A 72,089-nucleotide genomic window follows, 5' to 3' on the forward strand; every position below is an offset into this window, starting at 1 on the left:
AAACAACACCCGTTAAAGCCGAGAACCACCGGAAGGAAAGAAAATTTGGGACTCGCCATACAGGTGTCTAGCTTGCACCAAAGCCACAAAAAGTTGAAATAAAAGTGAAGTACAAGACAAATAGTGAAGAAAAGAACTCTCATTTATACGAAGTCACAGTGCGGGCTATCGCCGCTTACATATGGCCCAAGTCAACAAAAAAAAAAACACGAACAAACAACAATTGACAAACAATTAGAAATAAAAACAAAGGACAACATTCTTCATTTGGCGTGATCACCGCCGTCATCATCATCTCCATCATCACCGTCTCCAAGAGGTTCTCCGTTGCCGTCATCCGCATCCCCATTAGCTCCAGGCGTCGTCGCGTCATACCCACAATTGATCCGAGCCTCCCGTGCTTTCGCTCGCGCTTCTTCATAAGCAGTTTCGGCCACGGTGCCCGCCTCCTATAAATTCTTATATATATCCCGCTGGGCTTCAGCATAAACCCAGAGCTCATGCATTTGGCGGGGAACGACAACGGAAGATGACTCAACTTGAGCCAATAATTGCTCATTTTTTGACTCCAGAGCCGCGACCCAATCTCTCAAAATCGATGCCTCCTGATCAATCACGCCGATGCGCTTCTCGAGCCTCACCTCCCTGAGGGTAGTTGTCACTATCTCCGATTCCTATTCGGATTGGAGGATGCAGATGGTGTTCTTCAGAGTAGTCGCCCTCGCCAAAGCCTCGGACCAGGCACTCTCGATGCTCTCTAACCCAAGTTCTGGTCCATCTCCGACTGCATCGACCTCAACCTACCCTGTAGATGATCACATTCTACTGCAACCCCCCTACCCAGCTCGAGCTCCTCGTCCTTAATTCGAAGTTGCTCCTCGAGTGTGCTCTTGCTACGGATGGTCTACATCAATTCCTGGTCCCTTCTCTCTAGCTCCTTACCAAGAGCCCGATTACGGGGGTTCGTCCTCAGCCGCTCATGCATCTCGCGACACCTATCGCGGTAACGACAATATTTCTCCAGCATCTTAAAAAAAATCCTTGCCCTGATGTTTGCCCTGCGAATGCTTTCCACTTTCACCATATATGTCTGGAAAACGTAAAGAAATGATTAAGCTAGTACTTTCGAGAAGGGCGAAAGCATAAAGCGAAAACAAAATGTAACATACCCTTAAGCACATGACGGCCACCTCGTCCATCAACTCAGCATCGGGAACAGACCGAAGGGACTCATTCTCAGCTTTGGAGCATAACAGCCTGAATTGCAGTACCAGGTCCTCTCATTCCGCCAAAAGATTAACGCCAAAAGGGATCTGAAGAATATGGGCCGAGCCCCCCGCATTAACCACAGAATGAGTAAGACCCTCCTCAAACATCCTAACATCGTTGGGGTCTAGGTCTGACTCAGATTCATAGTCATCAACCACCACGCTTTTTCTCCTCTCTGTTGCTGAAGAGGAAGTACGACCTACTGCAGAAGATGAAGGCACGTCTGAAGTCACGACGACAGCCCTAGAAGTCTGATTCTCCACCACGGCATGTTGTTGGCTACAAACAACGGCAGGGATTTCCAATTGAGCCAAGAGGGCGACAGGAGTTTCTGATTGCCGATCACAGACGCCGACAATCCCACCGGCCTGCTCCTCCCTATGAGGGGAGCTGCAATAACATCTTCTCCAGAGCCCGCCTGGGGAGAGTCGTCTAGATGAATTACAGTTGGGGGCACCGTTTTAAATTCTACTCTTCGTCTCTTTGACGGCCCCTCCTCCTCTCCCATAGACAGTGACTCACCCGTTGGGCGAATGACATTGGTCGGGGCCTCATCCTGAGAAGCGTCCCTCGCAGGAGTCATCAAGGCCGCAGACTCAACTGAAGCAGACCTCGATGAAGGTCAAGCAATGGGTACTGCGATAGGGTGAGTAGATGCGGCAGGCTGGCGAAAAGCTAACGGAGGAGCCCTCGCTCTTCGCACTCTCCCTAGCAACAACAACCGACGCATAAGAGGCTGAACAAAAAAAAGAGAAAGACTAGTAGGCAAAGGCATCATCTCACCTGTAAGAGGCATGCGTCTGAACCTCTCATGAAAGGTCGACCATGTGCGAATCCCCATTGTATGGGGAAGTATGGCTTCCACCCATTCACGGATACCTTCGACAAGCGGAGGGGGCAATCTCTCAGCTGCAAAGACGAGATAAAGTTTAGTACTCGCACAAAACGGTCGAACATTTCACTGACTAAAAATACAAACTTACGTGCGAAGTTCCATCTATCAGGGAATCCCGCTGGGTCCGCCACAATATGTTCAGTTCGCACATAAATGTAATTCTCGTAGAAATGATGGTTGGTCCTATCATCCATCTTCACCACCAGACTCCTTGACCCCCGAGGACGTATGTGAATCATCGAACCGCGAATAAGTTGAGGAGCACAGATGCTGAGCATATGGTCCAAAGTGACCTCACGACCGACAAGTTCCGCATACTTGAGCAGCATAATGAATAACTTGTACAAATATGGCGAAAGTTGGGCGGGGCACACTTCGTAGAAACGGAAAAAATCCACCACCAATAGGGGACGAGGAAGTGTGTACCCTATAATGAAGGGGTAGGAGTAGAACACGCAGTACCCAGGACGGTCGAAGTGAACTATGTCGTCCCCCTCCACCGACCGCATATCGACATAATTGGGGATTCCCCACCTTTCTTTCAACTTTACGATCCCCCTTTCCCTCATGACGGAGGGGACAGGTTCCGGTTCCACTCCGCCGCTAATACTGAAGTCAGTCACCTCTCTCCCGGGGCGAGGCAAGATCTCAACCACTGAGGGAACCTCCTTATCCTCCGCTGCATCTGCCTCTCTGACGACCTGAGCAGAACGTTCCATTATCGGATTAGCGGCAGGGAGATTGTTGCGAGAAGAATCACCAGCCATTTTTAGCAAAAAACGCCCAAATAAGTAATAAAAAAGAGATATGAAAAATTTCAGTGAACAAGAGGGTAAGCAAAAATTCGAAATATCAAAAAAAGATATCTGCAGAACTCTCCTGAGCAAAAGATGAAGAAGTGTGTCAATCGAATGATAAACTCTACCTATTTATAAGAGACATAAATCTCCCGAGCACGAAATCCAAGGGTCACCTATCGAATCTGATGGGGGCTCAAAACGTTTCAGTTCCCCTGGAATGTGTGTCATAATGGTGATAACCACGAACCAACGCTTCAATACCAAACAACGTTTTGGTTTTGAAACCGCCGCAACGGTCCATGAGGATCGAAAGAATGCCGCCACTCCGTAAAAAACCCACGAAATGTAACTAAGAAACGGAAAGTCGCAGGTCAGATTTCTCTTGAAGTCATAACGAACATGATCCGTCTGCCGAGTCTGACATAGGACGACCCCGACATACGGAGGGACTAACTGTATTGGTCAAAATCTGACCATCCCGATCAAGTCAACCAACACCCCTTCTCAATAACTAGGCAATGAAGGTCAACAAAGCCCGCTCCATTTCTCCTCTATGACATCCGACGAATCGGCAAGAGTGACGCCTAAAAGCATGACCAAGACACATCAGTGGCAAGAAGATGTCGAGTCAAGCAAAGGGTAAGGATATTCTGACTATATATAGTTAAGGAAAGCTCTCAACTTGGGGGCTTCTCCGATTCCTAAAAAGAAAGACAAAAAGCTCCCTTCTTGTATTCTAGAAAAAAAGGAAATAACCTTGAAGAAAAGATGTAAATCTACTTCCTCATCAATCGATGAGGAAGACAATGTCGAATCTTAATAAGATCAATCAGATCTTTTTCATCCCACATGCAATCATTGTTGTTAACTTTTCGATCTGGAATTAATTATGTTCAGCTAAGATTTACCCCTTCATTTTTGTTTGATATGTTCAATAAGGTTTTAATATCTTGAGTCAAACAGAGTAGTACTTCACTCATTTGAAAAATGCCAAATACATCAACATTAAAATTAAGTATATGTAAATATTGAGCTTTTAGTAATTGAAATCAAAATAAAATAATGAAATACAATGAAACATTAGTTTTCACTCACAAAATGTTTAATTTTCACCATTTTCAGGTGGAAATTCTATCCAACAAATTATATTAGGTTTTTCTTTTTCAATTTCAAGTAAAACATTTTTCAAACGCCTAATAAATGCACAAAAGAGTACCAAAATAATGGATTCAAACAAATCTCCATATATCATTGTAATGCAGAATTCAACTAGAATACGATAAAAGTATCCTCCACGTCAATTAAAAGTTTTCTCAATAGTTTGTAAAATAAAGACATCATAAAAGCAAAATACACTTGAAAGAAACATAGAAGAAAAAAAAAGCAAAGGAGAAGTGGGGTTTCCCTTCCTCCCACTCTTTCTTTTAATCATTCGGCAGTAGTCAGACCCGATTAATTCAGATTCGCATTGTATACCACTCATTAACGGAAATGGATTTCTTACTAGGAATTTATTTATTTTCAATATTGAAATTTTAGACTTCTTGTTAATCGTGGAAATGTTATGCTTATCCTATTACATTCCTTGGCGATTTTTTCCTCTGACGTACTCAGTAACAAAATAATCGGATTTTTCTGTTTTTTTTTTATAATAAAGAGAACAAAATAAAGCCATGCAATTTTTTCTATAATGCTCAAGAGGTAACAAGAAAATTTTCATAAGAAACATTTCAAATCTTGGCAGATTAGAGTAAGATTTCAATATAATTTGATCAAGTTGGATGACTTTAGGAGTATTCATCATAAGATTGGGGGTGGAAAATGGGTCCCAAAAAACTTTAGGGGTCTACTGAAAAGACCCCGCCACTACTATATGCTTGGCCTGCTACCCGTCTATCGTCATTATCGCATTACTAATAATTGCCAATTTCATTTTTGCCCCAAATGATTAAAAAGAGTCCCATTTATTACCTTTTCTTTAATCCTCTGACAATCATGTACCTTTTTTTTTCTTTTTCTTTTTGACAGAATACCTTAAAATAGCTCTTAAATACAAATTATGTAAACCCTATTTGATGAATAGTATTAGATGGGAGACTAGGGGTGGGCATATATCGGGTAAAACCGATAACCCGAACCGTTAATTCTTTATTAGGTTATCGGTATTGGGTTATTGGGTTAACGGTTCGGTAACAGGTTAAATTTTGTTTTTTATTGGGTTATCGGTTCGGGCTCGGTTTGCATTTTTGTTATTGGGTAAAAATCGATAACCCAATAAGAATGATGTAATTTACTAATTTACCCTTAAGTATATACTAGGGTTATTTATTTTCCTAATTCCCTCTTCACTCTTCAGTCGTTTGTCTCTCAGTTCTCATTCTTGTTTCCGTCGCAGCCCCCGAGAGTCAAGATGCAAGACTCACCACCAGTTCTCCGCCAGACATCAGTAGATACTGCACAGAAGTGGGAGCGTGCTTTTGTTAAGAAACAACAAAAGTTGGCAGTTTACACGTTCTGGCAGTTTGATTTCTATGTTTATATATTGCAAATTTTTTTAGTTGTTTTATCTTATCGGGTAAACCGATAACCGAACCGATAACGATATATAACCGATTAACCGATAACCGATAACCAATATCTTATCGGTTTGGTTATCGGGTTATGATATTTGTAAACCGATAACCGATAGACAAAATCGATAATGTTCAAAACCGAACCGAACCGACCGATGCCCACCCTATGGGAGATTGATCTCTTCCTTCTTACTTGTGTAATACTGTATGATTTTTTTATTTATAAAAAGGGCTTCTATTTTAGGATCTTTATACAAATAGCCGGTCATATTCATTATTTACTTTTTATAGTAATATATATAGTCTATGCATAATTATACACATAAATTACACATATTATACCTCCACCAGCTATTTTAGTTTAAGCAATGGGGTAAACGGCTATTTGGGTTAATTCTTTTATTTTTAACTAAGACTAAATTTACAAATAAAGAGGGCAATCTGGTGCACCAAAAACATCCAACATTCATGCACAGTCAAGAGAAAGCCACACCTAGGAGATGTAATTCAAGGGCCAGTAATTAATTTTCCGATTCGAACGTGTGGCCTATAGGGCAAATAAAGACAACTCACTCGTTATTCTATGGTTCCGTTTCTAAATTTATTACTCCTTCTGTTCCAGTTTATTTGAACTTATTTCCTTTTTGGTCTGTTCTAAAACGAATGACCTTTTTCTAAATTTGGAAACAATATAGCTTAAATTTTCAATTCTACCCTTAATGAGAAACTTTTATAACCACACAAATACTCTGGACCCCATTTTTACTTGTTTTGAACCACAAGTTCTAATTTTTCTTTTTTAACTCCACGTTCAGCCAAACAAGTTCATATAAATGAAAACGGATGGAGTAATAAAAAAGGAAGGAAATATGAAGAAAAAAACACAAAAAGTAAAAGCAATTGGACACTAATTGATAATGTAGGACCAAAGCAAAAGCTATAGATGTTAACTATTGTAAAATGACTAATATAGGTCCCACAAAAGAAATGGCCCCTTTCATCGTCAGCTTCCATTTGAAAATGGACGTACACGGCAAGGACGATTCCATATTTTCTTACGTGAGAATTTGAAATTCAATTATTTAATATTTTAAATTTTACTATCAAACAAAGTATGAAATTTTAATCATTTGGTTTATTTACTCTTCCATTGTTTTTACCACAAATAGGTTAAATTAACTTTTTTAGTGACGTCCTAATCCAAAACCAAATCCCACTCACAATAGTTAATTAAACAACTAAAGTACAAGTTGATGCATATAATATTTATAAGATAATAATCAATATTATTATTATTGTAAGGTTGTAGCTACTACTACAACTGCTATGCTACTACGCACTAAAGTTTCTTAATAAAAGATCGATTCTTTCAAAGAGATAAATAAAAGAAAGAGAAAAAGAAAGCGCAGTGTAAAGTTGTGAACAATATTATTACTTACAAAGAGATACTGTGGAATTATACTGGGTCGTTGTTGTTGTTGTACTTATGTATAATAAATGTATAATTTATGTATATGACTAGAAAAAATAAACAATGAATATGACTGACTATTTGTGTAAATATCCCTTTTTTTGTTATCATTTGTTATGACATATAAATATTAACCCTCTAAGCAAACGCTTAAAACAAGAAAGAAAGGGGTGGAAATGACATCAGGTAGCCATTTTTAAGCCCGATGTTTAAAATATATTTACATTTTACAATGTATTGAAAGATTAATTAATTCGCTCGAACTTCAAGACACAATGTCCTGAAGTTTAAATCTCAAAGTGATCGAACTTCAGGACATCGAAAATTGCGTCCAGAAGTTCGAATCTTATATCATGAATTTTAAATTATCAGTTCAGAATTTAGGACAAAGTATCCTGAATTTTAAATTAGTTGCTCAAAAATTCAGGGCACTTAGTCCTGAATTCCAAATTCCAAATTCAGGCTACTTAATTAGTACAGAAATTTGGGCGAATTGGCTAATTTTTAAATACATTGTAAATTGTGGATATATTTTAAATATCATACTTAAAAGTGGCTAATGGCGCACTTCGCCCATTTTCGGGGGTCACAGTCAAGCCCACGACACGTATTGCTTGCTTTGGCCCAACAAGCCTGACATATTTGTTCCTTGGGACATTTCTATCATCGAGCTCCAAAATCATACATACAATGTAAATTTGTATTATAACTTAAAAAACTCTTTACTTTCTTACATTTTAATACGGGATTCGACTAAAGTCTACTAATTCTTCTCGTTAATCTTCCTCGTCAGCCCGCCCTTCGTCATGGACGTCACAAAAGAGACACACAACGAATATCCTTGAAGACAAAACATTAAGGAAGGCTGACATCACCATATACTGAGCAGATAATTAAGAAATGTACTTATTAAATGATCTAATGATACATTTACAGAATTATTTATGATTTAAAAGCTGAATCAAGATATGATAAGATTGCATTAATTTCCACTTAGTATTAGATTCTATTCTTAAACTAAAATAATTGCATACAAGAATCTAATATTTAACTCCTTAATCTAAATGTGAATTGCATGTTTAGCATCTGGTTTGGTCACTTCCAACTAATTAAATAGGTTCTTAAATCTTAGTATCCATAAAAAAATATACTCAGATAATTTTAGATAATGAATACGTAGAATAGTACCAAAATAAAACGAATAAAAAGATTCATTTGTAGTAACTAGTTGAATAAAGATTATTATAAAAAAAGATTATAATAATAAAAATTATTGGAATCCTATGTCTTCCTAATGAATAATAATAAAAAAATAGATAGTCTTAAAATATTGGAAGATTAGATTAGTTGGATAGATTTATGGGACATGAATTGATGTCACTAAGGAAAATAATTAATATTCTTTAGTTGAAATGGGATTTCCACTACCTTAATTTCTAATGTTTAGCATAATTATATTTGGTTGCTTAACTAATCTGATACTGATGTAGGCCACCACAAATAATAATTGATTTTCTACTGCTCTCATTTCTCAAACAACTTTTCTTTCTATCCAACTGCAAGTCGACAATTATGAGTGAGACTATATTAATTATTATTAATTAAAGTATTAAGAATAGCTCGAAAAATTCTCTGAAAAAAACCCAAAGGTGCTTTAAAAGACTAAAAATGTCAGGGAAGTCCACCGAATTGTTGGGTTCGTAATAATACGGTGCATGCAGAAACTAACAATACAAAATTTGGTGGACGATAAATCAGACGACAAAAGAAAAATATATTAAACTAAGCATAATAGTTTATAATGGTTTGGTCAGTTGATCTACATACGATAAAACTAATATAAAAGAAAAAAAACTATGAGAGAATATCTCCTCTTAAACAAAACTCTTTAGCGACTATATTGTGGATATTTTTTTTGTGTTCCTGTGAGAAGTCGAGATCCTTAATTTATAGATGTGCAAAATTTATCTTCCAAGAAAATGATAAGACATATTAAAGAGATTTAATCCTTTTAGGAGTCTTTTTCCATTCCTTCAAGAAAGAAAGTCCTAATAGATTAAAAATTCAGGTCAAAATCCTAACAAGAATATCATATAAAACAAGAACATTGTATTCTGCTAAGATATAAATTATTCATGGTGTACACAGAATTTTAAGAGATTATGGTTTTGAAGTGGTAAGGGATATGGATAATAGTGATGATAGAGTAGCTCGGTTCACGAAGTATTTTGTGTTTATGCATGGCGCAGAGAAGGGTTGTACTTCAAGGGGGTGTGATGTAGGCAACTTACCCTGATGCAAGTGTTAATGACTGATTTTACGGTTCGAACCCGTGATATATAGATCATATGAAGACAACTTTATTGTTGCTCCAAGTAGAGCCCGATCCAGAATTTAAACTTTATGGGTTCAAATTCAAAATTCTACCATATCTCATCTTTTTTTTTGGTAAAAGGGGAAACCCGCATCCGCTACAACCTCTGTCACAGCCTCTGCCCTTCGAGTGAGCACTCCGTGGTGAGCACTTTGTGCGTACTGGGTAAATCTCCCCCTGTGTAATAGCCTGCAAATCAGACAGGACATGTAAACCGCACTAGGCAAGCCCTGTGCGACAGGCTTTACCCAGAAGGCATTGAGGGGGATTCGATCCCAGGCCATCCATATGGATTACCATCATCTCATCTAATTTAATTGGTTCAAAATTTATTATTTGCACACATTTAATAATTTTGTAGGTAAAAATACAAAGTATGAGTTAAAATTATGTGTTCAGTTAAATACATAGCTTCTACCCTAGATACGCCACTGGCTCCAAATCTACTCTTCTTAATAGTTATTATATTTTAATTTGTATTAGGTAATAGATAGTTAAGAAAACAGCCTAGCTAGTTCGAGTGTGTGGGATAATGTTGGAATCTATTGGCACAATACAGGAAATGCTTAAAGAAATAATTAGTAAAATTGAGTTTAGGGATTGGAAAGCTACTAACATAAAGTTTCCTTATGCTTTTGTATGGTTACATTTATATTATATGATTGTTGTGCGCTCACTAAGGATACACACTAATAATATTTGATAATTATTATTGTTGTGCGCTTACTAAATGCACACTAATTAATTAATTTCTTTATTTTAATCAAAAGTGCTATAGGAGTAGGAGTGCAACATTAACAGATAAGATAAATATGGATGATGGTTTGGTTCAGGTGTCTAGGTACTATTTAATATTTACTACTTATATCTAATAATACTTTTGAATTATATTCATTTTATGCTGAGAACCAAATAAAGAAAAACATTTCTGTCAAACAAACAACTCATACATAAATACTAGCAGAAAAATACTAAATAAAAGGGCAATTCGGTGTACAAGATAATCCGTGTTTACGTAAGGTCCGAGGAAGAGTCACGCCCCACAAAAGGGTATGATGTAGATATCCTATCCCGATGCAAGCATTAGTGGCTTTTTTCACGGCTCGAACCCGTAACCAGGGACGGATGTAGGGTACTTTTTACGGGTTCGGTCGAACCCAATAACTTTCGCGTAGACCCTATATTTATATTTGAAAAATCTATTAAATTTGTATTAATATATAATCGCGAATCCAGTAACTAAAACATGATATGAGTTCGGTGTCAAGTTCAGAACTCACAAACTTCAAATTCTAGTTCCGCCTCTGCTCGTGACCTTTAGGTTACACAAAGACAACTTTACCCTAAACCCTAAATCCTAAACCCTAAACATTAAATAAAAACAAACAATATATAAATAAACCCTAAATGAATGTTCCAATTTCCAAATCCAGTGTACGATATAAAGCTAACGATAAAATTACCCGCTAGAGAAAGCAATAAATATATTGATTAAGACATTGAATTACTAATTTGGTACGTAAAATTCTCATTAAACTACCTACATTTGGTACAAAATTAGTTGCCATGAGTTTCTTTCTCAATCCATATAAAGTTTGAGACACTTTATTCCCAAATAAGATAAAAGCAGAAAATTTTAGGCACGCAAATGAATCTATTTTGAGTACTTGTTGTGCTTAATCACTTGGTTCATTCAATTTTTAAATTAGAAAAGGATAGTTTGTAGCATTGGTTATCTTCACGTTAAAAGTGATAATGACGGCTCTTTATGATAATACTTTATTTTTTTATTTTTTTGGTTTCTAGTATGATGTTTGGTATTGGTATTGATGGCTCGACCAATAAGGATTTTCGTCGGAAATCTTACTTTGGGAGTAAAGCGCTCTCTAACTAAGAGAATTCCATACCAGTCTCAAACTCTAGACTCTGGTTAAGGATGAAGGAGATCAGTACATTCTCCTTACTAATCCATTTGATTGACGGAGTCAACAAAAATCAACTCATTTATATATTAATTGAAAGGGGAGCTTTGGAACAACGATAAAGTTTGTTTTCGTGTGACCTATAAGTTACAGGTGCGAGCCGTGGAAGCAGCCACTACTGCTTGTATAGGTTGTCTACATCATACCCTCGTCTTGGGGTACAACCCTTCACTAGAATGCGTGAACACTTAGTGGGCATTTGAACATAAGAATTGTAAAAGTCCAAAAATAAAGTGAATTTTTTTTTCAAGTGAAAATAGTATCTGAAAATTAGAGTTGTGTTTGGACAGGAATATTATTTTGGGTTGTTTTTGAGGTTTTGTGAGTGATTTGAGCGAAAATTTTGAAAAATAGCTTTTTAAAGTTTTTCAAATTTTCGAAAAATTCCAAAACTTATCTCCAAATGAAAATTAAAAATTTTATGGCCAAACACTAATTTCGAAAAAAAGTAAAAAAATTTCGAAAAAAATTGATTTTTTTTATGTCCAAACGGGCTCTAAATTTCTTATGCACCAGATTGATTTTTTTAATTTTTGTGTGCGTGTTTTTTTCTCTCTCTTTTTCTTTTACCTTTTGGGTTATGGGAAGCCCGATAGGGAAAGAAGAAGAGAAACTTTCATAAGCCACTATGTTTTAGTGGTTATTAGCTAGTTGTAGCTACCATTTACTATATTACTTCCTATAACTATGTTTTTAGATTTTTTAGAGTGTATTCGATGTATTTAAGCTACTATATTCATGAATACAGTAGCATTTCCAGGCATGAAACAAGGGATTACAGCTAGACAGGTATTTGTATTCGACTATATTCACGGCGTGAAACAGGGGATTACACTGTTTTTAAACGGAAAGTGAATCAATTAACATAATAGACTCCTAATATAACTCAACAAACTCAATTATAACACACAAATTTTGTATTTCAAATTATAAAAAAATTCTCAACCGAAAAACACCCCAAAAACATAGCAATCTTCAGAGAAATTATATTATACTATACATCTAAATACATAAATTATATTAATTAAAAAAAATGTATGAATACATTCATGGAATATAGCGAGACAGTGAATACAATGAAATACATAGAATACAGCGGGATACATTGAAATACAATGAAAAAAAAGACAATGAATACAATGAAATACATAGAATACAACAAGATACATTGAAATACAATGAAAAAAAGTCAATGAATACAATGAAATACAACGAGATACATTGAAATACATTGAAATATATTAACAGAAAATTCAAGTTGCTCAGCCCCCAACTCTGTCGTCTTTGTTCAAGAACAACCCTAAGCTTACTTATACCGTAGTGGCAACACCAAGCGCGTAAGCACCAATTGCCGCGGCAACCAATTCTTTTCCGAGCTTCACCACCGCACCAACACCAATAATCCCAAAAGCCCCCAACGGAACCCGCTTCAACAGCTCTTTCCCAGCCCCCAAAACGACAGCGTCTGCAAATACCTCCACCGCGAAGTCCTTAAATTCAGTATTCCCAAGCACAAATTCGCTCTCTTTCTCCTCGCCGAACCGGCACGTGTAGACGACTTGCAATCAGGTCGGAGGCGATTTGATCCAATTGGTTATGAGAGGGACGGAGGGATAGAGAGAAGCGTGGAGGCGTTCGGAGGGCTGGTAGGGTAAGTAGAGAGAGAGAGGGAGAATAGATATGGGTTAAGGGATAGGAGAAATTAGAGGGGATATGAGAGAGAAAAATAATACAAAGCTTATTTTATGGCTTAAGGGTAGGAGGTGATCATAAATAAATATTTGGCTATAAAAAATCAAAAGGTAGCTATGAAATATAATTTTTTTAAAAGGGTATTTATTTAAAATAAATAAGAATTTAAAAAGAAATAATTTCACAAAATTAATATTGCGTAACTCAAAGAAAAAGGCATCAAGAGATTAGTTCAACAGCTTTATTTTCCCATGTATTAGTCTCTATTACAATTTTTGTTAACAATTAGCGTCACTTTTTACTCAGACAAACGCACATGAAATGAATTTCCCCAAAAAAACCAAACACTTAAAAGGAATAATCTGTTGGACTTTAAGCCATTGGGCTTTAAAGTAGAAGAAGTGTGAATTGGAAATGGAGGAAAAATGAAAATTTGAAAAAGTGAACTTTTGTCTTGCACTTTGTCCCTCAATGGTGAGGGACAATCACATTTGTGTGCTTATATATAGATTCACTTCTTAAAGCTCTTAAAAGGAGTTGAAAAGAATGAACTCACGCGTCGTCGTCACTCGCTCGGCTCGGCTTCGGCTTCGGCTTCGGCTTCGGATTTGTCAAATGATCGATAAGATTATTTTTTGGACAAAATTTATTTAATTATTTAATAATTAATTAAATGCCAAATCACTGCTGAAAATACGCCAGAACCCTGCTGAAAGTTCAGAGGGCCTCGCTGGCTGCGGTTCTGCCACGACCGCGGTAGAATCGCGGCAGTCAGATTCAGAGAGCCTCTCTGGCCGCGGTTCTGCCACGATCGCGATAGAACCGCGGCAGGCCGCGTATTTTCTGAAAAGGCACCTTTCCAGACACCTCTTCTGATATTTGCCTATAAATTCTGAGGCAAGGCTGCATATTCAAGATACGAAAAACACTCTAAAACTTCTTTCTTTCTGAATATACTGCATCCTAATTCACAGTCTCTCTCTCTCAAATTCGTAAGTGTGATTTTGCTTCGTTCTTTGAGTTCGTTGGTATCCTGCAGTTTGTATTGCCACTGTTGCAGGAAGGTTTATTCCGTTTTATCCTGGGAGGATTTAATCCATTACCTTGGCAACGTGTGAGGGGGTTAAAATTCCTTAAGGACGCACAAGAAAATTGTGGACTCGGAATATTTCTGATTCTTTACTATTTTATACATTTCTTTATTCTTCTAACAGTTTTCTGATTTTTGTTTTAACACAGTTACACTCACAAGCTTAAGGAATTTTAGTTTACTAATGTTTCTGTGTTGATTATTAAACTGTTTTCTATATACTTTGTTGGAGACTAAAGCCTTGTTGCTTTCTACTCCTATAATTATTTCTGTCCGGTTTAAAGTACATAAAAACTTTGTCGGAATAATAAACTTATGAATTTGAAGTATATAATGTCTTCACCATTGTTACGTGTTCTATGTTTGGTTTGGTATTCAGTTTGAAGATATCAAAACTTCACTGATTTAACAAGTTCTGTATTGTTTTCAACTTTATAGAAATATGACGAATGAAAACCAAACTAATGGAAGTGTTGCGGGAATGGGTGCTACTGTTACGAGTGTTGCTGCCTCGTCAAGCCGTTCTACACCTGCTCATGCTATGGCACCGGCAGAAAAACCCGGAAAGTTTTCCGGTATTGACTTCAAACGCTGGCAAATGAAGATGCTCTTCTATCTTACTACGTTGAGTTTGCAACGTTTCATCAAGGAGGATCCTCCGGTCATGGCTGAGAATACTCCGGATGATGAACGACTTGTTGTAACTGAAGCATGGAAACATTCTGATTTCTTGTGCAAAAACTACATTTTGAGTTGTTTGGAAGATGGCTTGTACAATGTCTATAGTGTCATGGAAACTTCAAAAGCATTATGGAATGCACTTGAGAAGAAGTACAAGACTGAGGATGCCAGACTTAAGAAGTTCGTGGCTGCAAGGTTTTTGGATTTCAAGATGATTGACACTAGGTCAGTCATAACCCAAGTCCAAGAATTACAAGTCATTGTGCATGACCTCCTTGCTGAAGGTATGACCGAGTCAATAATTTTATTAATAAGATTTATCTTATTACTAATTATGAGTTTGTTATTGAAGGTATGATCATAAATGAGGCCTTTCAAGTCGCTGCTTTCATTGAGAAATTAGCTCCGTTGTGGAAGGATTTTAAGAACTATCTTAAACACAAGCGGAAGGAAATGACACTAGAAGACTTGATTGTTCGTCTGAGGATAGAAGAAGACAACAAAAATGCTGAAAAGAAGTCACGTGGAAACTCAACAATTGTGGGGGCAAACATTGTTGAGGAGGCACCACAAAATAAGAAAAGGAAGAAGGCTTCTGGACCAAAGAATTACCCAAGCAAGAAGAAGTTCAAGGGTAATTGCCACAATTGTGAAAAAACTGGGCATAAGGCAGTGGATTGTCGTGCGCCAAAGAATGATAAGAAGAAAAAGAATCAAGTCAACATGGTTGAAGATGAAATGGAAGACTTGTGTGCCATGTTGTCTGAATGCAACTTGGTAGGAAATCTGAAAGAATGGTGGATAGATTCTGGAGCCACCCGCCATGTGTGTGCTAACAAGGAGTTGTTTTCTTCTTATGCCCCCGCAGGTCCCGACCAGACAATCTTCATGGGAAATTCATCTACAGCCAAAATTGAAGGAGTTGGAAAGATTACGTTGAAGATGACGTCGGGAAAAATAGTGACTTTAAACCAAGTCCTCCATGTTCCATAAATTCGCAAGAATCTTGTGTCTACCTCACTTCTTGTCAAGAATGGATTCAAATGTATTTTTGTTTCTAATAGTGTTGTACTTAGTAAGAACAATGTATATGTAGGAAAAGGTTACCTAAATGAGTGCCTTTTTAAGCTAAATGTAATAGCAGTTCCTATCAATAAAGTGAATGTTTCTTCTTACTTACTTGAGTCAAACACTTTATGGCATTCGCGTTTAGGTCACGTAAACTTCAAAACATTGCGGAAGATGATAAATCTAGAAGTATTTCCAAAATTTGATTGAATTAATTCCAAATGTCAAATATGTGTGGAATCAAAGTATGCTAAGCATCCTTATAAGTCCGTTGAAAGGAATTCAAGTCCTTTAGACTTAATTCACACAGATATTTGCGACATGAAGTCAATACCATCTCGCGGTGGGAAAAAGTATTTTATTACTTTTATTGACGATAGCACGAGATACTGTTATGTTTATTTACTTAATAGTAAAGATGAGGCAATTGATGCTTTCAAGCAATACAAGAGTGAAGTTGAAACGCAATTAAACAAAAAGATCAAAATGATAAGAAGTGATAGGGGTGACGAATATGAATCTCCTTTTCAAGAAATTTGTTTGGAAAATGGCATTATTCACCAAACAACTGCCCCTTACTCTCCACAATCTAATGGAATTGCGGAGAGGAAGAATCGAACGTTGAAGGAGATGATGAATTCATTGCTAATAAGTTCTGGCTTACCACAGAACATGTGGGGGGAAGCTATACTTACAGCTAACCGAATAATCAACTGTGTACCTCATAGTAAAACACAGTCCATTCCTTATGAGAAGTGGAAAGGAAGGAAGCCTAGCTTGAAATACTTCAAAGTGTGGGGGTGTTTAGCTAAGGTACAAGTACCTAAACCTAAAAGGGTTAAGATAGGTCCAAAAATGGTTGATTGTGTGTTTATTGGATATGTAACCAATAGCAAGGCATATCGTTTTCTGGTTCATAAATCAGAAAATCCTGAGATTCACATTAATACGATAATAAAATCAGATAATGCTGAATTCTTTGAAACTATTTATCCGTATAAAAAGGAAAGTGAAGTGACCTGCCAAAAGTCAAAACGACCTCGGGAGGAAAAAACATATGGTATGCCTAATGAGGAAAATCCGAGAAGAAGTAAACGTCAAAGGACATCTACTTCATTCGGTCCATATTTTCTGACTTTCTTGTTAGAAAATGAGCCTCGTACCTTCAAGGAAGCAATGTCTTCCTCAGAGGCACAATATTGGAAAGAAGCTGTCAATAGTGAAATAGAATCCATATTGAGCAACCATACTTGGGAATTGGTTGATCTTCCTCTGGGTAACAAAACGTTGGGTTCTAAATGGATTTTCAAGAAGAAAATGAAAGACGATGGTACTATTGACAAATACAAGGCAAGACTTGTTGTCAAAGGATTTAGACAATGAGAAGGTCTTGACTATTTTGACACATACTCGCCGGTAACAAGAATTACATCTATTCGGATGCTAATAGCGTTAGCCGCCTTGTATGGTCTTCAAATCCATCAAATGGATGTAAAAACAGCCTTCTTAAATGGTGATCTTGAGGAAGAAATTAACATGAATCAACCTGAAGGGTTTGTGGTTCCGGGAAAAGAAAAGAAGGTGTGTAGACTTGTTAAGTCTCTTTATGGACTAAAACAAGCACCCAAACAATGACATGCGAAATTTGACCAAACAATGTTGTCAAATGGTTTTAAGATTAATGAATGTGATAAATGTGTTTACATTAAGAACGTTCAAAATCATGTAGTCATTGTTTGCTTATATGTTGATGATATGCTAATAATGAGCAAAGACATTGCCGACATTCAAGCTACTAAGCGTATGCTTGCTAATAAGTTTGATATGAAAGACATAGAAGTTGCCGATGTAATTCTAGGAATTAAAATCCAGAGGACTCCTCAAGGTCTAGCTTTGTCTCAATCACATTACGTGAAAATGGTACTTGAAAAATTCAAACACTTGGAATTTAGAAGTGCAAGGACTCCAATTGACTTAAACCATCATCTTATGAAGAATAAAGGCGAAAGTACGTCTCAATTGGAGTATGCTCGTGTGTTGGGAAGTCTAATGTACATCATGAACTGTACACGACCCGATATAGCTTGTACAATAAGTAAACTTAGTCGATTCACAAGTAATCCCAACAAGCATCACTGGGTGGCTATGAAACGAGTTCTGGGATATTTGGAGTATACCCAAGACTACGCTTTGCACTACAATAATTATCCTACGGTTATTGAAGGATATAGTGATGCTAATTGGATAATCGGATCATCAAAAACAAAGTCCACAAGTGGATATGTGTTTACTGTTGGTGGAGGAGCAGTATCTTGGAAGTCTTCCAAACAGACATGTATCGCTCGCTCTACAATGGAATCAAGGTTATAGCATTGGATAAAGCCGGTGAAGAAGCTGAATGGCTTCGGAATTTTTGACAAGACATTCCGTTCTGGCCAAAACCTTTGGCTCCTATTTGCATACATTGCGATAGTGAGGCTGCAATAGGATGGGCAGGGAGCGTTATGTATAACGGAAAGTCTCGTCATATACGACGAAGACATAATACCGTTAGACAACTACTTTCTAGTGGAATTATCACTATTGATTATGTAAGATCAAAGGATAATGTTGCGGATCCACTTACAAAAGACTTAACTAGAGAGGGAGTTGAGAAAATATCTAAGGGAATGGGACTATGGCCGAGGACAAGTCAACATAGCGGTAACTCTACCTAGAATTTTGGTTGTTCCGAGATCTAGGTTCAAGGAGCTCAAACAAAGTTATGATTGACCGGTTCAACATTGTCAAAATAAAAACTTTGGTCCATTCTCGTGATGAAGACAATGTTTAGTAACAAGGATAGAACTTTACACGTTCTTTAATGATTACCTAAGTTTGATGAGGTATTTATCAAATAGTGTCAATCTAAAGGATTATACGTTTAGGAATCACCTATGTAAGTGTGAAGTGGAAGTCGCTTCAATGAGAATTCTGTAAGGCCAATTCTCTACGCACTTATGAAACCAGGCGGTGTTCATGGCTAAAACGAACACAACAATGAGAACCAAAAAAGCAGTTCAGGGTTGGTTGTGTGTCATATGGTTGTCTAGGTATACACTAAAGTTCGACGGTTCAAAGATATCAAATCTACCGTTTCACCGAGTATATCCGACATATGTTCACTACGGAAAGTTTAAAGGGAAACCTACTTATCCAGATGCAATTAATCCTTACTTGCAAAATCACATAGCTTTCATCTATGATCTTTCTTGATACAGCCATTCCCATTCATGTGGGGGATTGTTGGACTTTAAGCCATTGGGCTTTAAAGTAGAAGAAGTGTGAATTGGAAATGGAGGGAAATAAAATGGAGAGAAAATGAAAATTTGAAGAAGTGAACTTTTGTCTTGCACTTTGTCCCTCATTGGTGAGGGACAATCACATTTGTATGCTTATATATAGATTCACTTCTTAAAGCTCTTAAAAGGAGTTGAAGAGAATGAACTCTCGCATCGTCGTCGCTCGCTCGCTCGGCTCGGCTTTGGATTTGGATTTGTCAAATGATCGATAAGATTATTTTTTGGACAAAATTTATTTAATTATTTAATAATTAATTAAATGCCAAATCACTGCTGAAAATACGCCAGAACTCTGCTGAAAGTTCAGAGGGCCTCGCTGGCCGCGGTTCTGCCGCGACCGCGGTAGAATTGCGGCAGTCAGATTCATAGAGCCTCTCTGGCCGCGGTTCTGTCGCGATCGCGGTAGAACCGCGGCAGGTCGCGTATTTTCTGAAAAGGCACCTTTCCAGACACCTCTTCTGATATTTGCCTATAAATTCTGAGGCAAGGCTGCATCTTCAAGATATGAAAAACACTCTAGAACTTCTTTCTTTCTGAATATACTGCATCCTAATTCACAGTCTCTCTCTCTCAAATTCGTAAGTGTGATTTTGCTCCGTTCTTTGAGTTCGTTGGTATCCTGCATTTTGTATTGCCACTGTTGCAGGAAGGTTTATTCCGTTTTATCCTGGGAAGATCTAATCCATTACCTTGGCAACGTGTGAGGGGGTTAAAATTCCTTAAGGACGCACAAGAAAATTGTGGACTCGGAATATTTCTGATTCTTTACTATTTTATACATTTCTTTATTCTTCTAACATTTTTCTGATTTTTGTTTTAACACAGTTACGCTCACATAATCTTCATTTCCTTTTCCTTTCCCATATGGTTTGCGTCATTTTATTAGGAAGTGTGTTTTTTAGCTTCGCTTAATTACTTGACAGTCAAAAATAATTGTGAACCATTATAAAGGGTTGTGATAGAATGAACGAGATACTTTTAGCCTTAATCAGATTTCAAGCCTGATAATAAAAGAAAAATCGATAATGAATGCTTTTCCTTAACTGGCCTTATGCCGCACGAATCCAAATCAGTCGGGGCTCCAACATGGAAACTGAACACCGGGTATGAAACTTTTTTTTAAAAAAAACTGAAGCTAAAAAGCTGATAGATGGAAATAGAGGCTGCAAAAAGTAGAGTTAAACAACCGTATAATTTTTTTTACACTATGAGGGAGCTGAAGTTGTTTAAAAAATGGGTACAAGTTAAAAGTTTTTTAAAAAATGAGTATAAATTAAAGGAATTTTTACCTTCTATAGCAAAGGTTGATACCTAATTTATTTTAAATAAATACCCTTTTAAAAAAATATATTCTATAGATACCTTTTGATTTTTATAGCCAAATATCTAATTATGGTTACCTCCTATTCTTAAGCCATAAAATACTCTTTGTATTATATTTCTCTCTCATTCTTTTAGATTTTTCTCCATCCTCTCTCTCTCTCTCAATGCCAGTATTTCTCCATGGTTATCTCCTTGATTCTCTGTATTTTCTTGTAATTCTTTCTTATATATAACTTGTCACACAGCAGAAGATTGAAACAGAATCCGCCATGGAAGAAATCGAAGAAGCACCAAAAAGTTCATCGCTATTTAACCCCATAACTTACGATCATGCGCTTTGAAACTGAGCCCAGGATGAGCTGAATGTCGCCGTTTTAGCGCCGCCTAAGTATAACCCTGCTGGACAGCAGGGGAAACACACACGGCAAAAAAACCTAAACCCTTCAAAACCCCAAAGCAATTGACATTTCCAGAGCTTCCATCAAAACCTTCTCCTCTCCATCTTCTCCATACTCCAATGGAATCTGTCGCTTTTAAAAATATCAATTCATTGTATTTCAATGTATCTGTGAGCACGTGATTTTTGCCCTATATGAGAATTACTCCCAAAAAAAATTCAAAATAAAACGATTTTCCTTTGTGTGCGATTTTTGTATTTTCATGGCATTTTTGGATAATTATTTGTATTTTTTGTCTGTGCATGTTTATTTGTTTAAATTAATAAAAATATAAAATATGTCGCGTTTGCATTTTATAGTTAATCAAATTTGTTTTACAAAATGAAAAAAATCATAAAAAATAATGTACATTGCAGTTTTAGCATTTAACATCTAAATTGTGCGATTTTATCGTTAATTGCTATTTAAATGTGCGATAATTATTTTTAGAGTTAATTAGTATTTTTTAATAAGATAATTTAGTTTATAATTTAATTTAGAATTTTAGTTTTATTAACTAGGAAGTAAAAGAAAAGAGAAAAAAAAACAAAGAAAATCAGAATTAGGCCTCTTCTTCAATTTTGAACTACAGGCCCAAATATACCCAACCTTCCCCTATGACCCGGTCCATTTCGAACCGGGTCGACCCAGTCCATAACCCCAAAGACCCAACACCCCTATTTCCCTATCTTTCATTTAAAAAACAAAACCCTAAAAATATTCACTGTTGAAAAAACCCCACCCGCCCCCTCTCTTGCTCTCCTTCTTCAAGCTTCCAAACTACACTCCCATGGCTGCCCTCCCCATCGCCCCCAAACCAGTGGCATCTTCTACGACCAAGCCACCATCGCCTTTACTAGCCCCGTCGTCCGTCTTCCTTAGCTGAACGACCAGCCATGGACGACCACCCTCGAAGCTCCGCCATGAACGATACCCTCGAGGTCAAGCTCCCATGGCTGCCCCTTGCTGCTTTGTCTTCTCCATGGCGAGCTCAAGCTCGTCCATGGACTGCCCTCCACCACCACCTTCTACGACCACAGCTCGTCGACACGTCCAAACGAGCATCGTCGTCTCCATCGCTGCCACCAGTTGAGCAGCGTTGCTATTGCTGCTTTGTCCAGCTTCTGTTATCGCCAAACACCCCATCATCGAGCAAACAACCCTGCCTCGTCCTCGAAGCCATGAATGACGCACCAACAACCTTCACCATCACCGGCGACACGCAGTCACGCCTCACGACCAGCCCGTCGTTTCTGTTGCTTCTGCTACGCCCAGCTCCAACATCATTGCACCTTAGCATCGAGAGGAAGTTCTGGATAGAATTGTCGCACCATCTCTGTTGATTTTCTTTGATTTCGATTTGAGTTTCAAAGTGATAAAATTCAAATGAGTGGAAGGTGACGAATTAGCGGGTGTTCGTTTGAATGTTCGGGGTTTGGAGAGTTTGTTTCAGTGCTCATTTGTATTATTCTTCGAACATAAAATTGATTGGAGCAGTCGTTCGTCCAGGTAGATTCGAGTGATTTTGGTGCGATAATTGTTTCCGGGCAGGCTTGTTTACGTTCGAATTCGTCGTCGTTCCGATCCGGTTAGTTGGTTTAATCAATTCATGTTTATCGTTTTTTTTTATTTTATCTTTCTTCAGTTTGTTTCATTCATTTTTCTTGTTTATTTTTAGGTAGAAATTGATTAGTTTAATTATAATGTTGTTAGATTTAAGTTGAAGATTCAATTAATTATTTTTCAGTTTGTTTTTATTAATTTAAAGGGATTTAGTTTTAATATAGAGTGTTAGTTTAATCGCTTGAATCCGTTCTTTGTTGTGTAATTTAGATTTAATTCGTGTTCATTTTTTTGTTTGAAGTTCGTTTTTAATTCAGTGATTTAATTTGAAGTTATGTTTTGGTTTTTAATTTTTTGATTCAATGTATCTTTGTTATAATTTTGTTGGATTTAATTTAAAAAGATCAATTGTTTATTTGAAGTTTAGTGATTTGAATATGTTTATTTGTTTTGTTTAAGCTTAATTCGAGTTTAATTCGAATTTGAATAAAACTTGCTTGTTATTGTTGTTGAATCTTTTCATTTATGTCCATACTTTGTTTGATTGTTCTTGAAATCGAAATTAGCATAAGTTTGATTTTCTTGTTTGTTGTTTATCATTTATGATTATTTCTTCAGTTTGTTTCATGATCTTGTTTAGTTTAATATAGAAATTGTTGGTTGTAATGTTGTTAGATTTAATTTTAAGTTCTAATGATTATTGAATTTAGAAATCTAAATATACTTGTTTGTTGTTGTTGTTGTTGAATCTGAAAGTAGGTTTGCTTGTTATTAAAAAATATTGTTCAATCAAAATAATTTTAGTTGTTTCTTGGTTGTTCATCATTTAGTTTGAATTTGTTGTTGGAAATTGTTTAGAAATTGGTCATATTTACTGTATTTTGGTTGAAATTGATTAGGTGAATTGGTTATAGCTGATGGGGGTAGTTTGGTAATTTGCAGTACGTTCAGGGGTAAAATGTTAATTTCAGTAAGGTCAGAGGGGTATTTTTGAAATTAAAATTCTGAACAATTATTTATTTTGAGTGCTCTGTCAATTAGGATTAAAATAATATTAAAATAATCAATAATGGGGGGACAAGATATAATGGTGTGGAATAATGCAATTGTTTAATATAAGCATGGGGGACAAGATATAATGGGGTATTTGTTTAATGTAGTGGGGGACAAAACATTAAGTAGTGAGATTAAAAGGGGGATGAGTGGGAAGATAGTGAGTTTTATGTTTAAAAAATACTGAAAGATGGGGATAAATAGAGGGACTTGATCAGATTATAAAGGAGGAGACAGAGAAAAAAAAAAGAGGGCTGAAGATTAAAGAGAGAGAAAGAAAAATTCCGAAAAATATTAAGACTTTCAAAAAAGAAAAAAAAATACAAAATAAAAAAAAGCTGGAAATTAAAAGAGAGAGTAGTATACACCTGATAAATATTCTGATATACGGGTTCAAAAATTAAGGGTTAAATATTAATTAGTCTTTCAAATCTGAAAAGATTCCCTTGTCTTCTGTCCGTTGTTTGTTGTCGGTGTTTCTGGATTTTTATCTTGATTTTCAAATCTGTCACTGGGATTTTCTGTTGACTGGATTGCTGGTTATTATTGCTGTTGTTGTGTTACGTACTACGTTGCTGACTTTCTTCTTCTTATATTGGCAATACCAGGTACACAACTGTAATTTTGGCATTTTGTAAGCTGAAATGAAGAATGGAATGTTAAATTTCTAATTTAGTTTTTTTTATTATTAATTGTATTTAGGTTATTTCATATATTATTATTCTGTGAATCGCCGTTGATTTGCATAACTAGACATATTGTAGCGATGTATTAAATAATGCTTTGCTTTAACCTGATTATTAGGTAGTATATATTTAAGCATGTTCATTACTGATTAAACTGTCTAATAATTAAAATGATAAGAAAATAACGTAAAAATGGCTTTATTAAATCAGTTTGGCAAATTAAGTTCACTATTCATAAGGGTTTTAGTATCGCCAACATTAAGTTAATCGAAATCATGTAGCTAAATTTAGTTAAAACATGAATTTAAATTAATTTTGCGAATCAAGTATTAGGACATGATTTGAATTAAAATAAGGTCAGTTAAGGTTAAATTAATTAAATTTTAGAAATACGGATTAGTAATCAAGATTGTTTCTAATTTTCAGTATTTATAAATTATTAATTTCAATAGCTCAAGTCATCTAACAATATGATTTTAATCCGGCTATGGGATAATTAGTTTCTTTTAAAAAAAAAATTTATTTGACAATTCCATATTGTATTTATAATTATAATTTTAGTAATGTTACTTTCCGTTAATATTTGTTTTAAACTAGTATTTAATATGTTATTTTTAAGTATGTAGAGATTGATTTTATATTTATAGACAAATTTAATAATAATAAAAAAATGTAGTCATTTTAAGATATTCATAAAATAAGGGAGGATTTCGCTAAAAATAAATAAATATAAACAATACAAAAATTTGCAGGGTCCTCCAATCTTATTTTTTTTTTAAATAATTAGATTCCGGGATGGGCGGTTTAGTAAATTTCATCCTACCTAAAAGTATAACAACGCGTAGTCTTTAGGCGCGTATTTAATAAGGGTATTTTCTTAAACATGGGTGTGCATTTATGTAACCCAAATCCCAATCTTGGCGGAGTCAAAATGCGTCAACAAATCACGTGTACACTAGTTGTGACGTGATTCGAGATGCGTTTTCACAATGTTGCAATTCTTGTATAAAATAATAATAATAACAATAATGATAAAAGCGGGTCAAAGTTAAATTTGCATATAAGTTCTTAATTGTTTAAAAAAAATCAGATAAATAAGCCAAATATAATAGTTGAGCGACCGTGCTAGAACCACGGAATCCGGGAATGCCTAACACCTTCTCTCGGGTTAACAGAATTCCTTATCCGGATTTCTGATTCGCGGACTGTTAAACAGAGTCATTCTTTCCTCGATTCGGGATTCAACCGGTGACTTGGGACACCATAAATCTCCCCAGTGGCGACTCTAAAATAAATAAACAAATCCCTTTTCGATTGTCCTTTAATTGGAAAAAACTCCTTCACCCCTCGCGGGGCGAAAAAAGGAGGTGTGACAGTATCTCGCTGTATTCTATGTATTTCATTGTATTCATTATCTTTTTTTTAAATTGTATTTCTATGTTTCTCGCTGTATTCCATGTATTTCATTGTATTCACTGTCTCACAATATTCAACGAATGTATTCATATATTTTTTTAATTAATATAATTTATATATTCAGATTTATAATTAAGTTTGTTGAGTTATATTAGGAGTCTATTATGTTAATTGATTCACTTTCCATTTAAAAATAACTGAATAGACCATGAATTGCGCTATTTACGTTACTGTACTTACAAATACATATCGTTAATACAGTCGAATACAATAATCTGTCTAGCTGTAATCCCCTATTTCACGCCGTGAATATAGTCGAATACAATAACCTGTCTAGCTGTAATCCCCTATTTCATGCCGAGAAGTACTACTGTATTCATGAATACAGTAGCTTAAATACATCGAATACACTCTAAAAACCCTGAAAATATAGCTATAGGAAGTAATATAGTAAGTTGTAGCTACAACTAACTAATAACCACTAAACAATAGTGGTTTGTGAAAATTTCTATATTTTTAAATAGGAATTTTTACATTCCTATGCCATATAGGAAACTATATTACCCTCAATGTTTAAGGTTTGATATAATTACATTTAGTATACCTAATTACCAATATGGTACCGTATATTCCTCCAAATCCCCATCCCCCACGTTTCTCTCTTCCAACCCCACACCCTCACCCACGTATCACCACACACCCACAAACCAGAAAAACCAGAAAAACAATTGAAACCCTCTGCTAAATCCAGAAAAACAATTGAAACCCTCTACCATTAACGTCCAAAATCAAGGTTTTTCTTCTACAACCAGTCAAAATTGAAGTTAAATCTTCAAAGTTCATACACAACAATAATTTTTGATGGTTATGATTTCGGGTTCCTTCAGTAATATAAGAGAAAAGGAAAAGAGAGCAGCAATTCCACCATTGACAGCCATTAAAAAGCTTTGAAGCTTTGAATTCAAATTTGAGTTTTCAAAAATCATTATTATTTTAGATGGGGTGTTGTTGTAAATAATTGGGAATATGGTTTGGAGTTTATATCTCAATTTTGAGGGGTTTTGGTGAAGATTAGACTTGGTTTTGGCTGAATTTCAGATTGAAACTCGAAGAAGAAGAAGAAGACATGACATACATTATATTTCAGCAATTGTAGATAAATTATAGAAAAATTGTAGATAAATTGTAGACTGTTGTTTAATTATTTTTGAGCTTTTGTGTTTTTGTGTTAAAAGTTTTGATTGGAACTTGTTATTCCACTTCGTCTGTTTTGGAGCTAACTTGTGCAAAGGAGAAGATGTTTTTTAAGTTATATATATTGTTATACCTTTAAATTCAAGAAAGTATGGTTGTATTGTATTTAAAGAGGCGTGAATTTATAGAAAATGTTGAATGTGAGGAATGAGTCAAATAAGACTCACAATGGCTTGTTTTCTACATTTAATCTACAACAAAACTACATATCATTTGAAAAATTAATATGAAAATACAGAATTTCAATGTTTCTACAAATTATCTACAAACTGTTCATAACAGAATTTATCTTTATTTTCATGCATGTTCGTCTGGAACACTAAAATTACTTGATATGCCAACATCTCCCGTTATAGAGGAATACAACTTATCTATAATTTTCTACAACTTTCACACATTATTTTCACCCAGTTAAATATAACTACAATAACATAAAACTTACATACAAATTTTATACAAAATTTATACAATATGTCTTTTGTATATTTTGTATCTAATTTATACATACTAAAAACAATTTTCATACAACTAACTATATATTATACAACTTATCTACAATTTTCGTACATTATTTCTACTAAGTTATATACAACTACAATATAATACCATTTAAATATAATTTTTATGCAATGTTGTTCAACTTTCATACAGTAGTTAAATGAATAAAAGAAAAATAAATAAACAACAGAATACAATTTTTCTACAATTTAACTACAATTTATCTACAATTTTTCTACAATTTCTGCAATATAATGTATGTCTTGTTTTCTTCATCTTCTTCATCTTCTTCGAGTTTCAATCCGAAATTCAGCCAAAATCAAGTCTCATCTTCACCAAAACCCCTCAAAATTGAGATATAAACTCCAAACCATATTCTCAATTATTTGCAACAACACCCAATCCAAACAAATAATGATTTTTGAAAACCCAAATTTGAATTCAAAGCTTCAAAGCTTTTTAATGGCTGTCAATGGTGGAATTACTGCTCTTTTTTCCTTTGCTTTGTATTACTGAAATTTGGACATAATTGCATTTGATGTAGAAGAATTGTAGAAGATTTAGTTGTTTTTGATTTGTGAATTGTAGAAGAATAATCAATTCGTTTTTGAATTGTAGAAAATAATCAATTTGTTTTTGAATTGTAGAAGAATAATTGCGTTTGATGTAGAGACGCTAAATTTGAAATGAAACTGATGAAGAAGATTAATGTGTGCGATTTGCGTTTGGAAGATCTGGAAGAATATTTAATTCCCCAATTTTAGCGCGCCTAAATAAGGAAGCCTACTACTTCAATGATTCCTTATTTAATGCATGGTCTATATTTTGTAAAAATACTATTAGCATGAAGAGTAATATGCAAACTATGAACAAATTTGGTAATATAGTTTCCTATATGATATAGAAACGAAAATTTCCCTTTTAAATATTAACTAGGGCAGGCCCATTAAGGAGAAGTGGTCTTGATCCGCCCGGTCCCTTTCATATCTCTTTCTTAGTTAACAAAATGGTTGAGAAAATGATAGAAGTAAATAAAAATAAATATATAAACTAAGATATAAAAAAATAAACAATAAAAACCACATCGTAGACGTCTATAAATAGAGATACTTTATCAGACAATTGCAAATCGATGAAGAAGTCATCTCTTCAATGTCGAAGGGCGAAGGAAAATATTTGAAATACTTTTTTTTTATCGTGTACGTGAGATTTTTTATTTTTTATTTTCTACCAATATGGAGTATCATCTATAAGCTCTTGTTTTAGTATATACGCATTTTTTTACCGTGGTATCTTAGATACTCCGTGCATATCTCGACTAATTCTATAAGGTATTTGCTACCTTTTACAACACAGGTATCCGATAAATTTTTCTATCAAAACATAGACAGATGAAAGATGAGAAGAAATCACCTAATATTTTTATCTCCACTGAAATCTGAATCCAAAATCTCAAGGTTCTCAACCTACTAACTCCCATATATATCAGTCGAGAGTTGGATAAGCCCAACTCTAATACACTGCAAGGGCGGAGCTAGCATTTGGATTATGAATTCAGTCGAATCTAGTAGCTTTCGTCCAAACCATATATTTATCTTAAGAAATTTATTAAATCTAGAACCTAGTAACTTAAAAAACTAAAATCTCGAACCCATAAATTTTAAATTTTGGCTCCGTCTCTGATATAATGCGCAGAACCTAGACGCAATCTAGATGAATGCATGAAATCCCGTTAGCCATTATTCGTATGAACTCCTAGATCCATAAGGGATATATATACGATGTACGAGGGAAGGACTCCTTCCTTTATATAGTCATACTTTTCGACCTAAAACAACGTTTTTTAGCTTCAGGGGATGGCCTAAACAAGCGTAACTTTTGCCCTAAAACAATGTCTTTTTTATGAACTAAAGACTACAATCTACAAAAACCTGGCCTTTCCATTGACCAAAAGCCAGACTTCTAATACCCTATGGCAATGCATTTTAATAAAAAGTGGTATACTAACGAAGAGGTGTAGCAATTTTTGGTGTTGATACATACATTAGACATGACAGGTGATGATATTCTGTCCATTTGAATATATTTTACTGAAAATACAATTGGGTGACATGATAAATCTTGTTACATGCCTAGGTAATAAAAAATGTTCACATGATTATTAATCCAAAGTGGAAAAATTATGAAAAAAGAAAGATACTATGGTTACCTTTTGAAAGCTGTAAAACTTGAGCATGAACCTTAAAACTCATGTTGTATCTCTGAACCTTAATCAATGACTTTTATATTTAAGATATTAGACAATACTTTACTTATACCTGGTATTCATATCCGAGCTTAATTAACTAGGTCTCGTATAAGTACTCCTTCATCCTTAAGTAGTAATTTCGGGTACGAGCTCTGGGTATAGAATCGTCTTTGTTAGAGAACAGTTTACCGATGCGAGACTTTTCGGTATAAATTCGAATTTAGATATCAAACTATCAAGTAGTGTGTATGGTTGTATGATTGAATTATTACTTTAGCTTTTGTACTTCATTTATTTTTTATTTCTTTGTTTGTTTGTCAGATGGAATGATATTTTTTAACATGTTCATCAGAATTTAGTGCAACTTGTTTGGCATTTAGCCCTAAGGGTCTATTGTAGTTAACATGAAAAATAATACTACATGTACCTTGAACTCATTCAAGGTGCTCAATCATACATATCTTTATATGACTTTTTAAGTATTATGCACAAACAGTAAAAATCTACATATAATCTAGTTAGTATAAGAGTTTTTATATGATAAACTTTAATTTGTAGTTTGTAACCCAATAAAGGGCAGTTCGATATACAAAACATTCAACGTTCACGCAGGATTTAGAGAAAGGTCACACCCTAGCTAGAGGTATAACATAAACAGCTAACCCTAATGCAAGCATTAGTGACTACTTTCACGGCTCGAATCCGCGACCTATATGTCATACTGAAATAACTTTATCGTTGCACCAAGTCTCCCCTTCTCAATTTGTAACCTAATAAACGTGATAATTAACATGCTATACAGACTCAATTACACTGATTATATGAAAAATCATTACACCGTCATTATATGTAACTTAAATTCTATTCATATATTCTTTTAAAAAAAATGGATGCCCCGTGGGACGAAGAGGATAGTGAGTTTTTCAAGAGTATAATTTTCGAATATAAGAAGAAAAGAAGAAGCCAGATCAATTGGTTCCTAGCTGGGGGACACATGGTCGTATACTACTTATGACCTAACATGAAGAAAAGAGCCAATGAGCCAATTAGGATTCAACCCTTTAAAAGCTAGCTCATAAGGCGAGAAATACGCAAAAATATATAAAAGGGGCCAAAAATTCCCGTTCTACATCGATGTAAGACTTTAACAACCCCCTCCCCCCTTGATCTCATGCTCAAGACTGAATATATGAAGCGTATACAATATAACACTAGGCTCTACATCACGTAACCCCTTAATCTCATGCTCAAGACTATATATGAAGCGTGGACAATATAACACTAGGCTCTACATCACGTAAACCATTAATTAGGATGGTACCATGATTAGAAATAAACATTGGACCTAATTTAACCTTAAGAGTTAGCTCATAAGATAAGGGTCGGCCAAAATCATATAAACGGACAAATAATCCCATATCCCACACTAATTTGGGATTAAAAAATCCGAATTGGTTATGTAGAAAGCTCACTATGGGAGGTTTAGTGCTCCCATTCAAGGAGGATTCTTTCTTAGAACTCAAAAACTTCGACTAAGAGTGAAGGAATATTTACTATTCCATCGTAATAATTCGTTAATGGTCGCTATCTTATTTAAAATGGCAGCTCGGTGTACAAAATATTTTGTATTTACGTAGGGTTCGGGGAAGGACCGCACCCCAAGGGGTGTGATGTAGATAGCCTATGCCCTAATGCAAACATTAATGACTGCTTCCACGGCTCGAACCGGTGACCTATAGGTCACATAGAAACAATTTTACCGTTACTCCAATGCTCCCCTTCAGAACGGGGAAGGACCGGACTCCAAGGGGTGATATAAATAGCCTACCTTAATGCAAGCATTAATAGCTACTTCCACGACTCGAACCCGTAACCTATAAGTCACACTGAAATAACTTTACCGTTGCTCCAATGCTCCTCTCCGGTCGCTACATATGTTATTTTGTTGTATTTTATTTGTCCTAAGGGTACCATTAGGGTTCAAAGCCCCTACCACGCACTCAGGCCCTCAACCAACACACAGCTAATCCTACATCATATCATGGTTCTTTGTGGTTAGCTTTCTGTGGTTTACTTTTGTTGTATAGTTCTATTACTCTTAACTTTTCCCCTCTTCCTACACCCTGGCTTTGCTGACTTATGCCTGCCAAACTATCTGTAGTGGATAAACGTCACCATCAACCTTATCCCACTTTTTTTTTAAATCTTTTTTATTATTTCTAATTTTGCAAAAAACATACGATTTTATTTATTGTCGTGAAAGTGTTACTATTTGATAAGTCAGACGATATTTCTTCGACTGCAATTTCTCAAATAATTGTTAAATATATAGTTCTAAGCGTTGATTTATATAGTACTTTTCATATGGTTTCATATATATATATATATATGATTAAAAAATTGAAACATTTATGTTCGAATTCACATCGAACATTAGGTGTTTTTATCCTCATATTCCAGACACCTTCACATAAATTAGACAGAGCTAGGGAATAATTTTTTGTGTTGACTATAAATTATGTCAGCTGATTAAAATGACTTCTTTAAAAAATTCATGGTGTTACCTTTTTTTAATTGTGATTTCTTGGTTACTAGATTTGTATATGGTCAAAATCGAGGAGCCCAAATTCGAAGTCTTAAATTGGGCTATAAGTTTGAGTCTGGGCGACTCGAAGTGGGGGTCGGGTCCGACTATGAAACACACACCTTGAGGGAGCAAATCGAAGGCATGGCACGACCTACATCGAGGGAAGTACAATTTCGATGACACTCAAGAAAGAACGGGAGTTTCTCATGGACACGTGGATCAAGGCATGAATTAAAGGATAAGATTTGTACGAGTCGATACAGGTCCGTACTAGGTTGATATACACCTCTACCAATAGAATTCTTTACCACAATTAGGAATGTACTATATTGGGGTTTTCTCCTCCTATGTAAAGGGGACCCCAATCATTTGTAAAGAACACATTATTCACTGCAATAGAACATTCTACTCTGCTTTTCTCGTGCTCCATTATTGTTCTTCAGCTTTATTTTATTGTTATTACTTTATTTGCTCTTAACTCACCTTGAGGCCCCCGAGATAATCGAGCTCGAGGTCCCCGCTGCTCTAACAATACTGGTTTGGTTCATCAATTCTTATTACTTAAACCTAATATTACTCGTATATTCACTAGTATTGGAATAACTCACATATCTTTAAAACCACAAGTCATCTTTAATTGTTATTCACATTTTTCGAGGTAAACAGTTTGGCGCCCACCGTGGGACTAAAGATAATAGTGATTATTTCTTGACTAATTCTCGTTACACACGTTATCTTTACACTTTTTCTTGTCAAGATTTTTTGATTCTTAGGCTTAGACATGTCTAGCATACAGAATGCACCTATTCACAACGACGAAGGTCTTGGAGAAAACAACGGTATAGGGATCGGTGTACCACCCATAAATCCTGAGGAAGTGCCAAATATGGAGCCGGTTGATATCAGCTCGCATAACGCTCTAAACGCGGATTCAGGTGCATACCCTTTAGGGAATGCGCACAGGGAAGCCCGACCCGATGGCCAAAGAACACGAGGAATGTAAGAAGGAGGAGTCAGCCTCCAAGTGATATTTGAAATGTTGCAAACCCAGCAAGTCGCCATCGCTCAACTTCAGAGTCAGAATAGAACTCCAAACACAGCCGAACCAGTGAACACTCGGCGTACTGAACCAGCGCTTGAAAGGCCCGCTTTTCGGGGACTAACCCCAAGGTATGAGAATGCTCGAAGAGCTTGCCAAAAGATCGATACGGAGAAAAGAAGATTAAAGAAAATGACAAAAAGGTGGAGACATATAACTCTAGGGTCGACCAGATACCGAGAGCACCTCCGATTTTGAAAAGACTGGACTCAAAGAAGTTCGTGCAAAAATAATTCCCCCAGAGTGCGGCTCCGAAGCCCATCCAAAAGAAGTTTCGGATGCCATATATCCCAAAATACAGCGGAACCACTGATCACAACTCGCACATCACCACCTATACTTATGGCATAAAAGGAAATGATTTGGAAGACCATACGATTGAGTCTATTTTACTAAAAAGGTTTGGGGAAACTCTGTCTAAGAGTGCCATGATTTGGTACCATAACTTACCCCCGAACTCTATTGATTCGTTTACCATGTTGGCAGACTCATTTGTAAAGGCACACGCTGGTGCCATAAAAGTTGCAACCAGGAAGTCCGATGTATTCAAAATAAAGCAAAGGGAGAACGAGATGTTGAGAGAGTTTGTGTCCCGTTTCCAGTCAGAATGAATGGAGTTACCACCAGTCTCCAATGATTGGGCCATACAAGCCTTCACTCAGGGGCTAAATGAACGAAGTTCGATAGATTGGAAGTAGTTGAAGCAGAACTTGATCGAGTATCCAGCCGTGACTTGGGTGAATGTGCATAACAGGTACCAATCAAAAATTAGTGTCAAGGATGATCAGTTGGTAGCCCCCTCGAACTCAGTTTATTCAAGCAGGTTACTAACAAAGGAGTCAGTAAATGCAGACAGGGGGTCAAGGACGAATAAGGAAAGATATTAGCCATACGTAGAGGATCGAAGGAACATTCCAAAACGTATCATACCTCAGAATAATCAAAGAGCAGATCGAGGTCAAAGTTCTCGGGGGCTCATGAGCAAAACCGGGTTTGATAGGCACTTGGGACCGACGGAGGCACCTCGATTATCAGAGTACAACTTCAACGTCGATGCCTCGGGTATCGTCTCAGCCATTGCCAAAATTAGAGATACTAAATGGCCCAAGCCTATACAGACCATTCCTTCTCAGAGAAACCCCAAATTGATGTGCAAGTATCATGGTACTAATGAGCATAGGACTGAAGATTGCAGACAGCTTAGAGAGGAGGTAGCCCGACTATTCAACGAGGGGCATCTTCGTGAATTTTTTAGCTACCGGGCCAAGAACCATTTTCGAGAAAGAGATGCAAACAGAAAGAATGAACCTGAAGAACCTCAACATGTCATTTACATGATCATCGGTGGAGTCGACGTCCCATGGGGACCTATATTCAAACGTACCAAAATATCCATCACAAGGGAGAAACAGACTCGGGACTACATGCCCGAGGACACCCTCACATTCAGCAAGGAAGACATCGAGGCCTTATCTAAGCCTCACAATGTTGCACTGGTAATTTCTATCCTTTTAAATAAAGTTCAAGTTAAACGTGTTCTCGTGGATCCAGGTAGTTCAGCAAATATAATCAGATCAAGGGTTGTGGAGCAGCTCGGGCTGCTTGACCAAATCATACCTGCCTCTCGAGTCCTGAATGGATTCATCATGGCTAGTGTAATGACGAAAGGGGAAATCATCCTCCCAGTCAACGTGGACGGAACCATACAAGACACCAAGTTTCATGGCATCGAAGGAGATATGAGGTATAATACTTTACTTGGAAGGCCGTGGATCCATAGTATGAGGGTAGTGCCATCAACCCTTCATCAAATGATGAAGCTCCCAACAAAAAATGGCGTGAAAATAGTATATGGAGAGTAGCATGAAGCTAAGGAGATTTTTGCAGTACATGACTGTCACGACCCAAATCGATGGGCCACGACGGGCACCTGGTACCTTACTCTACCAAGTACCAACATAATGTATCTTTCATATCATCCTATCATAGGTAAATTGACCGAAGTAAAGCATGAGGGAATAGAAATATATACATATGACGTACGAGCCTATAAGACCAAAATAGCCACTCGGGTACTGAACATAGGTCGTCAAGGCCATACAATCTTTTACGTACATGACATATGTATACAAGCCTCTGAGAATACACAATTTTTATAAAGGTCGGGACAGAGTCCCGCCATACCAAACAATACACGTCTAAATCATACTAACCAAATAAGCAACTTCGGAGAAAATGGAGCACACCAACACCTTCTGCTGAGCTAACATCCTATTTGGAGGACTCTCAACCTGTCTATCGGGACCTGCGGGCATGAAATACAGCGTCCCCAGGCAAAAGGGACACCAATACAAATAATGTACCAAGTATGTAAGGAATGAAAATCAGTAAACAGTAGACATGAGAGAAACATGGAGTAAAAGACTCAACATATGTATCTGAATATATCTGTGAATCATTTAATATTATAATGTCATGCATATGCGTATAATTATCATACCATGCATAGGTATATGCGTTCATAATATCATCAAGCCTCTGAGGGCATCCCATCATATCATCTCGATCACTGTGGGCAAATCATCAACGTATGCCAGCTAATCACATGGTCATGCATATATAACGTTGTAACCTTTTCCCATATCCCATATACATATATAACATCATCAGCCTCTGAGGGCATCCCATCATATCATATCGGCTACTGCAGGCAAAATCATCATCGTATACCAGCTGATCAGGTGGTGGTGCGTATATAATGCCATAACCTTTCTCATATCCCATATACATATATACATACATATATACGCGTATATAACGCTGTTTGAATCATATTTACATATATATGCGTATATAACGTCGTTTGAATCATATTTCGGCCACTGTGGGCAACATACATATATATATATATATACATACATATATATATATATACATACATATATATATATATATACATACATATATATATATATATATATATATATATATATATATATATATATATATACGTATATATCGCCATCTGGTCATGGGTCAATGTTCATGTATAATTGTATGAGAATAATAAGACTTATGGGAAAACAAGAATATACGCATCTCTAGCATTTCTACGAATAGAATAATTTATGGAAGTTGTTCATTTGCTCGTTTCGTTAGTGTCATATAGATCATGCCAAAAAGAAAGAAGGGATAGCCTTAACATACCTGAACCGATTCTCTTTTTCGGAAACACATAACAACGGATTGAAGTAAGGAAAAATCCGTATAATATTCTTGATAAAGATTGTACCAGGCTCTTTTTTTCGAATTAGCATAACACGTTGGAACAAATTATAAGCAACAAAGGCGATATAAGAAAGAGATGTGGCAAAAAAATGTTATAATGTAAGGTCTGGAAATTCAAAGAACGAAAAGGAAATTCCTCCAAAACTGAGTATTTTAACTCTTAATTTTGACTTTCACTTTTGGAATCTATTTGGTAGAAGGGATCATAAATGGTTGATAGTTAAGTCTTAAGAAAACTAATGTATTCCCTCCCCCAACACTTCTGATCGTAATCTTTAATATGGAAAATGTTTTGAATTGAAATGAATGTGTAAACTTTCTCATTAGTTTGCCACTTCATACTCCTTAATGTGACACATATACCAAATGACTAACGAGTCATTGTCCAAGAATTGGCTCACTGCCACGTTGGGTGGATTTAAAGTTATCCAAACTTTATCCGCCCATTTCCTTAGTTACATGGTTAATCTTCCACCAAAAATCCACAATTAATCAAATATCCATATAATTAAGAATTATCTTCACTTACTTAAAATATTACTCACTTTTCACATATCTTATACACCTTACTATCATGGTCATGTGGTACCTTGTATGGTACTAGTCCATAAATATCAGGTATTTTAGCTCAGGCCGTATTTTATCCCAACATGCCAAACTTGGACGAAAATTTGTTTTTTTTTTACTTGCTTCTCCTCTTACCTTCACGAATTTACTTATCACTTGTTTGAAATAGCATAATGCTCATAATTTCCAAATAATCTTTTCCTTGGATTAATGTCCATTACCTTACGATATATTCAACCTACAATACTACATGGTGCAACATCGTCGTAATTTAGTACCACAAAGCATAATATCATCGTAATTTAATACTGCGGGACGTAATATCATTCCCCCTTTTGGAAAATTCATCCTCGAATGCTGACTGATGTTCATATCATTTTCATAACTTATAGCTCTTGTGAATACCTTAATACTCTCCTTGCCATTTAGGTAGTTGTTCAGTGAATAAATCCAAAGGCCAGGGCATTCCCCATTTAGGCTTCTTTCCCACGCCATGACTTGTGATTGAATTCCTTCCAATCTAGTAACTTTTGCTACCTCCTATCATGCAGCCTCTACGATACGGACCTTGTCAGTATGCCTATACAACTCTTCTCTCCTTTTTCCTCCAGCTTTTAACCAATCTCTAGGCCTTACTTTGTAAACATATACAAGGCTTAATAGAATGCATGCCTCTCTGGGCATCTATAGGTGTTCTGAAGTTCTACGCTCGGTACTTTGTAGAACTTGCGAATATGGCCATATCTTATTTCATAGATCTGGTTATCCATTCATATGACTTTATCGTTACTGAGGTCTGCTACCGAACTACAGGTAACTTTCGTTACTTATCCCATATGTATAAATCGAAGTACTTTAATGCTTCATCATTACTTGTTTATCTTAAGAGTGACGACCTAATCTCACATCACACTCTGTGACTTGTGTCCATCTATTGTTGATTCACCTCAATATTGATCTACAATATACCACTGATAACTTGAGACCTATTACGTAATCCCTAGGGCTCATATTGCATCGTAGAACATTTGAAGTGATTTTTCTGATCCACCTAGGTGATACAATACTATACTTCCATAACCGTATTTCATAGCATCCCAATGTGACTCACCTTACGTGGCTATTTTAATCCTGTCAAATTCATGAAACCCCTTTCATTTCTTCGCGAGACCATTACCCAATCGAAGGCCCAAACATCGTCCTTTATCTATTACAATCACACTCTCATTCTACTACCAGGGCAGCATTCCATCTTCTAAATGCTATTAGTCTTAGACTCCTTTGAGTTCATTCAGGCTATAGTGAGCTTTGTATAACTTAGAGAAACCAACTGCTCTTCTTGTTTTCATGGTCTTAATCTTGAGGACTTATCCATTTTCATTACCTTCTCACTCGCCCTTTCTTATCCTTATTTCTGCCTTCTAGAACCTTGTCGCTTCGCCATACAATATCTTGCAACCTACACATATCTATTTATATTACTTGCAACCTTTCAACTTGGTTGCATCATAGATTTCCTTATGTCCTTCTGGAATATCAAGCGAGAAATCACATCGTCTCTAACTCTTTTTTACTCTCTTAATCAGGATTATCGATACCTAGACCATAGGCTGTAGGATATGCTACTGACGATGCTGCTATTATTCCTAGATATTAAATCCCTGCACTTCTAGCCTTCTATCTGAAGTAAGGACTATTCACAACCTTCTGTATTTGAGTATCTAGTAAGTTGTCCACATTTACCTTACTTATCTTAAAGTCTCATATCATATCTTTTATCTCTTTTACGAAATCCCTTCCACATAGGTATAATCCACAACTTGAAGCTCTCTTATAATATTTGCACCTCTGGTGCATACACAATCTGGTGGTAGCTCCATACTGATACTCTTCTAACTGGCTTTATCATCGAGCCATTGTAAAATATGGCTACTGTACCATTTCTCTTGTACCTCTGATATTATGAGTGATTTTACAATGTTCTCAATCATGATGTGTAACTTTCTTGGTCCAATAAGCAAACTCCTAATTTACTTAGTTGATGAAACTCTTTAGTTTCCTCTTTCTTCTGATTAGCCTTTATGTAGGTTCAAGCTATCTTCTGATCTATGGCTTATGGCATTTAGTTATTATTTTAGCCTTTTATGGATGCTATGAAAAACCATAATATAATCTTCTAATGATTCAATCCTTTGTCTATGACCTGGACCCAATTCCTTCTTTTAGCTCATACCGGAGTCTTCTACGGTTGATCATTAATCGAATAATTCCTTTCGTTCCATTTTAACTTTCTTTAAACGTAAGCAATTACATTTCCTGGTCTTTCTGCCCCCCTTTTTGCGTTCATACTTAACTTATCTTGGTGCCCATACATATTGGGATTCCATACAACTCATATGATCTTGAATATCACTTCTGATTTTACTTCCCCTTCATTATCCACAGTAGGTGCCATTTTCTTATGGAGTGCGTACAATGTTATTGTGAGACTGTTGTTATAAGACCATTCCTCCTTAGGTCACCTAGCTTAGGTTAAAGCTTCCTTCCTTACTTTTTCAGCTAGTCTTTTATTATAGTATTTAGGAAAGATTCTCTGACTCTTATAAAGCTGCAAGCTAATTACACCAAATATTTAACAATTTTTTATGTCCTTTCTCGCCTATTATTATCTGTAGTTTACGCTCATGTGCTTGTAGGGTTTCTGCTGAACTTGATATTTTGACTGTCTTCCTAGTGCTCATGTGCTGGGGATTCCTGTTGTAACCTTCTGCCTTCCGGTGGGGTTACTGATTTCAAAATCTGCAGTATAAGACTAAAAAGTATTCCTCTTATTATACAGGGGGGCGCCTGACTTCAACAAACAACTTTGAAAAATAAAACGCCTTTCCTCTCTTCAGGCGGGCTCCTGACTTCAACAAACAACTTTGAAAAATAAAACGCCATTCCTCTCTTCATGCGGGCTCCTGACTTCAAATAAACAACTTTTTAAAATAAACGCCATTCCTCTCTTTAGACGGGCTCCTGACTTCATCAACAACTTTAAAAATAAAACGTCATTCCTCTCTTCAGGCGGGCTCCTGACTTCAACAATAATTTTGAAAAATAAAAACGTCATTCCTCTCTTTAGGCGGGCTCCTGATTTCAAAAACAACTTTAAAATAAAAATGCCATTTCTTTCTTTAGGCTGGCGAAATTTCAACAACTTTTAAAAATAAAACGACATTCCTCTCTTCAGGCGGGCTCCTGACTTCAAAAACAACCTTGAAAAAAAAAGTGTCATTCCTTTCTTTAGGCTGGCGAAATTTCAACAACTTTTAAAAATAAAACGCCATTCCTCTCTTCAGGCGAGCTCCTGACTTCAAAAACAACCTTGAAAAATAAACGCCTTTCCTCTCTTCAGGCGGGCTCCTGACTCCAACAACAACTTTAAAAATAAAATGCCATTCCTTTCTTTAGGTTGGCGAGATTTCAACAACTTTTTAAAATAAAACGCTTTTCCTCTCTTCAGGCGGGCTCCTGACTCCAACAACAACTTTAAAAATAAACGCCATTTCTCTCTTCAGGCGAGCTCCTGACTTCAACAACAACTTTAAAAATAAACGCCATTCCTCTCTTCAGGCAGGCCCCTGACTTCAACAACAACTTTAAAATAAATGCCATTCCTCTCTTCAGGCGGGCTCCTGCTTCAAAAACAACCTTGAAAAATAAACGTGCCATTCCTTTCTTTAGGCTGGCGAAATTTCAACAACTTTTAAAAATAAAACGTCATTCCTCTCTTCAAGCGGGCTCCTGACTTCAAAAACAACCTTGAAAAATAAATGCCTTTCCTCTCTTCAGGCTGGCTCCTGACTCCAACAACAACTTTAAAAATAAAATGACATTCCTTTCTTTAGGTTGGCGAGATTTCAACAACTTTTTAAAATAAAACGCCTTTCCTCTCTTCAGGCGGGCTCCTGACTCCAACAACAACTTTTAAAAATAAACGCCATTCCTCTCTTCAGGCGGGCTCCTGACTTCAACAACAACTTTAAAAATAAACGCCTTTCCTCTCTTCAGGCGGGCTCCTGACTTCAACAACAACTTTAAAAATAAACGCCATTCCTTTCTTCAGGCAGGCCCCTGACTTCAACAACAACTTTAAAAATAAACGCCTTTCCTCTCTTCAGGCGGGCTCTGACTTCAACAACAACTTTAAAATAAACGTCATTCCTCTCTTCAGGCGGGCTCCTGACCTCAACAACAATTTTGAAAAATAAAAACGCCATTCCTCTCTTCAGGCGGGCTCCTGACTTCAACAACTACTTTGAAAATAAAATGTCATTCCTTTCTTTAGGTTGGCGAGATTTAAATAACTTTAAAAATAAAACGTCTTTCCTCTCTTCAGGCGGGCTCCTGACTTCAAATAAACAACTTTTTTTAAAAAATAAACGTCATTCCTCTCTTCAGGTGGGCTCCTGACTTCAACAACTACTTTGAAAATAAAATGTCATTCCTTTCTTTAGGTTGGCGAGATTTAAACAACTTTAAAAATAAAATGCCTTTCCTCTCTTCAGGCGGGCTCCTGACTTCAAATAAACAACTTTTTTTAAAATAAACGCCATTCCTCTCTTCAGGCGGGATCCTGACTTCAACTACAACTTTAAAAATAAACGCCATTCCTCTCTTCAGGCGGGCTCCTGACTTCAACAAACAACTCTGAAAATAAGATGCCATTCTACAGGTGGGCTCCTGATTTCAACAACAACTTTAAAAATAAACGTCATTCCTCTCTTCAGGTGGGCTCCTGATTTCAAACTTAGGAGGAAATGCCTCTCCTATGGGTAAAACTAAACTTAGAAGGAAATGCCTCTCCTATGGGTAAAAATAAACTTAGGAGGAAATGCATCTCCTATGGGTAAAAACAAACTTAGGAGGAAATGCATCTCCTATAGGTAAAACTAAACTTTAGGAGGAAATGCATCTCCTATGGGTAAAACTAAACTTTAGGAGGAAATGCATCTCCTATGGGTAAAAATAAACTTAGGAGTAAATGCATCTCCTATGGGTAAAACTAAACTTAGGAAGTGCGTCTCCTATTGGCAAAACTAAACTTAGTAAGTGCGCCTCCTAGGGGTAAAACTAAACTTAGGAAGTGCGTCTCCTATGGGTAAAATGAACTTAGCAAGTGTGTCTCCTATGGGTGGAATTTTAATGATTTCGGACTAGGAAGTGCGTCTCCTACTAATGAAAACTTAATTCAGGAAGTGCGTTTCCTATGCATGAAATTAAACTTAGAAAGTGCGTCTCCTAGGGGTAAAACTAAACTTAGGAAGTGCGTCTCCTATGGGCAAAACTAAACTTAGGAAGTACGTCTCCTATTGGCAAAACTAAACTTAGGAAGTGCATCTCCTAGGGGTAAAACTAAACTTAGGAAGTGCGTCTCCTATGGGTAAAATGAACTTAGGAAGTGCGTCTCCTATTGGTAAAACTAAACTTAGGAAGTGCGTCTCCTATTGGTAAAAACAACTTAGGAGGAAATGCCTCTCCTATGGGTAAAACTAAACTTAAGAGGAAATGCCTCTCCTATGGGTAAAACAAACTTAGGAGGAAATGCATCTCCTATGGGTAAAAACAAACTTAGGAAGTGCGTCTCCTAGGAGTAAAAAACAAACTTAGGAGGAAATGCCTCTCATATGGGTAAAACTAAACTTAGGAGGAAATGCCTCTCCTATGGGTAAAAATAAACTTAGGAGGAAATGCATATCCTATAGGCAAAATAAACTTAGGAGGAAATGCATCTCCTATGGGTAAAAATAAACTTAGGAGGAAATGCATCTCCTATGGGTAAAACTAAACTTAGGAGGAAATGCCTCTCCTATGGGTAAAATAAACTTTAGGAAGTGCGTCTCCTATTGGTAAAACTAACTTAGGAAGTGCGTCTCCTAGGGGTAAACCATTTCCTTAAAAATTTGTGTTGTCTTCCCTCGTAACTGCTGGGGATTATTTTGCTGGGGATGAATTTTCCTTTTCTTCCTTACCCACTCTGGATTGTCCGACCCTCTTGAAACTTGGTCGAAACTCTGTCGAGGATGCTTCTGCATCTCGATGATCCGCTGGGGATAACACTGCGAATTTGCTGAGTAACCCTGCTGGGGATAACACTGCTGAGGATAACTGTGCTGAGTAAATATGTTATCTTACTCCTTCCAAAACTACTTCCTTTTAAGTAGGCTGTTTCATTCCTCTGCAAACTACTTCCCCTTTTTTTTTTTTTTTTGCTAGCTTCTTCCTTCGAAGACTACCTCCCTTAAGACTCGTTTTGCCTTTCCCCGAAAGGAACCGCTGAGGATACCGATTTTCACCAAACTTGTGTTGGACTCCTCGAAACTGCTGGGGATAACCCTGTTGGGGAATTATTTACTTACTTGTTGGGGGATAGAATGTTATCAGCTGGGGATAACGCTGTCGATGATAACACTGCTGGGGGATTCTGATTCCTTCAGAACTAGTGCTTCCCTCTTCGGAAGGCTGTTGGGAATGATGCTGGCCTCTTGCTTTTTCTGAGCTCAAGTTTCATCCCTTTGTTCTGTCCGCTGGGGAATAACTTCCTCCATTGAAACTTATTATGTTGGGGGCAACACTGGTTCAAAGACCACTTCCCTTGAGACTGGTGTTATCTTTATTCTTCCCCAAATGGGTACCTGACTTCCGGAAAATTTTCTAAATGAAAGGAAAATTTTCTGCCCCAGTTTGATAATATCCCTTGTGGCATGCATTTCTGTCATCAATGCCATTTCCTTTACCTGTTTCAAATCAAACAAATTTTGTTAGTTTAAAGCGCGGTGGTTGGTTGTGATACTCCACTGGGATGGCTTTTCCCTTTCTCCTTCCTTGCTCTGCGTTCCACAACTTGTTGGGGATGATATTATTTGCTGGGGATAATCCCTTTCTGCCGGGGATATCCCTCTTCTTTTGTGGCATAGCTCGGAAACTGGCATTTCCCCGACCTTTTAGTCTAGTATGAATTTCCCAAATCATGCTCACTGCTCTCCTTGCTTTGTCCGCGGGCCTCGGCCTTGAGGTTTAATAACCTTTGATTTCGGCTGGGATATCCCTCTTGACACTCGTCAATCCTTTTGTCAATTCCCTTTTGCTGGGGATATCATTTTTTGACACTGGCCTCGCGCTTGTTCCTTGCTGACTATACCACTTGGATGTACTAGCCAGATCTCATCTTGCATAATTGTAAAGCTGATGGCATATTTTGAAGTCAATTCTCACTTGTTCTGACCAAACAGACTCTACTGGGGAATATTTCTATGAAAGGAAAAGATAAAAGGGAACATAATAAAAAGACGAAGGAAAAAGATGACTCTTTAACAAAAGAAACTATAAATAAAAACCTATCAAACGCAGATACTGACTCTAATGGTCATGACATGCATATGTGGCCTATCCTCCGCCGTCAATCGTCTTTCAAGATCTTCCCTTGACGATTCCCCATCTGATTCCCAATCTTATTCGACTTGTAGTGCCCGAAGGGTTTTCACTATCAAGCCTCTCTCATTTTGGTTTTTCTCTCAGCTTTCATCGCCTTATGGTGTCCATAAAGATTTTCACCGATAAGACTCTCTCATTTGTATCACTTTCCAGCTGGGGATTTGGAGTGTTGCCGGTATGACTCTTTCTGCTGGGGAATAGAGTCCTTTCTGCTGTGGCACAAAATGTTATGTTCACCGGTAAGACTCTCATTTGTCTGACTTGGCATCTTTTGAAGACTGATCAGAAGGTCTTTCTTTGGACCGTAATGTAGGTTTTGGATAGGCTAGAAAGAAAGGGGTATTAAAGGCTCAAAAACCAAATAAATTTGGGGTTTAAAATTACAACTTTCGGAACCAATTTTGCTTACAACAAGCGCGACCCTTGCCCCAGTTTCTTGCTTGGGGATTATTTATTTATTATTATTTTTTTACTTTTTATTACACCATGTACACTATGACCATTATGGCCATTATGCACCCTATGCATCCTATGACCGAGCCGTGAAGCGCCTACGTATCCTCTTTGAGGAATCAGGTCAAACGTAGTTCCCAATTCCTCTTTTTTCTTCTGACTTTTTTTTTTTTTCATTTTTCTTTTCTTTTCTTTTCTTTTTCTTTTCTCTTTTTTCGTTTTGTTGTTTTCTTTACTTCCTTTTTTTTGTTTACCTGCCATGCTTGCGTTTTCTAGTCGTTGCTACTGATTCCGAACGAGGGGTATGAAAGAAAAATAAATAAGGCTCGAAAGGGGTAACGAAGGATAAAGTGTTTAGGTAGCAGAACAAAATGCCTTCGTCATTCCAGTCTTCAAACATGCCAAGTGAAAGCAACACAATTGAACATAGATTTATATCTCTTCTGATGGTGCTGGACTTGACAATTATATTCAACATTTGCTTTTCATTTGTCATTTCTAAAGCACCGTTGGGCGACACTCTCGCTCTCATTATCATGAACGACCCTCATGCCAATTTGGCGAATCTTGCTTTTAAACGGTTTTCTTTGTGTTTTACTTGCCCTAGTTCCATATGACTCGAGCTCCGAATAATCTCAACCGTCCTTATTTCCTTTAAATGGTCTGATCACCTTTCCAGGGTTTTATGATTAACTTTTAAGATTAGGCCCAAACTGTGTGCGCATGTCATGTCACTAGAATCGGCGCTGGACAAAAATGATAAAAGGACTAAACAAAAAGATGAATGGAAATAATAAAAGACCGGATTTTGTATTAGTCTACCAGTGAAATGGTTTGAATAACAAAACCCAACAACACATACCAGAATAAAATCCTAAAACACACTGGACAAAACATAAACAAACCGCTATGACAAAAATGGACAGATAGGAAGGTTTGACACAAGACAACATCCGTATTACAATCCTAAGAATAATCCGAACAGTAGAAATGACAACAAAATAAGCCACCAAAAGCTTCTCTCTTGCTAACCAAGGAACGGAGCGTCCTCCCACTTTATCAAAACTGGCATCTTAGCCACTGAGCTTCGCATCAATACTGCCAAGACCATTGCCAACTTCAATATCATCAACCCTAGTCAACAATTCCCAATAGGATTCGAGTGCTTCTGTTATCAGGCCTGATCCCCGCAAAGTGTGCTTCTGGGTCTTGTATTTCCGGCTTGCCACAAACCAACCACCTTCTTTCTTTGTGATTCAAAACAAAACAGGTTAGAATGGACTCAGTCGATCCTCATTATTAACAACATCTTTTCCCTTTTTTTTTCTCTTTTTTTTCTTCGATTTTTCATTTTTATTTCATTTTTTTTCTTTTTTTCCATTCTTTTTTCATTTTTTTTCTTTTTTGTCGTGGTCGAATCTTATGGAGATTGCCTACGTATCATGACCCCGCATAAATCAGACCTTGCGTAGTTCAGACCAATAAAAGATAAACAATAATAAATATTTTTTCAATTTTCATATTAAAACAAACTGGGTTTCAAAGGTTTGAAGATGACCTACAAACTCGAAAATCAAACAACCCACATATTCTAATAAAAAGATTTACAAACTCCAAAAACAAATGGCCAACTTCCTTTCTCCGTTTGACAAATGCAACCGAACGGTTATTTTTGCAAACGTGGCCCCCTCCAAATTTCACATGAATTTGAGGCCGGGGAGGATTATTTTATGACACTTTACAAACTTGTCCGTTCTTTTACGAAAATAGCCTTTCGACAACTGAAAGATACTCTAAGTCTATTTCGATAAGAACGGTTTAAGACGCGGCCGAAGCTGGCTCGACTTATTTTTGACTAAAAATTCAAACGGTATTCACCTGACCGCTGACTCTTTGTTTTTTTTTTCAAATTACAATGAAAATGTGGTGTTGCAAACACGGCCCTTCAGCGCCTCGGGGACGAAGAATTTTAAGGCTGTGTGGGTCAACTGGACCAAAATCCTAAACATGACCCAAAAGGTGGCTGTTTATGCAAAGTCAGCCTTCCGACGTCCCTTTCGGGGACATTCGGCTATTTTTGACAAAAACAACATCACCCTGACTTATTTATGACTCTTTTTATCATTTTTCAAAAATAAAAAACTCAACATTGCAAACACGGCCTTTCAACGCCTCGGGGACGAAGATTTTTAAGGTTGTGGGGGTCAACTGGACCAAATCTTAAACATGACCCAAAAAGCGGCTGTTTATGCAAAGTCAGCCTTGCGGCGTCCCTTTCGGGAACATTCGGCTATTTTTGACAAAACAGCATCACCCGACTTATTTATGACCCTTTTTAAAATTTTGACATGTTTTTTATTTATTATTTATTTGTTTTTGGTTATTTTAGCTAAAGGTGGGGTTGGACCCGATGAGGATTGCCTACGTATCTCACATCCGGTGAGAATCAAACCCGCGTAGTTCGGGAAAATCATGAATAAGCAAATGAACTAACTTTTTATTTTATTTTATTTTATTTTATTTTTTGAAGGAAAGACTTATAAAGAAGAAAGGGAGCATTTTTGCAAAGAAGGATTTCTAAGAAAATAGTTTTGGAATTTTACTTTCAATGAAAGAAATGATTCTAAAAGTATTTTTTGAATTTTGAATTTTCTTTTCAATTTTGAAAGAAGAATGAAAATATTTTCGGATTTTTGGAAGAAATTAAAAGAAAATATTTATTTTTTTATATTTTTTATTTATTTTTGAAAAAAAAACGATTGAAAAGACTTTCTAAAGACATAAATAATGGAAAATAATTTTGGATTTTTTCTTGAAAATTGGGGGTTTAAAAAAAACTTTTCTAAAAGTAAATAAAGAAAAATACTTTTTGGATTTATATATATATATATTTATATTGCAACAAATAATAAAATACGTTCAACGCAAGACTCTTTTTATTTTCATTTTTGGCATTTTCATAAAATACGTTCAACGCAAGACTCTTTTTTATTTTTATTTTTGGCATTTCATAAACAAATAGAAAAACTATTTTAAAAATAAGACTCTTTTTCATTTTCATTTTCCATGGGAAGACAAACTATTTTCCTTTTCTATTTTTGAAAACAAGACAGAATAACGACTCTTTTTTTCTCTATTTTTCCTTTGCTTTTAGTAAAACAAACTAATAATTTTTTTTTCATTTTCTCAAAATTTCGGCAGAGTTTCGACAGTATTTGGGCATTGGGATTTTTCAAAATAAACAATTAACTCCCTAACCGCTATTTCTCTTTTTTTTTTCAATTTCACAATATTATTCCTGATATTCAAAAGTCGGTCAACACAAAAGTCCGAATTAAATAAATGCGCAAGTAGCAGCAAGTAAGATGCATCAGGATGGTCATTTTCATTTTTGGTACACATGTCCTAGACAGACCCAACCCCTGTGTTGAGCCTCCAAAGTCAAATGCACGTGATACAAACAAACGTTCCTACTAGGGATCCGGCATGAAGCTGAGTTATTCTAGGTTCACAATCTGGGTATTTGTTCTAGACTGTGTACCCGAGCGGACAACTCGAGTCGAGGAGGGGGCTACGTACCGGGGACCTGCAGGATCGTCCGGCTTTGTAACTTGTCCAGCCTCTTTCTTATTTCAAGGTATGACACTAACAGAATAGGGAGTCTCGACCAGCGAGCTTCTCCCCGGAGGTAAGAAGAGAAGGGTTTCGGCACAATTTATATATACAGTCAAATAATATCAAAGCGGTAAAAGTATTATTTAGCACATTGAGCCCAAACATGTAACAAAATCAGATAAAACCAAATATAATAATTTATCTAAGCTCGAATTTCTAACCCTGAACCAGTGGTTCTGGTTAAATTCCCCAGCAGAGTCGCCAGAGCTGTCACACCTTATTTTTCTGCCCCCGCGAGGGGCGTAGGAGTTTTTCTAGTTAAAGGACAATCGAAACGGGATTTGTTTGTTTATTTCAGAGTCGCCATTTGGGAGATTTAGGGTGTCCCAAGTCACCAATTTTAATCCCGAATCGAGGAAAAGAATGACTCCATATTACAGTCTGCGTACCAGAAATCCGGATAAAGAATTCTGTTAACCCGGGAGAAGGTGTTAGGCATTCCCGAGTTCCGTGGTTCTAGCACGGTCGCTCAACTGTCATATTTGGCTTGATTATCTGATTTAATACATGTTGAACCTATGTGCAAAATTTAACTTTTAATCGCTTTTATCATTTATTGTTATTTTTATCAAGAATTGCAACATCGTGGAAAACACATCTCGAACCACGTCACAATCAATGTACCCGCGGTTAGAGCTACATTTCAACTCTGTTGAGATTGAGATTTGGGTCACATAAATGTGCACCAGAGTTTAGGAAGATAACATTATTAAATACGCGCCTAAAGTGACTAGCGTATCATTTACTTTGGGTAGGGCCGTGGAATTTTGCTAAACGGTCCATCCCGAAGTCTAAGAAATTTTTAAGCCAATATTTACTGAGGGCCCCGCAATTTTGTATTTTTATTCGGCGAGGCTCATCTCATTCTTATTTTTAAAGGAATTTGCAACGTCGTGGACATGCATCTCAAACCACGTCACAATCAATGTACCCGTGATTAGAGACACATTTCAACTCCGTTAAGATTTGGATTTGGGTCACATAAATGTGCACCCGAGTTTAAGAAGGTAAGATTTATTAAGGCGCGTCCTAAAGAGACTAACGTATTGTTATTTTAGGAAGAGGCCGTGAAGGTTCATTAAACGGCCAAATCCAAAGTCTAGTCAATGGTTATGTATTTATTGAGGGCCCCCAGCGATGTGTGATTTATTTGGCGAGGCTCGTCTCATTTTTATTTTTAAGGATAAACCTACAGTGACTACATTTCTTCTATTAAGTTTGTCTCTAAAAATAAAAGAAAATTTCTCAATTAATTACATGCTGAAAAACGTAACTTATTAGTTATTAGTTTACGGCTAATGTGAATGAAAAATTGCGATCGAGTTTGTACAAAGAAAAACTGCTTTCATTCTATATTCTATTATTTAATAATACTAGAACATGAGATTGACACACCATAATATCAAAACAAATTAACTAGTATTTGATTAATTTAAACTAACATTATTAGATGAAGTAGTTATACATATGCAACCTCATTACTCATTAATCAATCAACTACATTTTTATACAAAGAAAGGAAAATTATATTCAAACACAAATCTAAACAGGAGGAATTTAACAGGAACAAAGCCTGATTAATATTTCATTTTGCTTCAAGCCGAGAGTGTACAAATGTGTACCTGAAAATGGCAGTACAAGAAGAAAAGAAGGAGGAGTCAGCAACAGTAATAATACAGCAACATCAGATTCAGCAACACCGCAAAACCAGTAACAACCAGTAGAATAACCCAGTAACAGATTGAAAAACTCAGGAATACCAAAGTGCAATCGCAGTCAAAGCAGAAGAGAAATGGATACAAGATGCAGTAGTTTACTGATTTTGAATAACACTCGAGGAAAGGCGAACGGAAATTATTCGAGTGAAAGTTCAAATTGTCTCTCTCTTTTACTCTAAAATTCTGATTTCTCAAGATTATTTCAAGTTCGAGTCTCTCTCCTCTAAGTCTTAGTCTTTTCAAGTGTAAAAGTCTTTTCTAAGTTCAAGTCCTAAAACTCTCTTTCTTTTTTAAACTCCCCATTATTTTTAGTTCCGCTCTCAAGTGTAACAAGTCTCTCCCTATAATGTGTCAAATGACTCTATATATAACAAGACTCTTGTCTTGAATCCCCAACCCGAAATATTCCCCCAATGGCATGCTTTGTTTCCCACTTTCTTAAACAAATGAATTATTCCCCACTATTTTGTGTCTTGTCCCCCATTATATTAAATAATTGTATCAACCCCACCCCATTACATCTTGTCCCCCATGCCTAACATAAACAATTACAATATTCCCCTCCACTACATTATGTCTTGTCCCCCATTATATTAAACAATTATATCACTCACACCCCATTATATTTTGTCCCACATGCTTGACATAAAGAATTATTCAAAATGTTCAATTCCCAAACTACCCCTCCGACCTTATTGCAATTACCATTTTACCCCTGAACGTACTGCAATTTACCAACCTACCCCATCAGCTATAACCAATTCAACTAATCAATCTTAACCAAAATATAGCCAATATGACCAATTTCTTAAACAAACTCAACAACAAACCATATGAACGCAGATGAATCATTCAACTCCAAACTAATGGAAATAAATTAACCATATTGGGAACCAATCCTGGTTAACTTAGGCAAAAAATGGATGAGCAAGGAAACAATAATATTAACGACACAATACATGATTCAAATTAAATCCACAAATCAAAAACAAAAACAAACTCACATTAAATCACTGGATTAAAAACGAACTTCAAACAAAGATGAACATGAATTAAATCTATTTTAAACAACAAAACATGACGGATTCAAATGATTAAACCAACATATTTCCCTATTACAACTAAATTCTTTTAGACAACTAACAAAAACAAAACCGAAGAAGAAAAAATTATGAATTTAAACTTGAATCTAACAACATTAACAATTTCTGAAAAATATATAAAATACATGAAACAAACTGAAAAATTAACAAAACAATGAACACGAACAAAACAAAAATCAAACATTTACCGATTTTAGATTCGAGAATATCAAAACAAAATACGGACAAAAGTGAAACTCAAAATCTACTAACCGGATCAAAACGACGAACAACGACGAACTCGAACTATGTATGGACTGTTTTGATGACCCCAACCAAAACTCGAACAAATGACGACGAAGACGATGAAGCAGCCGCGTAGCAGAAACAGTGATGGCGATGGGGTCTGTTTGGATGCAGCGAAGAAGAAGCAGTAGCAGCTGGGGATGGAGGTCGATGAAGCAGAAGGCAAAAGCAGCTGGTCGTTTGGACGTGAGGTTGAGGAAGAAGAAAGCAGAAGCAGCTGGTCGTTTGGAGAAGGTCGACGCAGAGGCAGCAGGAAGCAGCTGGGGATGATGGCGATGACGAACGTCGGGGACTGTTTTGGTTAGCAAGATGGTGGTCGTTTGGAGATGGAGCAGAAATAGACGCGAGGTTGAGGGCAGCCATGGACGAGCCTGAGCTCGCCATGGAGAAGATGAAGACGCAGCAGTGATGGAAGTTGGTCGGAGCTAAGGCAGCAGCAACGCAGCGGGTGCAGCTTGGTTGTGTAGTAGTGAAGCAGCTTGAGGACGACGATGGCTGCTTGAGGACGACGATGGAGATAGGGTGGTCGATAGAGGGGTTGTACGTGTATGTGTTTGTGCCGAGAAGATGAAGCTGCTGGAGCTTAGCCATGGCAGCCATGGATGTGTGTTCATGGTGAGGGTTTTGGAGAAGAAGAGAGGGGGGGATGTCTTAGTGTTTAGGGTTTTCTTTGTTTTGTTTTGTGTTTGGGAGAAAAATGAAAAAATAAAGAGGGGTTAGGTATTGGGGTTATGGGGCGGACCGGGTCATGGGGAAGGTTGGGCAATTATTTGGGCTTGTAGTTTGAAATTGAAGAAAATGCCCAATTCCGATTTTCTTTATATTTTTGCTCTCTCTTCTTCTTTTATTTTTCTAAAACTAAATTCTAAAAATCCTTAAATTATTATTAAGAACTAAATTAAGTTATAAAAGCGCAAATTAACTCCCAATAACAATTAATGCACAATTAAGTAATAATTAAGCATAACATTGTACCATTGGACATTAAATACTAAAAATGCAAAAGATGCCTATTTTTGTAATTTTCAATTTTTGTAAAACAAAATTAATTACTAACAATTGTAGAATTAAATCCTACATGCAAAATGCGATATATTTTTGTATTTTTTTTATTAATTTAACAAATAAATATGCACAGACAAATACAAATAATTATCCAAAATGTCACAAAAATTCCCAAAATTGCACACCCAGGAAAATTATTTTATTTTGAATTTTTTGGGAGTAATTCTCATATAGGGCAAAAATCACGTGCTTACACCTGTAGGACTACCTCGGAATCTCCAACTGGACTGAAGGTAGCCACCCAAGCTAAGGTCCGAATACTGCCGCTCCGGGATCTGTACATAGTGCATAGTGTAGTATCAGCACAACCGACCCCATGTGTTGGTAAGTGCCTAGCCTAACCTCGGCAAAGTAGTGACGAGTCTAGGACCAGACTACCAAATAAACCTGTGCAGTTAAATCATATACAACGGAAAAGAAGAACAGTAATGTACAGTTAAGTATGAAAGGGGGTAACATGCTGCGGGGACATCGAATAATAACGGAAGAACAACAAATAAATGTGAGGATCACCACAATTCAATTGAAAATAGGAAGGGTGAATAATGTTGCGGGGTACAACAAGTGTCAACAGGAAACCAACAATTAAAGGTAGAGAAACCGTAACTCAGTTATCAATAAAAATCAGGAAATCAAAGACAAGTGCACGACATCACCCTTCGTGCTTTAACACTCACTCACCAAAACAATATACGGCATCACCCTTCGTGCTTTAACACTCTCTCACCAAAACAATACACGGCATTACCCTTTGTGTTTTACACTCTTCCTCACCCAAGCAACAAATACAAGGCAAATAGGGTAAGGGAATCTATAACATCAAAATAAAATCAAGTAACAACAGAAAATCAGTAAATAAACGTAAAGGACAACATAACTCAATTATCAGCAAGAATCAGGAAAATCAAGGACAAGTGCACGGCATCACCCTTCGTGCTTTTACTCTCATCCTCACCATAAAATCAATATAATAGGCACGGAATGGTACATCGTTGTGCTTTTACTCTCGTCCTCACCATAAAATCAATGTAATCGGCACGGAATTGTACATTGTGCGGCACGACATAACCCTTCATGCTTTTACACTCTTCCTCACAAAATCATACACGGCAACACCCTTCGTGCTTTAACACTCTTCCTCACCCAAACAACAATCACTAGAAATAAGGGCAATGAAATGAATGAAATCACAATAAAATCCCGGCAAGGGAACAATAATACAACAATCAAATCCCGACAAGGGAAACAATATCAAAACAATAACATCCCGGCAAGGGAGATAACATTAAAACAATAACATCCCAGCAAAGGGGACCATATCATAATCCTCTCTCTTCTTTCTTCTTTCACATTTACTTCACAACTTGAGCAATGTTCTATAAGGTTCAATTGTTAATTATACTTCCACAATTTATTATGCAACTTGAGCCAACGCTCTTCAATATTCAAATACCACTATTACTTCCACAAGCTTAGTTCAACAATAGAAACCATCACATAAGGCATGGACAATACAAATGAAGTCGTAATAGTCATAATATAAGACGCACGGGAATGCTTGATACCAACGTATAGATACTCGTCACCATGCCTATATGTCGTACTCAACAAATAACACATAGCTAATAGGACACAACTCCTAATCCCTCAAGCTAAGGTTAGACCAAACACTTCCTCGATGCCACAAACACAATTCAAGTCTCAACTATCACTTTACCTCTTGATTCCACAACCAATTCGCTCGTATCTAGCCACAAGTTACTTAGTTACATCAATAAATGCTAAATGAATCAATTCTAATGCATGAAAATAAGTTTTCTAAAGTTTTTCCCAAAAAGTCAAAAATCACCTTGGGCCCACATGGTCAAAACCCGAGGTTCGAACCAAAATCCGATTACCCATTCCCCCACGAACCCAAATATATAATTTTTTATGAAATCGGACTTCAAATAGAGGTCCAAATCCCTAAAATTTGAAGAACCTAGGTTCTACCCAAAACACCCAATTTCTCCCATGAAAACCATTGATTCTAGGATGAAATCTTGTAAAAAGAAGTTAAGGAGTAAGAAAAGGAGTTAGAAATCACTTACTAATATTTTGGAGAAGAAAAGTTGTTTGAAAAATCACCTCTTATGTTTTTAGGGTTTTGAAATGTGAAAAATAACTGAAAATCCCGTTTAAATATACCCCTCTCAGACCCCCTGTGCAGACCGCACAAAAAGGAGTGCGGCCGCGGAGCTCACAATGTTGACTGCAGTGAAATGCTTTAGTATTTTGGCCATAACTTTCTTTGTAGATGTCCAAATATTAATTTCTTTATTTTTCTGGAAATTAGACACGAAGGGCTACAACTTTTGTTTTTGAATCATCTCAAAATTCCTTGTAGATCAAAATATATACGCTTTCGAAGCCAAACCAGTGAACCTGCGGATTCTTCCTCACCGCAGACCACACAAAATCGAGTGCGGCTGCAAAGGCCCCTCTGCGGTCAGCACAAAATCTTTGCGGACAGCACTACAACTATGTTTTAAGCCTAAAACATCCCGGAACTTTCCCGAAACTCACCTGAGCTCTCGGGACTTCAAACCAAATGTGCATACTAACTCAAAACATGATATGGGCCTACTCGTGCAATTACATCATCTAAATAACATGTAAAACCATGAATTAAACCTCAAAACTCATCATTTTCATCAAGTACACTTAAAGTTCGTAACTCTTCAACCGGAAGTCCAACTTACGCCAAATAAACTCCATTTTTTACCAAATTTCACAATTATCTTTTAAATACTATAACAAGTTTGTATCAGGCTCCGGAACCAAAATACAGGCCCGATACCAGTGGTTTCAAACATTAATTCTTTTCTTCATTTCTTAGATAATTCAGTAAAATAATTTCTTTCAAAAATTGATTTTTAAGGCTTGGGACATCAGAATTCATTTACGGGCATACGCCCAAGTCCCATATTTTACTGCGGACATCCCGGGATCGTTGGAACACGGATCCGGGCCCATTTTGCTCAAAATGTTGACCAAAGTCAACCATAATCAAATTTTAACTCTAGAAATTTCTATTTCTCATATTTTCACATAGAAGGCTTTCCGGATATAGGTCCAGACCACACACACAAGTCGAGGTGAGACAGAAATAGGTTTTTAAGGCCTCGAGACACAGAGTTTATTTCTAAAACAGGTGATGACCTTTTGGGTCATCACATTGTCCACCTCTAAAACAATTGTTCGTCCTCAAACGGACATAAGAAGGAAGTACCCGAGTCGGGAAAAAGATGGGGATAACGGCTCCGCATATCGGATTCGGACTCCCAGGTCGATGCCTTAGCAGGCTGACCTCTCCACTGAACACAAACAGAAGGGAAACTCTTCGACCTCAACTAAAGAACCTGCCGGTTTAGAATAGCTACCGGCTACTCCTCATATGACAAGTCCTTGTCCAACTGGACAGTGCTGAAGTCTAACACGTGGGATGGATCACCGTGATACTTTCAAAGCATGGACATAAGGAAAACTGGATACACGACTGATAAGCTCGGCGGCAACACAAGTCTGTAAGCCACCCTCACTCAATCAAGAATCTCAAACGGTCCAATGAACCTAGGGCTAAGCTTGCCTCTCTTCCCAAATCTCATCACGCCCTTCATAGGCGACACCTGAAGCAATACCCGCTCACCGACCATGAATGCCAAATCACGAGCCTTACGATCGGCATAACTCTTTTGCCTGGACTGAGTGTACGAAGCCTATCCTGAATGATCCTGACCTTGTCCAAGGCATCCTGTACTAGATCCGTACCCAACAACCTAGCCTCTCCCGGCTCAAACCATCCAACTAGATACCAACATCGCCTACCATACAAAGCATCATAAGGAGCCATCTGGATACTCGACTGGTAGCTGTTGTTGTAGGCAAACTCTGCTAAAGGCAAAAATTGATCCCACGAGCCTCCAAAGTCAATGACATATACTCGTAGCATATCCTCCAAAATATGAATAGTATGCTCGGACTGCCCGTCCGTCTGAGGATGAAATGCTATGCTCAGCTCAACCTATATGCCTAACTCTCGCTGAACTGCCTTCCAGAAACGTGAGGTAAATTGTGTACCTCGATCCGAAATAATAGACACAGGCACACCATGAAGACGAACAATCTCCCGGATATAGATCTTAGCTAACCTCTCGGAAGAATAGGAGACTGCCACAGGAATGAGATGCGCTGACTTGGTCAGCCTATCAATAATAACCCATACTGCATCGAACTTCCTCCGAGTCTATGGGAGTCTAACAACCAAATCCATTGTGATTCGCTCCCACTTCCACTCGGGAAGCTCAATCCTCTTAAACAAACCGCAAGACCTCTAATGCTCGTACTTAACCTGCTGACAATTCAAACACTGAGCTACATATGCAACAATATCCTTCTTTATCCTCCTCCACCAATAATGCTGCCGCAAATCCTGATACATCTTCGTGGCGCCCGGATGAATAGAGTATCGGGAACTATGGGCCTCCTCTAAAATCAACTCCCAGAGCCCATCCACATTAGGCACACAAACTTGACCCTGCAATCTCAAAACTCTATCATCTCCTAAGGTAACTTGCTTGGCACCTCCGTGCTGCACTGTGTCCCTAAGGACACACAAATGAGGATCATCATACTACCGATCTCGAATATGCTCCAACAATGAATAACGAGCGACTGTGCAAGATAACAAACGGCTGGGCTCAGAAACATCTAACCTCACAAATTGATTGGCCAAAGCCTAAACATCCAAAGCAAGCGGTCTCTCACTGATTGGAATATAAGCAAGACTGCCCATACTGACTAACTTCCTACTCAAAGCATGGGCCAGCACATTGGCCTTTACTAGATGATATAAGATGGTGATATCATGGTCCTTCAATAGCTCCAACCACCTTCTCTGCCTCAAATTTAGCTCCTTCTGCTTGAACAAATATTGCAAATTCTTGTGATCCGTGAACACCTCATATGCCACACCATACAGATAATGCCTCCAAATCTTTAATGCGTGAACAATGGCTGCCAACTCCAAATCATGAACCGGATAATTCTTCTCATAGATCTTCAACTGCCGTGAAGCATAGGCAATGACCTTGCCATCCTGCACCAACACCGCACCAAGTCTAATACGAGATGCATCACAATAAACCGTATAAGGCCCTGAACCTGTGGGCAAAACCAACACCGACACTGTAGTCAAAGCTGTCTTGAGCTTCTGAAAGCTCGCCTCGCACTCGTACGACCACCTGAACTGGGCACCCTTCTGGGTCAACCTGATCATCGGGGCTGCAATAGATGAAAAACCCTCCACAAACCGATGATAATAGCCTGCCAATCCCAAGAAACTCCGGATCTCTGTAGCTGATGCTGGTCTAGGCCAGTTCTTGACTGCTTCTATCTTCTTCGGATCAACCTAAATACCCTCTGCTGATACAACATGACCCAGGAATGCAACTGAATGCAACCAGAACTCGCACTTCAAAAACTTGACATACAACTGACTATCCCTCAAAGTCTGAAGAACCACTCTCAGATGTTTCTCATGCTTCTCCTAGCTGCGGGAGTAGATCAAAATATCATCAATGAAGACTATCACGAACGAATCCAAGTAAGGCCTAAACACTCGGTTCATCAAATCCATAAAAGATGTTGGGGCATTTGTCAACCCGAATGACGTCACCAAGAACACATAATGCCCGTACTGAGTGCGAAAAGTTGTCTTAGGGACATCGGATGCCCTAATCCTCAACTGATGGTAGCCAGATCTCAAGTCAATCTTCGAAAATACCTTGGCACCCTGAAGCTGATCAAACAAATCATCAAATCCTTGGCAATGGATACTTACTCTTAATTGTAACCTTGTTCAAATGTCGATAATCAATACACCTCCTCATCGATCCATCCTTCTTTTTAACAAACAACACGACGCACCCCCAGGCGAGACACTAGGTCTGATAAAGCATTTATCAAGCGAGTCGTGCAACTGCTTCTTCAACTCTTTCAACTCAGGCGGGGCCATACTACACGGCGGGATAGAAATGGGCTGAGTGCCCGGAGCCAAATCAATACAGAAGTCAATATCCCTGTCGGGTGGCATACCCGGCAGGTCTGAAGGAAATACCTCAGGGAACTCACAAACAACAGGCACAGAATTAATAGAAGGAACCTCGGCACTAGAATCACGAACATATGCCAAATAGGCCAAACACCCCTTCTCGACCATGCGCCGAGCCTAACACATAAGAGATAACATTACGGGTAGAATGACTAGGAGTCCCTCTCCACTCTAAACGAGGCATACCTGGTAAAGCTAAGGTCACAATCTTGGCATGACAGTCCAAGATGACGTGGTAAGGTGATAACCCGTCCATCCCCAATATGACATCGAAATCAACCATTTCCAGAAGTAATAAATCTACACGAGTCTCAAGACCCCCAATCACAACTATACATGAACGATGGACACGATCTACCATAATAAAATCACCCACTGGTGTAGACACATAAATAGGAGCACTCAAAGAATCACTAGGCATGACCAGATACAGTGCAAATAAGATGACACATAGGAGTATGTAGATCCTGGATCAAATAAAAAAGCATCTCTACTTCAAACAAGAACAGTACCTGTGATAGCTACATCAGAAGCCTCAGCCTCGGGCCTAGCTGGAAGAGCATAACATTGTGGCTAGGCCCCACCACCCTGGACTACATCTCTGGGACGGCCTATTGCTAGCTGGCCTCCACCTCTAGCGGCCCGACCTCCACCTCTAATACCTCTACCTCCACCTCTAGCACCTCTACCTCCACCTCTAGCTAACTGAGCGGGCTGAACGAGTCCCTCAATGAACCTCCTCACTCCCTCTCTGAGTGACAGGAAGAGACTTCTCCAGAAATAGCTGAGAAAACTGATCCCAAGTTAGAGCTGGTGACTAAACTGGTCTAGCCAAACAATAATCTCTCCACCAAGTCTTGGCCGATCCAGACAAGCGAAAAGTAGCAAGGTCGACCCCATTGGTCTCCACTATGCCCATGTTCCTGAGAGCCTCATGACAGTTGTCTTAATAATCCTGGGGATCCTCAGAAGATGCACCGCTATAAGTGGTAGTGAAGAGCTTGGTGAAACCTATCCAACCTCCATAAAGCCTCCGAAGACGTAGCTGATCTATCACCGGTCTGTGCTGTTGTTCGGCTGAAGAAGTGGTACATGACTTTGCCATTCGTGAAAGGACAAGAGTAGAGGTTTCAATTTAGCAATGAGAGAACAAAATCGCACGACAGAGAAGAATATAAGTTAAACGTTTCCTAACTCTGTAGCCTTTGGGGGATGAATACAGACGTCTCTGTACCGATCCTTCAGACCCTACTGAGCTTGTTTGTGAATTGTGAGACCTATGTAACCTAAAGCTCTGATACCAACTTGTCACGACCCGAATTTCCCACCCTCTGGAGTTGTGATGGCGCCTACTAGTGAAAGCTAGGCAAGCCAACCGTTTGAACAATTTACCTTTTCCCCATTTTTAATTACTTTAACAAGTATGAATCAATAGTTATAAACAACAAAAATTTAAAGCAAGCGGAAGAAAAAGATAAAACATTTGAATAAATATCCAATATAATATCTTAAGAAAAATCTACCCAGAACTGATGTCACGCTTCACAAACAGTCTAGAATTTTCTACAAACAAGGTCTGAAATATAGCTAATACACTGTTTCTGAAATAAGTTTCCGAACAAAAGGAACATATGGAAATAAGTACAATTGAAGGCGACTCCGAGGACCGTGAACGCTACTGAAGGTTTACCTTGAGTCTCCACCACAACGAACAGTTACTATCGATCAAATACCTGGATCAAATGTACAGAAGTGTAGTATCAGCACAACCGACCCCATGTGCTGGTATGTGCCTAGCCTAACCTCAGCAAAGTAGTGACGAGGTTAGGACCAGACTACCAAATAAACATCTGTAGTTAAATCATATACAACATTAAAGAAGAACAGTAATGTACAATTAAGTATGAGAGGGGGTAACATGCTGCGGGGAAATCGAATAATAATGGAAGAACAACAAATAAATGTGAGGATCACCACAGTTCTATTAAAAATAGGAAGGGGGAATCATGTTGCGGGATACAACAAGTGTCAACAGGAAACCAACAATTAAAGGTAGAGAAACCGTAACTCAGTTAACAATAAAAATCAGGAAATCAAAGACAAGTGCACGGCATCACCCTTCGTACTTTAACACTCACTCACCAAAATAATATACGGCATCACCCTTCGTGCTTTAACACTCTCTCACCAAAACAATACACGACATTACCCTTCGTGCTTTACACTCTTACTCACCCACGCAACAATCACAGAGCAAATAGGGTAAGGGAATCTATAACATCAAAATAAAATCAAGTAACAACAGAAAATCAGTAAATAAACGTAAAGGACAACATAACTCGATTATCAACAAGAATCAGGAAAATCAAGGACAAGTGCACGACATCACCCTTCGTGGTTTTACTCTCATCCTCACCATAAGAACCAATATAATCTGCACAGCATCACCCTTCGTGCTTTTACTCTCGTCCTCACCATAAAATCAATGTAATCGGCACGGAATTGAACATCGTGTGACACGTCATCACCCTTCGTGCTTTTACACTCTTCCTCACAAAATCATACACGACATCACCCTTCGTGCTTTAACACTCTTCCTTACCCAAACAACAATCACAAGAAATAAGGGCAAGGAAATGAATGAAATCACAATAAATCCCGGCAAGGGAACAATAGTACAACAATCAAATTCCGGTAAGGGAAACAATATCAAAACAATAACATCCCGGCAAGGGAGATAATATTAAAAAAATAACATCCCGGAAAGGGGGGGGGGATATCATAATCCTCTCTCTTCTTTCTTCTTTCACATTTACTTCACAACGTGAGCCAATGCTCTATAAGGTTCAATTGCCAATTATACTTCCACAATTCATTATGCAACTTGAGCCAACGCTCTTCAATATTCAAATACCACTATTACTTCCACAAGCTTTGTTCAACAATAGAAACCATCATATAAGGCATGGACAATACAAACGGAGTCATAATAGTCATAATATAAGACTCACGGGAATGCTTGACACCAACGTATAAATACTCGTCACCGTGACTATACGTCGTACTCAACAAATAATACATAGCAAATAGGACAAAACTCCTAATCCCTCAAGCTAAGGTTAGACCAAACACTTACCTCGATGCCACGAATACTATTCAAGTCTCAACTATCGCTTTACCTCTTGATTCCGCCGCTAATTCGCTCGTATCTAGCCACAAGTTACTTAATTACATCAATAAATGCTAAATGAATCAATTCTAATGCATGACATTAAGTTTTCTAAAGTTTTTCCTAAAAAGTCAAAAATCACTCCCAGGCCCACATGGTCAAAACCCGAGGTTCAAACAAAAACCCGATTATTCATTCCCCCACGAACCCAAATATATAATTTGTTTTGAAATCGGACCTCAAATCGAGGTCCAAATCCTTAAAATTTGAAAAACCTAGGTTCTACCCAAAACACCCAATTTCCCCCATGAAAACCATTGATTCTAGGATGAAATCTTGTAAAAAAGTTAAGGAGTAAAGAAAATGAGTTAGAAATCACTTACTAATATTTTAGAGAAGAAAAACTGTTTGAAAAATCACCTCTTATGTTTTTAGGGTTTTGAAAAGTGAAAAATAACTGAAAATCCCGTTTAAATATACCCCTCTTAGACCCCCTTTGCGGACCGCACAAAAAGGAGTGCGGCCGCGAAGCTCACAATGTTGACTGCAGTGACATGCTTTAGTATTGTGGCCATAAACTTCTCTACAGATGTCCAAATTGTGATTTCTTTACCATTCTGGAACCTAGACACGAAGGGCTACAACTTTCGTTTTTGAATCATCTCAACATTCCTTGTATATCAAAAGATATAGGCTTCCAAAGTTAGATCAGTGAACCTGCAGATTCTTCCTCACCGCAGACCGCACAAAATCGAGTGCGGCCGCAAAGGCCCTTCCACGGTCGCACAAAATTTTTGCGGACCGCACTGGCGGGTTCAGAGATCTGCAACATCTCTGGACCTGCAACAGCTATGTTTTAAGCCTAAAACATCCCGGAACATACCCGAAACTCACCCGAGCCCTCGGGACTTCAAACCAAATGTGTATACTAACTCAAAACATCATATGGACCTACTCGTGCAATCACATCATCTAAATAACATGTAAAACCATGAATTGAACCTCAAAACTCATCATTTTCATCAAGAACACTTTAAGTTCATAAATCTTCAACCGAAAGTCCAACTCACGTCAAATAAACTCCGTTTTCACCAAATTTCACAGTTATCTTTTAAATACTATAACATGTTTTGTACCGGGCTCCGAAACCAAAATACGGGCCCGAGACCAATGGTTTCAAACATTAATTCTTTTCTTCATTTCTTAGATAGTTCAGTAAAACAATTTCTTTCAAAAATTGATTTCTAAGGCTTGGGACCTCGGAATTCATTTTCGGGCAAACACCTAAGTCCCATATTTTACTGTGGACCTCCCGGGATTGTCTGAAGACGGATCCGGGTTCGTTTACTGAAAATATTGACCAAAGTCAACCATAATCAAATTTTAAATCTAGAAATTTCTATTTCTCATATTTTCACATAGAAGGCTTTTCGGATATAGGTCCAGACCACGTACACAAGTCGAGGTGAGATAAAAAGAGGTTTTAAGGCCTCGGGACACAAAGTTTATTTGTAAATAGGTGATGGCCTTTTGTCTCATCACACCTTTCCTTTCTTCGCCAGACCATTACCCAATCGAAGGCCCAAACATCGTCCTTTATCTATCACAATCACACCCTCATTCTACTACCACGACAACATTCCATCTCTTCTAAATGCTATTAGTCTTAGACTCCTTTGAGTTCATTCAGGCTATAGTGAGCTTTGTATAACATAGAGAAACCATCTGCTCTTCTTGTTTTCATGGGCTTAATCCTGAGGAATTATCCATTTTCGTTACCTTCTCACTCTCCCTTTCTTATCCTTACTCCTGTCTTCTAGAACCTTGTCGCGTCACCATACAATAGCTTGCGACCTACACATATCTATTTATATTACTTGCAGCCTTTCAACTTGGTTGCATCATAGATTTCCTTATGTCCTTCTGGAATATCAAGCGAGAAATCGCATCTTCTCTAACTCTTCTTTACTATCTTAATCAGGATTCTCGATACCTAGACCATAGGCTGGATGATATGCTACTGACAATGCCTTTATTATTCCCAGATATTGAATCGCCGCACTTCTAGCCTTCTATCCTAAGTAAGGACTATTCACAACCTTCTGTATTTGAGTATCTAGTAAGTTGTCCACCTTTTCCCTACTTATCTTAAAGTCTTATATCATATCTTTTATCTCTTTCACGAACTCCCTTCCACTTAGGTATAATCACATCCACAACTTGAAGCTCTCTTATAATATTTGCACCCATGGTGCATACACAATCTGGTGGTCACTCCATATTGGTACTCTTCTAATTGGCTATCGTAGAGCCGTTGTAAAATATGGCTACTGTACCATTTCTCTTGTACCTCTGATATTATGAGTGATTTTACAATGTTCTCAATAATGATATTTGTAACTTTTTGGGTCCAATAGGCAGACTCCTCATTTACTTAGTTGATGTAACTCTTTATTTCCTTTTTCTTCTGATTAGCCTTTATGTAGGATCAAGCTAACTTCCGATCTGTGGCTCATGGCATTTAGTTATTACTTTAGCCTTTTATGGACACTATGAAAAACCATGATATAATCTTCTAATGATTCAATCCTTTGTCTATGACCTGGACCCAATTCCTTCTTTTAGCTCATACCGGAGTCTTCTACGGCTGATCATTAATCGAATAATTCCTTTCGTTCCATTTCAACTTTCTTCAAACATAAGGAATTACTTTTCCTGGTTTTTCTGCCCCCTTTTTGCGTGCATACTTAGATAATCTTGGTGCCCATGCATATTGGAATTCCATACAACTCATATGATCTTGAATATCAGTACTGATTTTACTTTCCCTTCATTAGCCACAGTAGGTGCCATTTTCTTATGGAGTGCATACAATGTTATTGTGAGACTGTTGTTATAAGACCATTTCCTCCTTAGGTCACCCAGCTTAGGTTAAAGCTTCCTTCCTTACTTTCTCAGCTAGTCTTTATTGTAGTATTTAGGAAGGATTCTCTGACTCTTATAAAGCTGCAAGCTAATTACACCAAATACTTAACTATTTTTTTTGATGTCCTTTCTCGCCTATAATTATCCGTAGTTTATGCTCATGTGCTTGTAGGGTTTCTGCTGAACTTGATATTTTGACTGTCTTCCTAGTGACTTTCTCTTTTATTTCAGTAACACTCATATGGTACCTTTAACTACCCCAACTCCTATCTGAATATTTTCTCAAGGATCACAATGTCATATCTGCGAGACCGAATTCACCATATTGGGTTTTACTATGTTTATCTTGCACGATCTGCTAACTCATCTGTAACCTCCTGTTTAGCCATAACAAGGCTCTTCCTGAATCAATTGCTGACTACTCGTTGGCCCAGTCTCATATAAATATTAAGCGTAATCTTTCTTAGATTATTTCCTTTGTCTTAACATATGTCTTGTACTGACTCCTTATCTATCAATAACATCTTGGGCAGGAACCCTTACTTCCTTTCTGTGATGTCGTGTTTGCATAATGTTCTAGAATCGTAGCATATCTGTAGGCTTTGAATTAGTGCAGTCTCGTCCCTTTTTCATTTTTTATCGCATTCTTCCTTTACCATTCCATAATTACTAGAACCCCTTAATTCTGACTTAAGGCCTCATCACTCCATATCCCTCTCTTTAGGGGAGTACTAACATTTAGTGCTATGATGCTCTACGTATAAATGTTTTACCTCTTCATCTTTAGCATCCTTTCACATCATCATGACCCTTACTCGCCTTGGGTAATCCTTCTCCACCAAGTATAACAAAATTCCTTACTCGCGATGGTGACACTTAGCGCAACTAGCACATACAGTCCCTTAAGCATAATTTTGCTCACATTGCTTATTTTAGGAAAGCGTCTTCCTGAATGAACTTTCTCCGAATTTCTTATGAATCTGGTTCTGTTATCCATTCTATTATGGACGGAAAGCAATATGAAATTCTCATGATGTCGATCATTATCAAATCACTCATTCCTTAATTCATGTTTAGTTTACCATGTTCACCAATCCATACTGATTTCTATTACTCTGGGTCTAACTTTTCCTTCTGGTAGTCACATTGGAGTCACGAGCTTATTTCTCGAAATGAGGATATGACCTTAGGGCCTATATTCTTTTGTTGTTTCAAGGCCTGTCACCTCTCGTCTTTTATCCCTCTTCGTACTTCCCTGCTAATATTTCTATCTATTACTTTACTCTGAAAACTTCAACAAGATATTCTTTTGCTTTTAGCTCCCCTTTCCTCCATCCACTGGCTCTTCGGGTTGCCTAGCATTATCTCTCTACTAGGGATGGGAGTTATAGTAAGGTAATATTTATCCCTTCAAGTTTTTCAGTTCCTATCTTTGTAGTACTCATATCTAGCTGTACTATTTTAGTGTGCGCCATCTGGGTGTCTCACAAGGAGATCTATTGGCATATTTGCAATATCCTTCGGAAATGTCAACTAACACAAACAATTCATTTATCATTTTGGCTCACTCTAACCCCAACCAGATCGTGATATTATGTCCTTTTCTTAAACCATATTTGTTAGCTCCCATAGAGCATAACTTACATCGGTGTGGCCAATTATACATACCTCTGTTACTGTTGAAGGTAATTCAAAATGCTTATATCTCTCTTCATGTATTGTAGGTAATGTTAAACTCTACTAATTAGGTACCTCGTACACTTCTTCACATTGCTTCTTCTATTTGTTAAAACTTGTATCTACCTTCCAATTCTCTTATTCCTCACCGTAAGAGTAGATAGACATTCTTGCCTTAGGGATCCTTATCAAGAAGCTTGCACATCTTAGTGTCCTCATGTTTTGTTGGAGACCTTACATAAATCATAAGCATGATGCAAAATCGAGTTCCTCTGACTCAATTCTCCCACAGCCACATTTAATCCCTTACCAAACGTTTTTCTAGATGTAGGCAACGTCGTATTATGAATAATATAGAATTTAGGAAATTGAGTTCTTACAACCGAGATCTATCACACGATCTAGAGTAAGAAGAAAGAGTGACAGTCCTAAATGCCCAGTAGCCTCCTGCTTATAAGTATAGTGCACAATACACCCATAAACAAGACTCTTCTAGACACGACTTGTAGACTCCCTATGACAGAACTGCTTTGATACCACTTTTGTCACGACCCAAACCGATGGGCCGCGACGGGCACCCGGTACCTTACTTTACCAAGTACCAACATAATGTATCTTTCATATCATTCTATCATAGGTAAATTAACCAGAGTAAAGCATGAGGGAATAGAAATATATACATATGAAGTACGGGCCTATAAGACCAAAATAACCACTCGGGTATTGGACATAGGCTGACAAAGCCATACAATCTTTTACATACATGGCATCTATCTACAAGCCTCTAAGAAAACATAATTTTCATAAACGTTGGGACAGAGTCCCGCCATACCAAATAATATACGTCTAAATTATACTAACCAAATAAGCAACTCCGGAGCAAATGGAACGTACCAACACATTCCGCTGACCTCACATCCTATTTGGAGGACTCTCAACCTGTCTATCGGGACCTGCGGGCATAAAACATAGCATCCCCAGGCAAAAGAGATGTCAGTACAAATAATGTACCAAGTATGTAAGGAATGAAAATAAGTAAACAATACACATGAGAGAAACATGGAGTAAAAAACTCAACATGTATATCTGAATATCTCTGTGAATCATTTAATATTATAATGTCATGCATATGCGTATAAATATCATACCATGCATGGGTATATGCGTTCATAACATCATCAAGCCTCTGAGGGCATCCCATCATATCATCTCGGCCACTGTGTGCAAATCATCAACGTATACCAACTGATCAGGTGGTGGTGCGTATATAATGTCGTAACCTTTTTTCATATCCCATATATATATATATATATACATATATACGCGTATATAACACCATCTGAGTCATATTTCAGCCATTGTGGGCAACATCATCATCTTATACCAGCTGATCAAGTGGTGGTGCGTATATAACGCCATAACCTTTCTTATATCCCATATATATCCCATATATATATATATATATATATATATATATATATATATATATATATATATATATATATATATATATATATATATATACATACATACATATAACGCCATCTGGTCATGGGTCAACGAGCATGTATAAATGCATGGAATGCATATGAAATGCGTTAATAAAATCTCTCAGTATGGCATAAAACTATTATGTCTCTGATTAATATCATGAAATAAATTTTACCAACTTACGTATTTTTGAGACCCATGAACAGATGATAGAATAATAAGACTTATGGGAAAACGAGAATATACGCATCTCTAGCATTTCTACTTATAGAATAATTTTTGAAAGTTGTTCATTTGCTCGTTTCTCTAGTGTCGTATAGATCGTGCCAAAAATAAAGAAGGGACATTCTTAACATACCTGAACCGATTCTCTTTTGCGGAAACATGTAACAACGGATTGAAGTAAGGAAAAATTCGTATAATATTCTCGAGAAAGATTGTACCGGGCTCTTTTTTTTTTCGAATTAGCATAACACGTTGGAACAAAATTATTAGCAACAAAGGCGATACAAGAAAGAGATGTGGCAAAAAAAATGTTATAATGTAAGGTTCTGGACATTCAGAGAACGAAAAGGAAATTCCTCCAAAACTGAGTATTTTAACTCTTGATTTTGACTCACTTTTGGAATCTATTTGGTAGAAGGGATCATAAATGGTTGATAATTAAGTGTTAAGAAATCTAACGTTTTCCCTCCACCATCACTTCTGATGGTAATCTTTAATATGGAAAATGTTTTGAATTGAAATGAATGTGTAAACTTTCTCATTAGTTTGCCCCTTCATACTCCTTAATGTGACACATATACCAAATGACTAATGAGTCATTGTCAAGGAATTGGCTCACTGGCACGTTGGGTGGATTTAAAGTTATCCAAACTTTATCCACCCATTTCCTTAATTACATGGTTAATCTTCCACCAAAAATCCATAGTTAACCAAATATCCACATAATTAAGAATTATCTCCACTTGCTTAAAATATTATTCACTTTTCACATACCTAATACACCTTACTATCATGGTCATGTGGTACCTTGTATGGTACTAGTCCATAAATATTGGATATTTTAGCTCGGGCCGTATTTTTTCCCAACATGCCAAACTTGGATGAAAATTCATTTTCTTTGACTTGCTTCTCCTCTCACCTTCACGAATTTACTTATCACTTGTTTGAAATAGCATAATGCTCATAATTTCCAACAAATAATCTTTTCCTTGAATTGATGTCCACTACCTTACGACAAATTTAACGTACAATACTATAGGGTGAAACATCGTCGTAATTTAGCACCACAAAGCGTAATATTATCGTAATATAATATTGCGGGACGTAATAACGACTTGGCACCAGTATCGACACCATCCACATCGGAGAATTCAAAGGACAAACAGGTCCCCAAATAGCAATCACAGCCTATACCCTCGGTCGAGCCCGAGGGACAGGTGGCCGATGAACAGGTGGTCGAGGACGAAGAAGAAGATTTCCCCACCCCCTAGCCTTTGTTGCCCCCGAGGAATCGGATGCGATGAAGTCCACGGCCGAAGAACTCGAGCAGGCCATACTAATCGAGCATCTTCCAGAACAAAAGGTATACCTGGGGACGGGGTTAACCCACGAACTCAGGGAAAAACTCATCCAATTTCTTATCGATAACATTAATTGCTTTGCCTAGTCCCACTTAGATATGATAGGGATCCCACCGGAGATAACTACCCATCAACTAAGTGTCGATTCCAGATTTAAATCGGTGAATCAAAAGAGGAGACCTCAGTCCGAGGTAAAGCATGCATTCATCAAAGAAGAGGTAACCAAACTTCTCGAAATAGGGTCCATTAGGGAAGTAAAGTATCCTGAATGGCTAGCTAACGTAGTAGTAGTCCTTAAAAAGGAAAACAAACTTAGAATGCATGTAGACTACAAAGATTTGAACAAAGTATGCCCTAAAGATTCTTTCCCATTGCCCAACATCGATCGTTTGATCGATGCTACGGCCGGCCACAAGATCCTTACTTTTCTCGATGCCTACTCCAGGTACAACCAAATTCAAATGAACCCGGAGGACCAGGAAAAGACTTCATTCATCATGAAGTATGGTACGTATTGTTATAATGTAATGCCCTTCGGGATAAAAAATGCTGAAGCCACATATCAACGCCTAGTTAATAAGATGTTTGAACATCAAATAGGCAAATCTATATTGATGGCATGCTAGTTAAGTCCCTGCGCACAGAGGACCATTTGACTCATTTATAGGTGACATTCGATAACCATCACTTATTTTCCCGACTCAAGAAGAAGAACAACTTCGTATGGACTCCGGAGTGTCAATAGGCCTTGGAAGAATTAAAACAGTATCTCTCGAGCCCACCTCTACTCCATACTCCAAAGAAGGATAAAACACTCTACTTGTATTTAGATGTGTTCGAGATGGTGATAAATGGCGTCTTAGTTCGAGAAGAACAAGGTACGCAATTTCCTATTTATTATGTGAGTTGGACCCTAGGAGATGCTGAAACCAGGTACCCACATTTGGAAAAGTTAGCTCTTGCATTGATAAGCGCATCTAGGAAGTTAAAACCACATTTTTAATGTCATCCTATATGTGTATTGACTATATACCCACTTCGAAATATCTTGCATAAGCTCGAATTATCAGGTCGGTTGGCCAAATGGGCCATCGAACTTGAGGGGTATGATATCGAGAATCAGCCCCGAACGACTATCAAGTCTCAAATTTTAGCAAACTTCATGGCCAATTTTTCGCCCGCCCTCGTACTCGAAGTAGAAAAGAAACTTTTGAAAAAAATGGGTACGTCATCGGGAGTATGGACACCCTTCAACCAAACAAAAGAGATTAGCCTCTTGATCGATCGATTGATTGGATCGAAGTACAAAGGTGTTAATTGAAGTCTGAGATCAGCCTAAGACTACAGACGATGCCTCGAATGTGAAAGGATCCGGGCTCGGCATCATTCTAAAACCGCCTACGGGAAGTGTCATTAGGCAATCTATCAAAACTTCTAAATTGACTAATAATGAGGCCGCGTATGAGGCCATGATTGCAGGTCTAGAATTAGCCAGGGGCCTTGGAGCATAGGTCATCGAGGCAAAGTGTGACTCCCTTTTGGCAGTAAATCAAGTAAACAGGAGCTTCGAGGTTCGAGGCAATCGAATGCAAAGGTACTTAGACAAGATTCAAGTGACATTGAACCACTTCAAGGAATGGACACTGGACCATATACCTCAAGAACAGAATAGCGAGGCTGATGCACTTGCAAACTTGGGGTCATCGGTTGAAGAAGATGATATCGTCCTGGGGGCTATCGTCTAACTATCGAGATCGTTAGTCGAGGAAGGCCATGCGGAAATTAACTCAGCAAGCTTAACATGGGATTGGAGGAATAAGTAAATCGACTACTTGAAACACAGGAAGCTCCCCACATTACCCAAAAGAGTCGAGAGCACTTCGAAACAAAGCAGCTCGATTCTCACTCAATGAAAATGGAATGTTGTATAAAAGAACCTTCGATGGACCACTGGCAGTGTGCTTGGGACCCGGGAACACTGATTATGTATTACGAGAAATCCACGAGGGCACTTGTGGGAACCATTCTGCCGCGGACTCTTTGGTTCGCAAGGTAAT

This window comes from Nicotiana tabacum, chromosome 9, assembly GCF_000715075.1.
Source record: "Nicotiana tabacum cultivar K326 chromosome 9, ASM71507v2, whole genome shotgun sequence".
Taxonomy (NCBI): Eukaryota; Viridiplantae; Streptophyta; class Magnoliopsida; order Solanales; family Solanaceae; genus Nicotiana; species Nicotiana tabacum.